Source organism: Helianthus annuus, chromosome 17, assembly GCF_002127325.2.
Source record: "Helianthus annuus cultivar XRQ/B chromosome 17, HanXRQr2.0-SUNRISE, whole genome shotgun sequence".
NCBI lineage: Eukaryota > Viridiplantae > Streptophyta > Magnoliopsida > Asterales > Asteraceae > Helianthus > Helianthus annuus.
In genome coordinates this window covers 28,204,259-28,276,347 of record NC_035449.2, presented here as the reverse complement: position 1 = coordinate 28,276,347, position 72,089 = coordinate 28,204,259, and the positions used below count along the sequence as shown (strand labels likewise).

Here is a 72,089-nt window from a genome sequence, read left to right as displayed (position 1 = left end):
GTGCATTCAAATCAATTTTAATAAACATTTTCAAATGTGTCAGTTGAATGTATTTACCAGTGTAAACTGACGTATTTTCCCCAAAAAGATTAAGTGCAGGTACTATACGAAATGGGCTGGTATAGGCGTCCTAAGCATCGTACATAGTCTCGCAAACTCGATGCTGCATCTGAATGAACAATAATTTATTATTATTTTGATCCGCTGTGGATATATTCGACTTCTGTAATACATTTGATATTACAACCAGAGGTTGAAGTATATATTTATCTTAAGCTTCCGCTGTGCATTTATATAATTGTGTGGTTTGACTATATTGTTGCCGACATCGTCAAGTAGTAGCCACTATCCGCCACTACAAGAAGAAGGACCTTCAAGTCCTATACAGGAGGCGAACTCCGCACCAGCTGCACCTAATTCGCCACCATTTGGGTACGACCAACCCATACCTGTTTACACGGGTCCAACGGCTTACAACCCGTTCGAACTGTCACAAGCACAATACAACTACGGTTATGAGCGCGACCCATATGTGGTGTCGGCAAGATATAATGCGCGCTACCCTGACGGAGCACATGGAAACATGGGACCACCGGACTACTCAGCTCATGGGTATCCAATACCTCCCAGACCTCCAGTTCCGCATCAAGCGCCACAACCACGTTTCTCTCCTCCTGAACAGGAAGAGATACTCCATCGACTAGATCGTGTGGAGAGAGAGTTCGAGGAAGAGAAGAAAAGCCACCGAGGATTTCTCAAGGGCTTGGCGAACCTACTAAAGGGCAAAAAGAAGAAACGTGACCACTAGCCCTTAATAAGTGATCTCTATTTTGAATTAAGTCCCTGCGTGGACACTTATCGTATTTCAGTCCCTACGTGGACTTATCTTTTAGTCCTTGCGTGGACACCTATCTTGTATTAGTCCCTGTGTGGACTTGTCACTTATTTTATACCTCTATGGAGGTATGTACTATTTGAAAGACCCGTTTAGGGCAATATATAAGTGTATTTGAGATTATGGAATGTATGTTATGAATTTTGTTTTAATATGTATGAAATGAATCAAAACCAATCCTTTTAAATTGATCTGCCTAAATAAAGAATCTTACAAGTGAAACCTAGCCTGGTGTCTTTTAAGATCCGGTCAAGATGGTAGGACTTAATTAAAAGATTCAGACTTCCTTGTTAACCACTGCAAGCATGTTAACAACCATGGCAGATGTGATTCGTTAAAATCACGCACGTCATTCTTATTCAATAATCCTTTAAGGATTTCAAAGACCCAACTAAATGATTTATAAGTCATGGGCAAGAATCATCAATAAAGGTGATCAAATTATTAAAACATCCATTAGTGATGTAGTGCCTACGGGCCAACCTTATTAAAACATCCATTAGTGATGTAGTGCCTACGGGCCAACCTTATTAAAACATCCATTAGTGATGTAGTGCCTACGGGCCAACCTTATTAAAACATCCATTAGTGATGTAGTGCCTACGGGCCAACCTTATTAAAACATCCATTAGTGATGTAGTGCCTACGGGCCAACCTTATTAAAACATCCATTAGTGATGTAGTGCCTACGGGCCAACCATATTGAAACATCCATTAGAAGTGTAGTGCCTACGGGCCATGATAATTGTCTTATAAAGACAAAAGACAGTGGTGGTCTATGACTCTCTGTCAGAAAGAGATGAAAGAACTACGGTTCAAATCTCTATGCCTTTGATTCTCTGAAATCTCGGCTAATGTTATAAAACATCCTCGTGATTAGGCTTTATGCCGCCAATATTATTGTTATAGCTGAAATAGGATATATTCAAATCCTAATATTTAATAAAGTAATAAGTTAACCAAATATGGTCTCTGTTACCATGGTTGACAAATTGTCATAAAAGACAATTATATAATAAAATTTTGTTATCTTCTGTAACAGATTCAAGTTACAATGGCGGATCCCAATGGAGAGAATAGCCATACTAACGATGATGACTACGACAATGCGCCAGTGCATCTGACAGGCGCACAGCTAAAGGCTCTGATTGACAATGCTGTTCAGGCAGCTCTTGATCGTCAATATACTGAGTCTCAAGGCAGAACTGTATCAAAACCACCCTCTAAACCAAAGACACACTCCAAACCACCCTCTCAACCCAAGAAAGATGACGACAAACACTCGTCCACTGAGAACAGCGTTCATCGCGATAGAGAATATACTGATGCATCCAATGCTAAGGGTTGCACCTACAAATACTTTGTATCTTGTAAGCCCCGGGAATTTACAGGGGAGAAAGGTGCTGTGGATTGTATCACCTGGCTAGATGAGATGGACACTATTGTGGACATCAGCGGGTGTGCAGAGAGGGATGTGGTGAAGTATGTGTCACAGTCATTTAAGGGCGAGGCCCTGGCATGGTGGAGAGCGTTGGTGCAGGCATCTGGTAAGTCTGCTTTATACAAAATGACGTGGGAGGAATTTATTGCTCTCATTAAGGAAAACTACTGCCCTCAGCATGAGGTTGAAAAGATCGAGGCTGACTTTGTGTCACTGGTGATGACGAACCTGGACTGCCAGGCATATTTGACGAGTTTCAATACAATGTCTCGTCTGGTCCCATACCTTGTGACACCAGAACCTCGAAGAATCGCCCGTTTCATTGGGGGCTTAGAGCCCGCGATAAAGGCGAGTGTAAAGGCCTCTCGGCCGACGACCTTCAGGTCAGTTACTGACCTCTCCTTGTCTCTCACCTTAGACGTTGTCCGTCTGAGGACACTAAGGAGCAAGGAGGCTGAGAAAAGAAAACGTGAGGATGATACCTCACGAAGATCAGGGAAGAAGCACCGTGGAAACGGTGAAGGCAAAAGAGGGTCAGAGGCAAAGAAAGATGGGCAAGCTGGTGAAAGGCCCAACTGCAAAGTCTGCAAGAAACCCCACTCTGGAAAATGTAGATTTGCATCAAACTCACAGTCGCAATCAAAGACTCCTTCCTGTGGACTATGCAAGTCCAAGGATCATAAGACTGTGGAGTGCAAAAAGATCAAGGATGCAACCTGCTATGGTTGCAACGAAAAGGGGCATATCAAGAGTAACTGCCCTAAGAACGCCAAGAAGGCGGAGGAGACAAAGAAGTCAAATGCGAGAGTTTTTCGCATGGATGCAAAGGAGGCAGTACAGAACGACAATGTGCTTACAGGTACTTTTCTCGTAAATAATATATTTGCAAGAGTACTATTCGATTCTGGCGCCGATAAATCCTTTGTAGACCAGAAATTTTGCCAACTACTAAATATGCCTATCAAAACCCTTGATGTGAAATACGAAGTAGAGTTAGCAGACGGCACGATCGAAACCGTCTCTACTGTTCTAGAAGGATGTGAAATGTCCATTAGGAACCATTCTTTTCCTTTATCTCTACTTCCCTTCAAATTAGCGGGTTTTGACATTGTGCTAGGCATGGACTGGTTATCCCATAACCAGGCCCAAATCATTTGCGGCAAAAGGCAGATAGTTTTAAAGACTCCGAGTGGAGAATCGCTTACCATTCGAGGAGATACGCAGTACGGGTTGCCCGAAGACGTATCTATGCTGAAAGCTTCAAGGTGTTTGAACAGAGGCTGCGAAATTTACATGGCTCAGGTGATAATTGAAGAACCGAAGCCGAAGATCGAGGATCTTCCTGTCATTTCTGAATACCCCGAGGTTTTTCCTGAAGAACTACCTGGTTTGCCACCAGATAGACAAGTGGAGTTCAGAATAGACATCATTCCTGGAGCAGTTCCGATAGCAAGAGCACCCTACAGGCTAGCTCCAACGGAAATGAAAGAACTAAGGACCCAGTTGGATGAACTGCTGGCGAAAGGTTTTATCAGACCTAGTTCATCTCCCTGGGGAGCACCGGTCCTATTTGTAAAGAAGAAGGACGGATCGATGCGCTTATGCATCGATTATCGTGAGCTGAACAAGGTTACCATAAAGAACAGATATCCTTTGCCAAGGATCGACGATCTGTTCGATCAACTGCAAGGAGCGAGCTATTTCTCGAAGATCGACTTGAGGTCGGGTTATCATCAGCTAAGGGTCAGAGATGAAGATGTACATAAGACCGCATTTAGGACTCGCTATGGTCATTACGAGTTCCTAGTGATGCCTTTTGGGCTCACAAATGCACCGGCTGCGTTCATGGATCTCATGAATCGCGTCTGCAAGCCGTATTTGGATAAATTTGTCATAGTCTTTATCGACGATATCCTTATATATTCCAAGAACCAAGCTGACCACGAGAAGCACCTCCGTTGCATTCTCGAATTACTACAGCGTGAGAAACTCTACGCCAAATAAATGTGAATTTTGGCTACGAGAGGTTCAGTTTTTAGGTCACGTTGTGAGTAAGCGTGGTATCCAAGTGGATCCCGCTAAGGTAGAGGCAGTCATGAACTGGCAAGAACCAAAGACGCCTACCGAAATCCGTAGCTTCCTGGGGTTAGCCGGATACTACCGGAGGTTTATCGAAAAATTTTCAAGGATTGCTGCGCCCTTGACTTCCCTAACCAAGAAGAAAGAAAAGTTTATTTGGGGCCCAAGGCAGCAAGAGTCCTTCGAAATACTGAAGCAAAAGCTAAGCAACGCACCTGTGTTGACATTACCAGAAGGTACTGATGAATTCGTAGTATTCTGCGATGCATCACACACGGGCATGGGGTGTGTGCTTATGCAGAAAGGCAAGGTGATTGCCTATGATTCAAGGCAATTAAAGGTGCATGAAAAGAATTACACCACCCATGATTTGGAGTTGGGTGCCGTTGTATTTGCACTGAAATTATGGAGGCATTACCTTTATGGTATTAAATTTGTGATTTATTCTGATCACAAAAGCCTCCAGCACCTGTTCAACCAGAAGGAGTTGAACATGAGGCAGCGCCGTTGGATGGAAACCTTGAATGACTATGATTGCGAGATCAGGTACCATCCCGGCAAAGCGAATGTGGTCGCTGATGCCTTAAGCAGGAAAGAAAGGGTAAAACCTATTCGAATCAATGCCAAGAGCATTGAAGTCAAGAACAATTTGATAGAGAGAATATTAGCTGCACAGCGAGAGGCTGTGTTGGAAGCTAATTATCCTAATGAAAAGTTAGGAGTAACTGAGGAGCAGTTGACTCTTAGCAAGGATGGAATCCTTAGATTGAACGGACGTATATGGGTTCCAATTTATGGAGGACTACGAGATGTTATCCTCCAGGAAGCCCATAGTTCCAAATACTCAGTCCATCCTGGTGCAGACAAAATGTATCAAGATTTAAAGGCAAACTATTGGTGGATAGGCTTGAAAAAGTCTGTGGCCGCCCACGTAGCAAAGTGCTTGACTTGTGCTCAAGTCAAAGCCGAGCACCAAAAGCCGTCTGGCTTGCTACAACAGCCTGAACTTCCCGAGTGGAAGTGGGAATGCGTAACTATGGATTTCATAACCAAGTTACCCAAAACCAGGAAAGGAAACGATACAATATGGGTCACAGTCGATAGGCTGACTAAATCAGCTCATTTTCTACCCATCAAGGAGACGTATAGCTCCGATATGTTAGCCCAACTTTATGTTGATAAGATTCTAGCCTTACACGGCATACCTGTGACTATTATCTCCGACAGGGATACCAGGTACACGTCTCACTTCTGGAAGAGTTTCCAGCAATCTTTGGGCACGCGTTTGAACTTCAGTACGGCTTACCATCCACAGACGGACGGTCAGAGTGAGCGCACCATTCAAACGCTAGAAGACATGCTTCGTGCATGTGCGATCGATTTAGGTGGTAACTGGGATAAGAATCTACCCCTAATCGAATTCTCCTACAATAATAGCTACCACACCAGCATAAAGGCTGCGCCTTTCGAGGCATTATACGGTAGGAAATGTAGATCGCCTGTTTGTTGGGCGGAAGTAGGAGAGGTCCAATTATCAGGACCAGAGATTGTTTTCCAGACAACGGACAAGATTGTCCAGATCCGGGAACGTCTCAAGGCTGCCCGCGATAGGCAGAAAAGCTACGCTGATCCAAAACGTAAGGATCTTCACTTCGAAGTAGGTGAAAAAGTGTTGCTTAAGGTATCACCCTGGAAGGGGGTGATGCGTTTCGGCAAGAAAGGCAAACTGAGTCCGAGATACATAGGACCTTTTGAGGTCATTGAACGGGTCGGGTCAGTCGCCTATAAGTTGAACTTGCCTGAAGAGCTCAATGGAATTCACAACGTGTTCCACATCTGCAATCTCAAAAAGTGCTTCGCCGATGAATCGTTGGTGATTCCACACACAGATGTGCATATAGATGAGAGCTTAAAATTCATAGAAAAACCTTTGTCGATTGAGGATCGACAGATAAAGAAGCTTCGCAGAAAGCACGTACCGATTGTAAAAGTCAAATGGGATGCTCGTAGAGGTCCTGAATATACGTGGGAAGTCGAAGCTACAATGAAAGAAAAGTACCCCTATTTATTTGAGTAAATCTCGGGTCGAGATTTATTTTAAGGGGGTGAGGATGTAACACCTCGAATTTTTGTGTCCAATGATGTGTTAACACGTGTCATTTGATTACACGTGGCATCTATGATAAATAAAGGACTAATTTTGACAAACCTTGAAAGTATATAAATTCGAGGGTTATAAATGTCAACAAGGGTTAATATACTGTATAGTAACCCTAAATAACGCTTGTACCTTCAAACGAATAAATCATAGATCGTACGGAAGCGAAACGCGGAAGAAAGTGAGAGATTACGAGCTACAGGGGTTAACTGTGTCAACATGTTTAATTATACCTCTGAGTGACCCTTTAACGTTCCCAAGGCTTCGTAACAGTATTATACGCTCACTAGAATATACTGTACAAATTCCGCGAAGTTCCGTCTTAAAACGAGAGAGTTATACTCAAATTCGTATGAGAAGGGTTAAAAGCGTCAACAATGAAAGTTAAGGCTTTCCGGATAATTAATAAACTAACCGGGGACTTAATAATGCGGGTAAATAACACGAGGCCCCTATCGGTAAATAACCGAGGGCCAAACCGCAAAGTTACCCCTTCAAAACCGAAAGGTCAGGCAAATCATTACGAAAGATTTCGTTATTAATTACCAGATTCTGATAATCATTTCAAAAGATTTAAAATTTCTGGAAACCAAGCCTCTCGCGACCCGCGTTAAGTAATAGCCTAAGTGTAGGCGGGCCGCGAGCCTCCTGTTTTACGCGCCTGTTATTTGAATCCCAGGCGACCCGCATTAAACAAGCATGGAACTCCCATGCGGGCCGCGTAAAACGCCCAGATGCAGAAAGTTGTAACTACTTGCCTTTTGGAGCCTTTGAACGATCAAAACACCAATGAATGAGGCATGGGCACCCTACACTTGACCCATGTCACTTAGGGACACCTGCCCATGATCCATGATCAAATGTAGACTGAGTTGTGATGATCTTAGGTGCTTTCTTTGGCTATAAATAGCATACTTGTGAGCATATGTTCACCACACCTCAAACACACATCTCTGATCATTCTAAGAGCTCCCAAGCATCCATCTCTGCTCTATAAGCAAGAAACAACTTCTGTAAGTCGTTCACAATCAATATGGTCTTGCATTTCCATAGTTATAGCTTATAAACACAACCGTCGTAACTAACGGTTGTCATTACAATAACTTGCAAATGGTTCAGTCTTATGACGAATCAAAAGTGGTTTTGAGTTGGTATTTATGTGGGTAATAAACCTCTAAAAGGGTTCCCCCTGATCACCACTCTAACTATGTCAATTATCGAGTCAAACGCGCACTTAAAAAGTCAACAGAAAGCTATTTTAGCGATTTATGCATAATCTGTAATGTACATACTAAGAAACCTGTTTTGACACTCATAAAATATGATATTAAGTATATAAACTTGTTTACGCTCGTTTGAATCGATCATTTGCTATATTGAACCGGTTCGGAGCCGAATGTCGCAAAAGTTTGACTTTTGCATTGACTTCAGTTCTGACCCGTTTTAGTGAGGTATAGACATACTTTAGGACTCTCTTAGGACCAGGTTACATGTTGGTATAAACCTCTGTGATCGGTTCATGAGTTATCCGAGTCTTTTACGTGTTTCCGTTAATCGCCTAAAAGTTGACCGTAACGCCATTTTGAAAATAAAACGAGTATTTTGGACACGTGAACGGACCATAACCTTGCTTACTAAATTATAAGCATGTCCTTAAAGTTTCACGTCAATCCGAGGTCTAGAATGAGAGTTATGCTAATTAGCGTAATTTAAATAAATTTTGTAATAAACGGCGCAATTAGCATAACGCCCATCTAAACCAAGATTTCGTCACCAAAACTTTTACCCACTGTTATAAATTAATATTTTGGGAATTTTAAAGATTTTTAATAATTTTTACCTTGCTCATAACCTGCGGTTATGGCTACGGTTCGGTAAATACCGAATATGCCCTTTTCGGCCAAAACATGAGTTCTACAAGGTCTTTTGACCCAATTCAAGTTGCAACTGGTTCCAAATAATAAATAAAGTATTTTAAGCTTTATAAGCTGTTCGGGAAACTCAGATTTCCTGTAGAACTCGAAAAGCCCTTTAAAAGTCTTTAAAATGACCGAAAAACCCCTACGGGGCGTAATATTAACTAAAACTCATTACGGGCATCACGGAAGGTATCCTACTGATACCACAACCTCTTTAAGGCGTATTGACTTAGGAAATAAGCGTAAGACTCTCATGGTTAACCGTTTCGCCTATTGCGCGCACGGTTCGGCTTATGAAACTAGTTTTCATAATTTAGCCGATACGGGTCAAATTATATTATTTGAACCCCAAAATCCAGAGTGTGAACCATAAACCCATATAAAACAAGTCTCTGAACTTGTTGGGTCAGAATCACACTCCATTCTCGGTTTTCGCCTTTTCGCGCGATTAAACCATATCTATATATATCGGAACCAACCGGTCTAGGCTACGGCTAATATAAGGACCCGTTAGGATTCTAAGAGGTTAATTAAAACCTTCGTTCTAGATTAGGAGCCCCGGTAAAAGCTATCGGCGATTTAATCAAATTAAGGAAATATACTTGCAAAGGTAAATACTTTAACTTATTTCCCCTATATGGGCTTGGGTTACGGTATGTTAATACCGCTTGATTGAGCATTATGTTTTTCCATCGCTTAGGTGGTTAATTGAATAATATGATCGGCTCATTTAAACAGTTTTGTTTCATAAAAGCCTTTGGGGGGTTTAATGACCGTTGTCCCGGATATCCTTGGCATCATTTTACGAAATGGCCACGACCATCGACATCCCGGTGTAGGCGTACACCCGGTATATATTGTCGACATTAAATTAAAAGACGTAGCCGTTGGTTTTTATACTACGGTTTTACGCAATGTGGTGTGTCTATAAATCTTTAACCCGGCACGACCCGGGCTACTGAACGCATAAAAGAACATGTAAAACGTTCACAAGATTTTAATAATTTTCCCAAGTTATAAAAGAGTTTGTGCCTTGTGCATTCAAATCAATTTTAATAAACATTTTCAAATGTGTCAGTTGAATGTATTTACCAGTGTAAACTGACGTATTTTCCCCAAAAAGATTAAGTGCAGGTACTATACGAAATGGGCTGGTATAGGCGTCCTAAGCATCGTACATAGTCTCGCAAACTCGATGCTGCATCTGAATGAACAATAATTTATTATTATTTTGATCCGCTGTGGATATATTCGACTTCTGTAATACATTTGATATTACAACCAGAGGTTGAAGTATATATTTATCTTAAGCTTCCGCTATGCATTTATATAATTGTGTGGTTTGACTATATTGTTGCCAACATCGTCACGGTAATCCCCCACCGGGCCCACTGGTGAGACACGTGGAAATCGGGGTGTGACAGGTTGGTATCAGAGCCAACGTTGAGTGAATTAAACACTACCCTATTGTGTTTAATCTCAATGACACAATTGCACATACTTGAGTCTAGACAATAACTTAGGACAAATTCGGATTAATACTCCTTTTTGTCTTTATTTTCAATTCGATTTTTAATAAGTTTTGGAGCAGGAAAATGCCACCTGTTATATTCCGAGGAAGAGGAAGGGGAAGAAGAGGCAGAGGAGAAGTCATGACACATCACGATAACGAAGCTGGACCATCAGGTACAAGACATCCTTCGATGACAAGGAGTGAAGAACCACAACGACGAAGAGATCTTTATGAACCCGCGAGGCATTCCACCTCGCACAGCTCGACGCCATCCTACCGGCACTCCTTTGGGCCAAACTCAGAGAATGATCCCAACAACCCACAACCTTCCTTCATACCTCTACAACGTTCGGTATCGCACCGAAATTACGACGACCCTACTCCCTACTACATAGGTCAGTTTAATCCAGCTGACTACATACAGGAACCTTCAGGTTTTGTTCCACTAGGGCCACAAGATCACTTCTCCGAAGACCATATGGATGAAGATACTGATCCAACTGAACCTGCTCGTGGTACGCCCACGCATCCGATAGAAGTCTCTGATGGGTCATCCTTCCATGGCACACCCTATCAGGGGCCAGACAGTTTCCAAGCGTTATTTGACCGACATGAGTGGTATTACACACCACCTCAACAGACATCACAACAACCGCGATATCCACAGGATCCCTCTGAGGATTCACGCTTTGTGGCAGTTACGCCACCACCTCCGCCACCGGCACAACCAGTAATACCTGATCCGCCAAGGCGTAGGAGGACGAATGCGCGTATGTCCACACGAGGGGGAGGGGGTATCCACTTCAGCACCCCTCGACACTCAAGTAGTAGCTACTATCCGCCACTACAAGAAGAAGGACCTTCAAGTCCTATACAGGAGGCGAACTCCGCACCAGCTGCACCTAATTCGCCACCATTTGGGTACGACCAACCCATACCTGCTTACACGGGTCCAACGGCTTACAACCCGTTCGAACCGTCACAAGCACAATACAACTACGGTTATGAGCGCGACCCATATGTGGTGTCGGCAAGATATAATGCGCGCTACCCTGACGGAGCACATGGAAACATGGGACCACCGGACTACTCAGCTCATGGGTATCCAATACCTCCCAGACCTCCAGTTCCGCATCAAGCGCCACAACCACGTTTCTCTCCTCCTGAACAGGAAGAGATACTCCATCGACTAGATCGTGTGGAGAGAGAGTTCGAGGAAGAGAAGAAAAGCCACCGAGGATTTCTCAAGGGCTTGGCGAACCTACTAAAGGGCAAAAAGAAGAAACGTGACCACTAGCCCTTAATAAGTGATCTCTATTTTGTATCTTGTAAGCCCCGGGAATTTACAGGGGAGAAAGGTGCTGTGGATTGTATCACCTGGCTAGATGAGATGGACACTATTGTGGACATCAGCGGGTGTGCAGAGAGGGATGTGGTGAAGTATGTGTCACAGTCATTTAAGGGCGAGGCCCTGGCATGGTGGAGAGCGTTGGTGCAGGCATCTGGTAAGTCTGCTTTATACAAAATGACGTGGGAGGAATTTATTGCTCTCATTAAGGAAAACTACTGCCCTCAGCATGAGGTTGAAAAGATCGAGGCTGACTTTGTGTCACTGGTGATGACGAACCTGGACTGCCAGGCATATTTGACGAGTTTCAATACAATGTCTCGTCTGGTCCCATACCTTGTGACACCAGAACCTCGAAGAATCGCCCGTTTCATTGGGGGCTTAGAGCCCGCGATAAAGGCGAGTGTAAAGGCCTCTCGGCCGACGACCTTCAGGTCAGTTACTGACCTCTCCTTGTCTCTCACCTTAGACGTTGTCCGTCTGAGGACACTAAGGAGCAAGGAGGCTGAGAAAAGAAAACGTGAGGATGATACCTCACGAAGATCAGGGAAGAAGCACCGTGGAAACGGTGAAGGAAAAAGAGGGTCGGAGGCAAAGAAAGATGGGCAAGCTGGTGAAAGGCCCAACTGCAAAGTCTGCAAGAAACCCCACTCTGGAAAATGTAGATTTGCATCAAACTCACAGTCGCAATCAAAGACTCCTTCCTGTGGACTATGCAAGTCCAAGGATCATAAGACTGTGGAGTGCAAAAAGATCAAGGATGCAACCTGCTATGGTTGCAACGAAAAGGGGCATATCAAGAGTAACTGCCCTAAGAACGCCAAGAAGGCGGAGGAGACAAAGAAGTCAAATGCGAGAGTTTTTCGCATGGATGCAAAGGAGGCAGTACAGAACGACAATGTGCTTACAGGTACTTTTCTCGTAAATAATATATTTGCAAGAGTACTATTCGATTCTGGCGCCGATAAATCCTTTGTAGACCAGAAATTTTGCCAACTACTAAATATGCCTATCAAAACCCTTGATGTGAAATACGAAGTAGAGTTAGCAGACGGCACGATCGAAACCGTCTCTACTGTTCTAGAAGGATGTGAAATGTCCATTAGGAACCATTCTTTTCCTTTATCTCTACTTCCCTTCAAATTAGCGGGTTTTGACATTGTGCTAGGCATGGACTGGTTATCCCATAACCAGGCCCAAATCATTTGCGGCAAAAGGCAGATAGTTTTAAAGACTCCGAGTGGAGAATCGCTTACCATTCGAGGAGATACGCAGTACGGGTTGCCCGAAGACGTATCTATGCTGAAAGCTTCAAGGTGTTTGAACAGAGGCTGCGAAATTTACATGGCTCAGGTGATAATTGAAGAACCGAAGCCGAAGATCGAGGATCTTCCTGTCATTTCTGAATACCCCGAGGTTTTTCCTGAAGAACTACCTGGTTTGCCACCAGATAGACAAGTGGAGTTCAGAATAGACATCATTCCTGGAGCAGTTCCGATAGCAAGAGCACCCTACAGGCTAGCTCCAACGGAAATGAAAGAACTAAGGACCCAGTTGGATGAACTGCTGGCGAAAGGTTTTATCAGACCTAGTTCATCTCCCTGGGGAGCACCGGTCCTATTTGTAAAGAAGAAGGACGGATCGATGCGCTTATGCATCGATTATCGTGAGCTGAACAAGGTTACCATAAAGAACAGATATCCTTTGCCAAGGATCGACGATCTGTTCGATCAACTGCAAGGAGCGAGCTATTTCTCGAAGATCGACTTGAGGTCGGGTTATCATCAGCTAAGGGTCAGAGATGAAGATGTACATAAGACCGCATTTAGGACTCGCTATGGTCATTACGAGTTCCTAGTGATGCCTTTTGGGCTCACAAATGCACCGGCTGCGTTCATGGATCTCATGAATCGCGTCTGCAAGCCGTATTTGGATAAATTTGTCATAGTCTTTATCGACGATATCCTTATATATTCCAAGAACCAAGCTGACCACGAGAAGCACCTCCGTTGCATTCTCGAATTACTACAGCGTGAGAAACTCTACGCCAAATAAATGTGAATTTTGGCTACGAGAGGTTCAGTTTTTAGGTCACGTTGTGAGTAAGCGTGGTATCCAAGTGGATCCCGCTAAGGTAGAGGCAGTCATGAACTGGCAAGAACCAAAGACGCCTACCGAAATCCGTAGCTTCCTGGGGTTAGCCGGATACTACCGGAGGTTTATCGAAAAATTTTCAAGGATTGTTGTGCCCTTGACTTCCCTAACCAAGAAGAAAGAAAAGTTTATTTGGGGCCTAAGGCAGCAAGAGTCCTTCGAAATACTAAAGCAAAAGCTAAGCAACGCACCTGTGTTGACATTACCAGAAGGTACTGATGAATTCGTAGTATTCTGCGATGCATCACACACGGGCATGGGGTGTGTGCTTATGCAGAAAGGCAAGGTGATTGCCTATGATTCAAGGCAATTAAAGGTGCATGAAAAGAATTACACCACCCATGATTTGGAGTTGGGTGCCGTTGTATTTGCACTGAAATTATGGAGGCATTACCTTTATGGTATTAAATTTGTGATTTATTCTGATCACAAAAGCCTCCAGCACCTGTTCAACCAGAAGGAGTTGAACATGAGGCAGCGCCGTTGGATGGAAACCTTGAATGACTATGATTGCGAGATCAGGTACCATCCCGGCAAAGCGAATGTGGTCGCTGATGCCTTAAGCAGGAAAGAAAGGGTAAAACCTATTCGAATCAATGCCAAGAGCATTGAAGTCAAGAACAATTTGATAGAGAGAATATTAGCTGCACAGCGAGAGGCTGTGTTGGAAGCTAATTATCCTAATGAAAAGTTAGGAGTAACTGAGGAGCAGTTGACTCTTAGCAAGGATGGAATCCTTAGATTGAACGGACGTATATGGGTTCCAATTTATGGAGGACTACGAGATGTTATCCTCCAGGAAGCCCATAGTTCCAAATACTCAGTCCATCCTGGTGCAGACAAAATGTATCAAGATTTAAAGGCAAACTATTGGTGGATAGGCTTGAAAAAGTCTGTGGCCGCCCACGTAGCAAAGTGCTTGACTTGTGCTCAAGTCAAAGCCGAGCACCAAAAGCCGTCTGGCTTGCTACAACAGCCTGAACTTCCCGAGTGGAAGTGGGAATGCGTAACTATGGATTTCATAACCAAGTTACCCAAAACCAGGAAAGGAAACGATACAATATGGGTCATAGTCGATAGGCTGACTAAATCAGCTCATTTTCTACCCATCAAGGAGACGTATAGCTCCGATATGTTAGCCCAACTTTATGTTGATAAGATTGTAGCCTTACACGGCATACCTGTGACTATTATCTCCGACAGGGATACCAGGTACACGTCTCACTTCTGGAAGAGTTTCCAGCAATCTTTGGGCACGCGTTTGAACTTCAGTACGGCTTACCATCCACAGACGGACGGTCAGAGTGAGCGCACCATTCAAACGCTAGAAGACATGCTTCGTGCATGTGCGATCGATTTAGGTGGTAACTGGGATAAGAATCTACCCCTAATCGAATTCTCCTACAATAATAGCTACCACACCAGCATAAAGGCTGCGCCTTTCGAGGCATTATACGGTAGGAAATGTAGATCGCCTGTTTGTTGGGCGGAAGTAGGAGAGGTCCAATTATCAGGACCAGAGATTGTTTTCCAGACAACGGACAAGATTGTCCAGATCCGGGAACGTCTCAAGGCTGCCCGCGATAGGCAGAAAAGCTACGCTGATCCAAAACGTAAGGATCTTCACTTCGAAGTAGGTGAAAAAGTGTTGCTTAAGGTATCACCCTGGAAGGGGGTGATGCGTTTCGGCAAGAAAGGAAAACTGAGTCCGAGATACATAGGACCTTTTGAGGTCATTGAACGGGTCGGGTCAGTCGCCTATAAGTTGAACTTGCCTGAAGAGCTCAATGGAATTCACAACGTGTTCCACATCTGCAATCTCAAAAAGTGCTTAGCCGATGAATCGTTGGTGATTCCACACACAGATGTGCATATAGATGAGAGCTTAACATTCATAGAAAAACCTTTGTCGATTGAGGATCGACAGATAAAGAAGCTTCGCAGAAAGCACGTACCGATTGTAAAAGTCAAATGGGATGCTCGTAGAGGTCCTGAATATACGTGGGAAGTCGAAGCTACAATGAAAGAAAAGTACCCCTATTTATTTGAGTAAATCTCGGGTCGAGATTTATTTTAAGGGGGTGAGGATGTAACACCTCGAATTTTTGTGTCCAATGATGTGTTAACACGTGTCATTTGATTACACGTGGCATCTATGATAAATAAAGGACTAATTTTGACAAACCTTGAAAGTATATAAATTCGAGGGTTATAAATGTCAACAAGGGTTAATATACTGTATAGTAACCCTAAATAACGCTTGTACCTTCAAACGAATAAATCATAGATCGTACGGAAGCGAAACGCGGAAGAAAGTGAGAGATTACGAGCTACAGGGGTTAACTGTGTCAACATGTTTAATTATACCTCTGAGTGACCCTTTAACGTTCCCAAGGCTTCGTAACAGTATTATACGCTCACTAGAATATACTGTACAAATTCCGCGAAGTTCCGTCTTAAAACGAGAGAGTTATACTCAAATTCGTATGAGAAGGGTTAAAAGCGTCAACAATGAAAGTTAAGGCTTTCCGGATAATTAATAAACTAACCGGGGACTTAATAATGCGGGTAAATAACACGAGGCCCCTATCGGTAAATAACCGAGGGCCAAACCGCAAAGTTACCCCTTCAAAACCGAAAGGTCAGGCAAATCATTACGAAAGATTTCGTTATTAATTACCAGATTCTGATAATCATTTCAAAAGATTTAAAATTTCTGGAAACCAAGCCTCTCGCGACCCGCGTTAAGTAATAGCCTAAGTGTAGGCGGGCCGCGAGCCTCCTGTTTTACGCGCCTGTTATTTGAATCCCAGGCGACCCGCATTAAACAAGCATGGAACTCCCATGCGGGCCGCGTAAAACGCCCAGATGCAGAAAGTTGTAACTACTTGCCTTTTGGAGCCTTTGAACGATCAAAACACCAATGAATGAGGCATGGGCACCCTACACTTGACCCATATCACTTAGGGACACCTGCCCATGATCCATGATCAAATGTAGACTGAGTTGTGATGATCTTAGGTGCTTTCTTTGGCTATAAATAGCATACTTGTGAGCATATGTTCACCACACCTCAAACACACATCTCTGATCATTCTAAGAGCTCCCAAGCATCCATCTCTGCTCTATAAGCAAGAAACAACTTCTGTAAGTCGTTCACAATCAATATGGTCTTGCATTTCCATAGTTATAGCTTATAAACACAACCGTCGTAACTAACGGTTGTCATTACAATAACTTGCAAATGGTTCAGTCTTATGACGAATCAAAAGTGGTTTTGAGTTGGTATTTATGTGGGTAATAAACCTCTAAAAGGGTTCCCCCTGATCACCACTCTAACTATGTCAATTATCGAGTCAAACGCGCACTTAAAAAGTCAACAGAAAGCTATTTTAGCGATTTATGCATAATCTGTAATGTACATACTAAGAAACCTGTTTTGACACTCATAAAATATGATATTAAGTATATAAACTTGTTTACGCTCGTTTGAATCGATCATTTGCTATATTGAACCGGTTCGGAGCCGAATGTCGCAAAAGTTTGACTTTTGCATTGACTTCAGTTCTGACCCGTTTTAGTGAGGTATAGACATACCTTAGGACTCTCTTAGGACCAGGTTACATGTTGGTATAAACCTCTGTGATCGGTTCATGAGTTATCCGAGTCTTTTACGTGTTTCCGTTAATCGCCTAAAAGTTGACCGTAACACCATTTTGAAAATAAAACGAGTATTTCGGACACGTGAACGGACCATAACCTTGCTTATTAAATTATAAGCATGTCCTTAAAGTTTCACGTCAATCCGAGGTCTAGAATGAGAGTTATGCTAATTAGCGTAATTTAAATAAACTTTTGTAATAAACGGCGCAATTAGCATAACGCCCATCTAAACCAAGATTTCGTCACCAAAACTTTTACCCACTGTTATAAATTAATATTTTGGGAATTTTAAAGATTTTTAATAATTTTTACCTTGCTCATAACCTGCGGTTATGGCTACGGTTCGGTAAATACCGAATATGCCCTTTTCGGCCAAAACATGAGTTCTACAAGGTCTTTTGACCCAATTCCAGTTGCTACTGGTTCCAAATAATAAATAAAGTATTTTAAGCTTTATAAGCTGTTCGGGAAACTCAGATTTCCTGTAGAACTCGAAAAGCCCTTTAAAAGTCTTTAAAATGACCGAAAAACCCCTACGGGGCGTAATATTAACTAAAACTCGTTACGTGCATCACGGAAGGTATCCTACTGATACCACAACCTCTTTAAGGCGTATTGACTTAGGAAATAAGCGTAAGACTCTCATGGTTAACCGTTTCGCCTATTGCGCGCACGGTTCGGCTTATGAAACTAGTTTTCATAATTTAGCCGATACGTGTCAAATTATATCATTTGAACCCCAAAATCCAGAGTGTGAACCATAAACCCATATAAAACAAGTCTCTGAACTTGTTGGGTCAGAATCACACTCCATTCTCGGTTTTCGCCTTTTCGCGCGATTAAACCATATCTATATATATCGGAACCAACCGGTCTAGGCTACGGCTAATATAAGGACCCGTTAGGATTCTAAGAGGTTAATTAAAACCTTCGTTCCAGATTAGGAGCCCCGGTAAAAGCTATCGGTGATTTAATCAAATTAAGGAAATATACTTGCAAAGGTAAATACTTTAACTTATTTCCCCTATATGGGCTTGGGTTACGGTATGTTAATACCGCTTGATTGAGCATTATGTTTTTCCATCGCTTAGGTGGTTAATTAAATAATATGATCGGCTCATTTAAACAGTTTTGTTTCTTAAAAGCCTTTGGGGGGTTTAATGACCGTTGTCCCGGATATCCTTGGCATCATTTTACGAAATGGCCACGACCATCGACATCCCGGTGTAGGCGTACACCCGGTATATATTGTCGACATTAAATTAAAAGACGTAGCCGTTGGTTTTTATACTACGGTTTTACGCAATGTGGTGTGTCTATAAATCTTTAACCCGGCACGACCCGGGCTACTGAACGCATAAAAGAACATGTAAAACGTTCACAAGATTTTAATAATTTTCCCAAGTTATAAAAGAGTTTGTGCCTTGTGCATTCAAATCAATTTTAATAAACATTTTCAAATGTGTCAGTTGAATGTATTTACCAGTGTAAACTGACGTATTTTCCCCAAAAAGATTAAGTGCAGGTACTATACGAAATGGGCTGGTATAGGCGTCCTAAGCATCGTACATAGTCTCGCAAACTCGATGCTGCATCTGAATGAACAATAATTTATTATTATTTTGATCCGCTGTGGATATATTCGACTTCTGTAATACATTTGATATTACAACCAGAGGTTGAAGTATATATTTATCTTAAGCTTCCGCTATGCATTTATATAATTGTGTGGTTTGACTATATTGTTGCCAACATCGTCACGGTAATCCCCCACCAGGCCCACTGGTGAGACACGTGGAAATCGGGGTGTGACAATAACCTAACTCGGGATAGGTTGTAACACCCTAAAAACGGGTTTGGTAATCAAACCACGTTAATATTAATGATGGGTAAAATACCGTTAATGGTAAAAATTAACCCGGTGAATATATGATTTAAATAAATAAACCTAATATTAAATAAAAAGAGTAATAAACGCTTTAAGAAGACAAAGTTTATAAGAGGCCCGAGTTAACGAGACTTAAAATAAAACGGGTTAATAACTCCCGGAACCCGCTAAATTAACAAGGAATGATTAACCTAGTTAAGTAATGAATAATAAGCAAAAACATTAAGAAAACAAGAACTAATGAACCTTTTTATAAAAAGGTTGGAACAAAAGGGACCAAGGTTGTAACAACTGAAACTTGTGTTTTAAAAACAAAAAAAAATTGCACACACAATGTGTGTGTGCGTGGAACGACTAGGAGAAGAAGAGAAGGGGAGCTAACCCTAGTTCTTCAAAAATCTTCAAATTGAAGGTCAATTCAAGATCCAAATCGATGCATGAACGTGTATAAGTGATCACCAAGCTTACGGGATCACAAGGTATGATAAATTTTTATGTTTAGTGAATTTGAGATTCTTGATGAAGTTATGAAGCTTGAATGATTGATGTTTGGGTGAAACTAGGATGAATCCATGTTTAGGAACGAACCCTAGTCAATAAATTGATGAGTTGGTGTTCATAATTATGAACTTCATAATCACCTACTTAGGTGTTAAATGGGTTTTGTAGGATGATGAAGAACACTAGAATTTTGATCATGAAATGGGTGTTGTTTGAATTCCATGAAGTGAATCTAGGTGTTGTTATTCATGTTAGATATAATGAATTTGAAAATGATGTTAAACTTGGTAGAAATAACTAGTTATGAACTAGTTTGTAAATGTGTAAAAATTATGCCTATTAGGTGTTTGTTAAAATGCCTAAATGAAAGCTAAAATGTTGAAATTGCGAGTGAAACGCGTATTTGAATAATATGGAAAATTATGCGAAATATGAAGCGATAAGGGTTCTAAACATGATGTTGATTTAGATTTAATTGTGTATATCATATGATCTAAGGTAGTTAACTTTTGGAAGATTAAACTAACCAATGACGAAGTCGAGTAGTAGTTTCGACATAGAAAATAGGTAAGGTGGAATAATCGTGATTGTTAATGACTAATCTAACCACCTTGTAAATGATGATGATAGTTTAACGCTTAACAAGCTAGGTGGAGGCTTGGGAAAGAAGCGGGTCAAATGGATCGAGTCCGCGAAAAAGAGCATAACCGGATGCAAGGTAAGTGAAACTTACACCTTTTTGTAGAATACGTGTTTATTCTACAAGTTGCTAATGTGATAAAGATAATATTCAAGATAAGGTTCCGACTCGAAATGATGCGGGTCGGAACTAATATAAATGATAAAACCATGTTTAATGGTAAAAAGAGGTAAAACGGTAACTTAACCATAAAAAAGCTAATTATAAAATGAGTTTTTTAACGGCTACTTTATAAGTAAGCCTAAACGAATAAAAAGTGTAGAACGGTGATTTAGTCAAGTATAAATGAATCAAAGTCAAAGTTTAAAACGACACCACATGGCATAAGTCATGTTGGGTAAACGCGTAAGAAACAGATTTAAGAAACTTAAACAAACTAATGAAAAAATCCGAAATGAGATACTTAATGAAATGTTAAAGAAATACCATTCTATTATAAGTGCAAAATATTGGTCGTTTGGACCAAACGGGTCAAATGGTAACATTGATACCATTTGACAATTAACGACTAATAAACGTTTGTTGAGTCATACGCTCACAGGATAAAACGGCTAACGAATTAGGGATACTATGGACAAGCAAGACAAGGTATTAAAACGGGTCAACATGTTGACCCGAGCCAGGTACGTATAAATAGATTTATGGTTAAAAGCGAGATTTGGTCAAATATTAGTGAAGGTTCTTTGTAGTAAAATGAGGGACTAAAATTGACCAAAAAGCCCTCGACGGGTAAACCGAGCAAACGACCCTTAGAGGTTGTTTAAGTACATGTATTAGGATCATGTAAGTTATAGATGAGCATAAAAGTTATAGGCATAAGCCTTTGTGGGTCAAAAGCCTAAGAATGGGTTTTTCCGTAAAATGACTAACCGAAGGGTAATTTTCGGGATAATTGATTTATTATATCAAATCCATCATAATAGTAGTTGTGGCGGAATACATGTAGATATTTTAATGTCAAAATATGATGCTAAAAAATGAATAAGCTTGATTATGCTTAAAAGCGCTTGAATACCCTTAACGGGTCAAAACGAGCGTATAAGCACAAACGGGTTAATGATGCATAATAACCCGCGATTTGAAATTTGTGCGATAGGAAACATTTAAGATAGGAGGTCTATGGGAATAAAGTGTAACAAACCAATTGGTTTGACAAAAGTGTGAACGGGTCGAAAGCTAAGTCAAAAGAATGTTTAATAATTAATTTATGCCACGGGCTTAAATTCTAGAAAATTGTTAATCCGGATGTTGGATTTTTAACTCCACATGATGGAGAATCGAATTACGATCGCGTAGGAAAAAGAATCGTGTAAAACGGACGTGTAGAACGAAAGTTATGTGACTTTAGAGTTAGTAGTTTGGTTAAAATCATAGATGGGTAAATGTAGCTGAGAAAACAAAACTGTCTGGCGAATTAACGCTCTCGCGGCCCGCGAAGACATGCAGTCTAGTCTCTCGCGGCCCGCGAGAGACACTAATGATGGCAAAAAAATTTATTTTGTTTGTTTGATGTTGGAACTTGTTTAAACTTATATTTAAGTTATCAAAACTAACATTTAAGTTGGTTTTGATTATAGGTGAATATCAAGAGTACCCGGGTGAAGATCGAGCGACGAAAAAGAACCGAACACATGAAAAATAAGCTTCCGCACATTGTTTCGTCGTTATTTTAAACGACGAACTCAATTACATGATGATGTATATTTTTAAATATTAAAAGTTTTAATAAACCCGTATTTCATGAGTATGTGTAGTCGTAGTTACACATTTAATTGTTGTTATTTATATGGAAATCGTTAAATATTAGTAAGGATTTTACAAGTTTGTAATCAGAGCTCATGGTTAAAGAGTAAAGTGTGTTCAGTTCAAGACTTGATCGCAAATCCAGTAAGTACATGTATATTAATGGTTTAGTATGATTAAAGTGTTGTAAACAACACATAGGGTTATCGTGTGATACACGTTACCCCAATTAAATCGATAAAAGGATCGATATAGTCAATAAAATTACGTGTGTTGACACGTATAGTGGAAAAGCCTTGTATTATAATACGGGCGTTCATTAATGTCGAAATTACTAACTTTTGTAAATATTGTATTTGAAGGATACTCGCATCCGAAGATAGCGAGAGTTTAACAAATTGCGGAACTGACGAAGCAACGGTCCAAAGTATAACAAGAAGAGCATGCTCGACAAGGACCTAAACCGCATAACGACCGCGAACAAGGTTAATGGCACGGAAAGACCGTTAGGGCAAGCATACAATATGTACGCGATCATCTCAGCCGTCCGATCTGGTGCGATTTCACTTTTGCGATTTGTGCTGAAAAACCAACATGCGAAATTGCTTTATATACCAACATGCGATTTCATCATATTTACCAACATGCGGAATTGCTACAAAAAAAAATGTGATTTCATCAAAAAATACAACATGCGATTTCATCAAGAAAACAACCTGCGATTTCATAAAAAAAAAACCAACATGCGATTTCCAACATGTTTTTTTGTAACATGCGATTTCACAATATCGTATGTATTGTACGTTAAGGGATATTGTATTTTACACTTTCATTATATATATATATATATATAGGGTAGGGATATGGTAAAAAGTGTCTAAAATGTAAGAAGGATAAGAAGTGTTTTAAACCATTGGATATTTGATCTAATGGTTGAGATCAATAGGGTATAAAAATGTAAATTGTGTTTTAATTAGAGGGACCTTATGTAAAATTGAAGGGCAATAGTGTCTTTTTCAATGTTTGAAATATGGTAACCATATCATACACGACCAAAAAACTCCTACATTTACTCCTTTTTCCTTAAATATCGGAATTAATGATTCACCTTAATTGTAGGAGGTCTTTGGTTGCATATTCGTCATACATTATCAAAACGAGAACTGTAATCAGATTCATGGCATGGTGTTTTAAAACAACTGGATAAATTGACTATGATTCAAGTCATGGTGTTTTATCTGGAGACATTGTTCATGGCGTGGTGTTTTAAACATCTATGATTCAAGTCATGGTGTTTTATCTGAAGACATTGTATAAAAATCATAAACACCATGACTATGATTCAAGTCATGGTGTTTTATCTGGAGACATTGTTCATGGCGTGGTGTTTTAAACATCTATGATTCAAGTCATGGTGTTTTATCTGGAAACATTGTTCATGGCGTGGTGTTTTTAACATCTATGATTCAAGGCATGGTGTTTTATCAATACAAAACATTCCCAGATTTTAAAACACCATGACTATGATTCAAGTCATGGTGTTTTATTTGGAGACATTGTTCATTGCGTGGTGTTTTAAACATCTATGATTCAAGTCATGGTGTTTTATCAGTACAAAACATTCCCAGATTTTAAAACACCATGACTATGATTCAAGTCATGATGTTTTATCTGGAATCCAAAAAACATTGTATTGTGATTACATCCATGGTGTATTAACATCTGGAGAATCAATACAAAACATTCCCAGAATTTAAAACACCATGAGTATGATTCAAGTCATGGTGTTTTCTCTGTAGACATTGTTCATGGCGTGGTGTTTTAAAACATCTGGATACATTCTGGAGACATTGACTATGATTCAAGTCATGGTGTTTTATCTGGAATCCAAAAAACATTGTATTGCAATTTAAAGATGATGAAAAGAAGATATGAACAATATACGATTAAAAGATGTTGCGATTAAGATGATGAAGAAATGATACGTAGGTGAAAATGGAATTGGATCTTGCAAAAAAATAGGACGACAGTTTTTTTTTCAGTTATCTTGAAACTCAATTAATTGATAAGAAAGGTAAATTACTAATATACCCTTTTGAATTAATTAAGATAGAGGACACTTGTCATCACCAAATTATTTCTCACACTTCTTACAAAAGTATGACTTTGTACAGGATCCTTTACATATATATATATATATATATATATATATATATATATATATATATATATATATATATAGGGTAGGAGATGGCTACAAACTAACTTTTCCTACAAAGTGTAAGAAGCATTCTCCATTTGACATGTGGTATTTAGTTATTTTATACAAAAGGGCATAATTATAATTGCTTAATTATTTTAATTTTGGAAGATTTTATTTCATAAACCAAAAATAAGATTTTTATGGAAACTGAATACCATCTTTGAATTTAAATATGTCAGTTATCTTTTATACTTAGATTATCACTATTTTACATTCACAGTTCATTCATTTTGGATTAAACATGAAGAAATTCTTGGTGCTATGTTTTATCAGTTAGTTTTTGAAAAAAAAAATTGAATACTATGTGCGGTATTTTATTTCATTATGAGTGGAATGAGATTAATCATGAATAATTCTTTCTGTTGTAATAATCATGGTTTTGGATTAAACATCAAGAAATTCTTGCCGTTGTGTTTTGTCAGTTACTTTTTGAAAAAAAAAATAATACTATACGTCATGTTTTATTTCGTATATGATTCTGTTGCAATAAGCATGGAATTTAATCATGAAAAATTCTTGACGTTGTGTTTTAGCTGTTAGTAACACACACAAAACACATCAGCGTCTTCAGAAATAAGTTAAATAACACATAAAACACGCCAGTGTCTTGACGTTGTGTTTTAGCAATTAGTAAGACACGTAGAACGCAGTAGTCTCGGAGGAGAGAGTGTAGAGAGAGAGAGAGAAACTCGCGAGAAAGGTGGGAAGTTATGTTATGATAGTTATTTCTTTATTTAAAACAAGTTAAATGACACATCTACCCCCAATCAATTAAATTAGCCTATTTTTAAGACACATATATTACCAAAATGCCACCAAGATGATCTCAACCATCAAACACACTCATCCAATGGTCAAGTTCACTTCTTACACTCTGTAGGACACATATTGTAGAAAAAACAAACTTTGTAGAGGAACCCCACCCTATATATATATATATATATATATATATATATATATATATATATATATATATATATGTGTGTGTGTGTGGGGGGGGGGTTCTAGAGTGAACACTAGTTTATTTGTAACTGAGTGAACAAATCATGGCCATTGATTTACACTTGTGTATTAATATTCAAAGGCTAGGATTAGTTCACTAATGTTCACAATCAAGGGGTTGTTCACAAATGAACCTAACCATATATATATATATAGGGGAAGGATCCACTAAAAAGTGGATTTTGCCTAAGTAGCCTAAGAAGTATTGTGATGATGACATGTGGCACTCCTAATAATTAGGAATGAATGACATTTTGGTCCTTATAAATAGGAGTAAAATTGACATGTGGCACCCCTTTTGTTTTTTAAAAATACAACAAAAAAAATCTAGTACAAAAAAATTTAGCACAAAAAATCTAGTACAAAAAATATAGCACAAAAAATGTAGTACAAAAAATGTAGTACAAAAAAATATAGCTCAAAAAAATCTAGTAGAAAAAAATATAGCACAAAATTCAGCAAAAAATGTAGTACAAAAAAATCCAACACAAAAAATTGAGAAAAAAAATTAAAACAAAAAAATTTAGCACAAAAAATTTAGCACAAAAATATAAGTACAAAAATCTAGCACAAAAAAATGTTATACAACATAGAAATACAACACATTTTAATGGATTTTTTTAGTCTTCATGTTTTAAATAGCAATATGGTACTCAAATTAAAGATAAAAAGACGCTCGATTTTACGGTGAAATTTTTATGAAAAAATAATGTCGTATAAAAAAATTATGAACATTTAAAATACGGGGGTAAATATGCATGTGCCTTACATGTGGAGAGAGAAAGTCCATAAATAAGATTTTTTCCAAGATACCCTTGCACTCCTCCTTTCTCCTACACTTTCATCTACCATTGATTTGAAAAATGGATGGTTAAGATTTCTTCTCATCCTACATAGGCAAAATAAACTTTTTATTTGATTCTACCCCTATATATATATATATATATATATATATATATATATATATATATATATATATATATATATATATATATATAGGGAGCCGCTAGAATGAGAACCACCTCGAGTTGTAAGAACCGCGAGAACTACACCCCACGGAGCGCCGTTCGCATTGATTTTTTTTACAAGTAGATGTGTATATTATAAACACAACCGTAAAAAATCATGGCGAACGGCGCTCCGTGGGGTGTAGTTTTTTACACCACAAGTTTGGTGAAAAAAAAAAGAAAAAAGAAAAAAAATTAAAAAACACCAAACTTGTGGTGTAAAAAACTACACCCCACGGAGCGCCGTTCGCCATGATTTTTTACGGCTGTGTTTATAATATACACATCTACTTGTAAAAAAAAATCATGGTGAACGGCGCTCCGTGGGGTGTAGTTCTCGCGGTTCTTACAACTCGAGGTGGTTCTCATTCTAGCAGCCCCCTATATATATATATATATATATAGAGAGAGAGAGAGAGAGAGAGAAAAAAAGTATATCGTACATTACGGCTTAACGTACTTCACGTACAACAACGTGCGTGATTTGTTCTATAACATGCGTGATTAATGTTTTCAATATGCGTGATTATTGTGTTTAAACATGCGTGATTTTGGATTTTTGAATTATAACGTGCGTGATTTTAAAATGAACGTGCGTAATTACCTGTCGTACGTGATGTACGTTAAGCCATAATGTACGTTAACCTTCCTATATATATATATATATATTGTCGTTTATGATAATATATATTATGATAAAACATTGAATTTAGATACAACCTGTTAAACCCTTATATATATATATATATATTTGTTGTTTATGATAATGTATATTTTGATAAAATGTTGCATTTAGATACAATCAGTGTTGTAAAAATCGGTATTAATCGGCGCCCAGGCGGTAGTCGGGTGTTAGCTGATTAATTTTGAGCTAGTCGGACCAATAGTCGATAGTCGGTCCAAGTCGGTGTAAGGCGGCCCAAATCGGCCCAAGTCGGCCAAATCGTTTCTAGTCGGCCCACTTTTTTTAGTTTAAATCTGGCCCAAACAAATGTTTTTCACCATTAAATACATGGTCCAAGTTGTTTAGTTCCAATCTGGCCCCAAAAAAACATGTTTCTAACCCATTAAAACATATTCCATGAGGCATTGACTAATATGTTAATGTTTCAATGTTTAAATACTTAAATTGCTATGTTTTAAATGTCATTGTTTGAATTTTGAACTATTTTTAAGTATTATATTGATATTAATGTGTGCATTGAATGTTTAAATACTTGATTTGCTATGTTTTAAACTTAGTTGTTTGAATTTTGAACTATTTCTAAGTATTATATTGATATTAATGTACGTGTATATATATAAATTTAAAAACTATATATAAAAATTCCGATCCGATTAATCCTGATTAATCCCGATTAATCCCTAGTCAGTACTCCACCGCCCGACTAGCGCCTAGCGATTTCTACAACACTGGATACAATACAATACAAGCAATGTTGCAGAAATCGGCCTAGGCGGTGGGTTACTGCCTAAATTTAAGCTAGTCGGTCAAAAAAATCGGTTATGGTCAAAATAGGTCAAAGTCGGAAAAATCGGTCATAATCGGACTAATCGGGCCCATGTTTTTTGACCCAAAAAACCCAATTTTTGAAACCTGGCCCATGGTTTAAAGCCCAAATTTTAGTTATAAACCTATTTTAACATATAAGTTTAGATATTTTAACATTTAACCCCCTCTATCTTTCACTAGGTTACATATGGTTCCTAAACTTTTAAATTTATTAATAAAAAGTATAAAGTTATCTCCTAAACTTGTAAATTTATTAATAAAAAGTATAAAGTTATTTATCTATATATATATATATATATATATATATAAATTTGTAAAATTATATTTAAAAAGTCCAATCCGATTAATATCGATTAATCCCGGTTAATCCCTATGCGGTACCTCACCGCCCGACTAGCGCCTAGCGCCTTCTACGACATTGAATACAAGTATTAAGTAAAATACTATCCAAATAATAAGAGATATGCTGCGTACACGTGTGGCGATTAACTAGAAGAACCATCTATGAATAAGATTCTATCCTTGTTAAAGAATTTATACGGAAGAAAGTAAAGAAATTCCGTTTGAAGAGATGAAAATCCATAAGCTCAAATTGGTCGGGAAGGACTAGATAGAGGCATGGTAAAGAATATGAAAAGTTTCCAGAATAAGTCAGAAACCCCATATAATGGTTAACGTACTAGTTAACAAGAAACTTTGAGGACTAAATAAGGAGAATGTAACACCTCGTCCAAAACCACGACATTAGAAATTTAGAACATGTGACACAACATGAAGAGTTTGGCAAATGACCCTAAACTTCAAATGGAAATGCCCCGTGCTAGGAAATAAGTTACGGGAACTATAACCTATCAACGAATAAGTCTTGCCGATCCGTATGTTAAAAGGTTTGGTAACGAAGTCTTACCATATCATAACGGTCCGTTACAGGGAACGTTCGATGATGGACCCGTCACTATTTCGTGATGGTCCGTTACATGCACAAAAGTGTGGAGAAGATTACTTCATAGTATTAATATTATTATGTACACTTCCATTTGATTTATTTGGAAAGCATAGAACACTTATTTAAAAAGGAGAAACCTTTGCCATCAAAGACAATGTCACATGGTGTGGCTTAACGTTACCCCGTCAACTCATCAATTTTAGCGTCCTATGGCGCCATCAACCACCCCCTGCTCGTTACCAAGGGGCGTCACCCCTTGTCCGCCATTGCAGTAACGGTTGTTAAAGGAGAAAGAAGGTGAGACCCATTTTTTTCAGCCAATCAAATCTCTTCTTTTTATTATTATTTTTTTGTATTTTGTTTAATAGGAGACTTTAAAGTGGCTTTAAACCATTGCATGACACTGATCTTTAAAGTGGCTTTAAACCATTGTTTAATAGGAGACTTTTTTGTATTTTGTTTAAAAGGAGATCTTTAAAGCCCCCTATGTGACATGACACTGATGTGACGCTGATGTATTGTGATAACTGATAAAGCCCCTAGAGGTTTTAAACAACACCCTCTAGCCTATCTGAAGAAATTATTTCGCAGGTCTTTAACCAAATCAAATAAAATAACCACTCAACAAATTTATTGTGAAAGATTGTAGCAACTCATAAAATTATCGAATCTCATTATTATTTTTAAAGTGAAAGATTGTAGCAACTCCCAAAATTATCGCATGTCATTATTATTTTTAAACTTAAAAATATTGTTTTATTAAAGTCTAGCGGAGAAATATGATGGGTGGCACTTCGCTTTGTGTATTAGTTTTTGGTCGAATAACAATTTAACATGCATACCTCCAACTTTGTACGCATCAATAAATTCAAACACTATTACAATACATCAAGTAAATAAAAAAGAAATCAATTCTATAACATTATGATTTCTATAGTTCATCAAAGTTGTTAGTCATGCTCACTATACTTGATTGCAATTGAGTTAAAAAGTTGGTATAATAATGAAATAAACGTGATGCTACCATACCATTGAACATCCAGGCAGTAACACGTAAGATTAAAAGTGTGTAACAAATTTAAAAGTCTTCATGATCAGAGTTTACTAATTATTTATTATTATTTTATTCCCCTGATGTAATATACCACCAATTTTCTTTAACAAACGTAAAACAATTATTTTAATTTTAAACGAATAAAAAACATAAAAAGAATTCTCTCATATTTAAGAATCATTACATTGGAAAAGTGAACAATATTATCAGAAATTCAGAATCATCCATGGTGGTATTCTCACACGCAAACTGGCGAAAGCCGACAATCCGCACCCTTGACCGGCCGTCAATCTTCCTCGCCGGAGCACTAACGGCGTTAATAATCCTCTGGGCTTTCTTCTTCTTCTCCACTATAAACTCCCCACCCAACAACACCTGCAACTGCAACCAACCCGACCCGGCCTTCAACCTCCAATTCGACCCACCCGTTTCCACCTTCTACGACGACCCATCCTTCGGGTACACCCTCAACAAACCCATTACCAACTGGGACAAAAAAAGAGAAATCTGGCTCACACTACACCCATCGTTCAAGCCGAGGTCACGTGACCGGGTACTTATTGTAACCGGGTCACGTTCCACCCCATGCAAGAGTCCCACTGGAGACCACTTTTTGTTAAAATTCTACCGGAATAAGGTAGATTATTGTCGTATACACGGGTATGATATTTTTTACAATAATGTTTTACTGGATAGAAATATGCCTTCTTGTTGGGCTAAGATCCCAACGGTTCGGGCCGCCATGGTGGCCCACCCGGAAGCTGAGTGGATCTGGTGGCTGGACGAGGATGCTGCGTTTACCGACATGGAATTCAAGATCCCGTTCGAGAAATACGAGGGTTACAACTTTGTTGTTCATGGGTGGCCGAAAGAGGTGTACGAGAAGAAGAGTTGGTTAGGGTTAAACGCAGGATCTTTTCTGATTAGAAACTGTCAATGGTCGTTGGATTTTTTGGACTCGTGGGCCGATATGGGCCCACGGTCTAAAAACTATGACAAATGGGCTGATGTGTTGTTAAACGTGTTTCACCATGAGTCGGATGATCAAACGGCTCTGGGTTATTTGTTGTTGAAGGATCATCAAAAATGGTACGGGAAAAAAATGTTAATTGAAACGGGTTACTATTTGGAAGGTTATTGGGTTGTGATTGTGGATACTTTGAAAAATATTACCGAGCGGTATTTAGAAATAGAAACGAGTGCGGGTATGTTGCGAAGGCGACATGCCGAGAAAGTTAGCGAGCGTTACGGGGTGTTACGCGAGCCGTTGTTGAAAGATGCTGGTAATGAGTTTGGGAGTTGGAGACGGCCGTTTGTGACGCATTTTGCGGGGTGTCAACCGTGTAATGGGAAGCATAACCCGTTGTTTACTGCGAAAGGGTGTCGCGATGCGATGAACAAGGCTTTGAATTTTGCGGATAATCAGGTTTTGAGGAATTATGGGTTTGTTCATCGGAATTTGTCTGATCCGTCGGTTGTTTCGCCGTTGCCGTTTGATTATCCGGCGTGATTAGCATAGAGGGTATGAAGTTGTGTTTGATTACTCACTTTCTGGACATATTTTAGAGGTTGTTTTAGTTTGGAAAATAAAATGGTTGTTATTGTCAAGAGTTTATTATAGATTATACTTTACTTTTAAAGTTTTGGATTGTTTCAAGTGTTTACAAGTATTTAACATTTTGGGAATTTGAATAGGTTTGTTATAAAAGGTTATATCCCCAATTGTAGCATTCCTCACATCATGAACAAGTTAAAAAGTAAGCTAGATTTGGTGTTTGTACTAATTTTGAGGATCTTTTTTAGGCAAAAGTGTTATTGTTTAGAATCTTTAGATTATCTGATTTAAACTTGATATATCTCATTCACGCATGAAAGTGTCTGTCTACTAATTTATGATGATGTTGGCACATTTCTAGACAAACTCTCCTCTTCTAAAAAATTCTTTTGCTATTTTGATTTTTTTAATAAATTATTTTCTTTATTCTTTTGAATTAAAAAAAACAATGAACTTAAAAAATTAGATCTTTAAAACTAACCACAACGTTATGTGGTTTATGAGTCCAATTAGGACTGGTTGGACTTTCCCGAGCAATGAACAGTAGTATGGAAGGTTAGATGACAGATTCAACTTGTTGTGGGGTTTATGAGTCCAATTAAGAACAATTGGACTTTCCCGATCAATGAACAGTGTAGTATGGACAGTTAGATGACGGATTCAACTTGTTATGCGGTTTATGAGTCCAATTAAGACCGGTTGGACTTTCCCGATCAATTAACAGTAGCATAGACGTTAGATGACATATTCAACTTACTTGTTATGCGGTTTATGAGTCCAATGACCGGTTGGACTTTTTCGATCAATGAACAATAACATGGATGGTTAGATGATAAATTCAACTTTCAAAACATTGTATTTTATTGATCCAAAATCATACTTAATAGAAAGTCAAATTTTATTTAAAAATCTAACTAAAAGATTCTTTTTAATTTTTTATACATCGTATGGTAGGGTGAAGGCGACCGGAATACTAATTACAACTAGTACTAGTCAATTTATTTGAAGACTATTATTGTTTATAATTATAATATACGATTAGATATATACTTTATTAATAAATTAATAGGGTGCCCGCGCGATGCGATGGGGGCGACACTTTGCATTGCGACACTCGTTTCTGGTAGTTTTCTTATTCGTATAATATTTATGATAACATTATTGTGGTGGATATATGCCATAAGTGTTACACATATATAAAGTTTTGTTTTTTATAAAAAATAATAATCAAAAGACAAAAAATAAAAGATAAGTTGTTATAATTGTAAAGTATGTTTATTTTATTGGTTAAATTATAAAGTATAATTTTATTCTATATAGTTCATAACTTTTTTTAAATACCCACATAGTACTCATCCAATAAACTTTAAGTTTAAAATTTTCGTTTTTTATATAAAAAAAATAGTATTTGACTCGTAAGTACGTTTTAGACCTTTAACTTAAATTGTTAAATTTTGTTTTTTTACAGATATAAAAAATTTATATTTTTATAAAATTTTAAGAACTGTTTTTATAAAAAAAAAAAATAGGATGTTAAGCGTTTATATCTTTATTAACTTTATATCATACTAAGTTCAGATTTTTAGTTCATAACTAATCTTATCTACATGAGTCTAATTTTAACTTATATTCCCTAAAAATATCCAACACAATCTACTATGTATCTAGTCAAATTGGTAAAGAATTCTTTTGAAACTGCCTAATATTATTTATAACAATATAGTTGAACTTATAATTCCTAAAAATTTGCAACACAATTTAGTATTTATCTAGTAATGATTGTAAATTTCTTGAATGTTTTATTTATATTACTTGTTATAAAAAATGTTTATAAAATAATTAGTTTTTTATAAAAACAAAATGTTTTGTTTATAAATAAAGTAAAAAAACTCTCTTACACATGTAAAGTTTCGGTTTTTAATAAAAAATAATAATCAAATGACAAAAAACTGTTTTACACATGTAATGTTTCGCAACAATTGAATTCAGAACTGGTTTTTTAACTTGTTTAGCGATAGATACAGTGGTGTCCTGCTATGTATTTATAGTAGTAACTATAGAAGTGCATTACGATTTAATTTTAGATTTGCCATCCCTTTATTTAGTAAGTTTGTTGTGGTTAGTTTTAAGTTTTATAAGATATATCTAAGTATAGGTATTAGGCAGTTTTAATAAAATAAAATGTGACACATAATATCTTCATTTTATGTTACCGTACTATTAATTCTTTTTGTTTTTTGTTTGCATAGATGGAGCCTATCTTTGTAGATTAGGCGCATTAGATCACAAGTATTAATTACTTGTAGATTAAAGCATTATCAACTTGTACCTTTTAATCTGTGCGTCGATATTGAACAAGACAACTATCGAAACGTCGACAAAAATGTGTAGGTCGTCATGCTATATTTGGATTTTTATTAAACAATATAGTTCATAAGATATCTCAAGAATACGTAAAAAAATTATAGGTTTGTTGTGGAGGGGTGAATTGTAACTAATTATCTATAATTTTGTTAAAACATCAGTGATTTAAGTGTAATAAGTTTAGGGGCTAAAAAATAAATAGTGTTTAAAAGGCCAAACTACCCTCATTTTAGGGGTCTTTCTATAAATAAAGGGGGGAAAAATTCTTATTTTTTATGGTATCTTAAAATACCACTCCCTCATTCATTATAATATAGTATAGACAAGTAAATAGTTTAGCTAGTAAGTCTTTAATTTTTTACGAGGTAAATAACATGGAGAAACTCTATGAATTGAATGAAACATACGAAATCGTTTGCTTTTGTAGCATTCAAAATTTTTACGGTAAATTTTGTAAAAAAAAAAAAAAATGGAATTAAACCGGAGCATCTCCTTTTAATCCAAATATTAACTTTAAGCAGAGGATCATAGCAAGTAACGCATCGTCTGAAAAGTCAAAGGTTGTATTCACGTGAAGATCTGATCCATGATCCAAACGAGATCTCAACCAATTTTAAATTGTTATATTTATATTATTGCATTTAATGAAAGAATTTATATATAACATATATAATTGTAATTTTTAAACTTATTTGATTGGGATCTGTTTCGGGTTATATTTTAATTGGCATGGACCCTCTTTACCTGGCTTGCTAGGAGTTATCTAATTTACTATTCCTATATAATTTATGATACCGAAATATAGAGGTGATACATGTACATCTACATGTTTAGTTTACCATCACTTTGGATGTACTCTAACGTTATTGGTGTTAAATATGACATGACAAATTAACATGTCTTTTAAACTATTTCCTTCTCATGTTAAGTGATGTTAAAACCTCCATTAATTAACATGCTAACTTAGGCAAAAAATAATAAGAATTAATGTTATTTATTATTAATGTTTATTTTACCTAAGAAATTACTTAAACGGTATTGTTATTTATTTTTTATTTAATTTAATATTTAATATTAAAATAATTAAAAAAAGTGGGTGTGGTAGAATTAACAAGGTTAAACCATTTGTTTAGAATGAGCTGGAGTAAAAAGGGAAAAAAACGGATGATGTGGTGTTTATATGGAGTTAAAAAGGGTTAAGTTATACCTCATTGCCTAAGGTGTGATCAGAACCCAACATAGAAATGCATCTGTACGGTGTAAATGACTTAGACACACATCCACACTTTGTAAATAGTTAGATGAACTATGTAAATAGGTCTGCTTACACGATTTGTCGCGACTCATGAGTGCTATACCCAAACTAAAGAAAATAATGTGTTTAATATAAATCTAATTTGAGTTTGAAAAATTTGGAGGACCAGATTTTAACAAAAAAAAAATATATATATAAAAAAATCAGCAAAAGAGTCGGATTCCTTTTAGGTCGTCCGTAATGGATAATGCCCCTTAATGGGCATTTTCACCACATCAACATCATAATGCCCTTTAAAAATTTGTGTAAAGGTTAACGCCCCTTAATGCCCTCATTCCATCATTACTTTTCAATTTTGTTTTCCTTATCGGTCATTATATTAGTAATACCTCTCCATCTTCATCCCCCTATAAAACCCATGAGGGTGGTGTTGAGGGCATTATCAAGCTACTTCACGCCCCTATGATGCTTATTGCTCATGGTCTTATACCTCCCTATCATAATTAATAACTTACTATTTAGTATCACCATATCAGGGGAAGAATGTATAGAAAACCCACTTTAATTTAGAAAACCCAGGAAACTCAAAGCTCCCGATGTTTTTTTTCTTGAAAAAATTTACACATGTTATATACATGTTTTTAAGGGTTTTGGGCAAAAAAAAATCAAAAAAGCACCGAGTAGATATTTTTAAAAAAAATAAACAAGTTTTGGTGTAACACATGTTACATTCATCTGACATATTTGTAACATGTGTTACACCAAAACTTGTTTATTTTTTTTTTAAATATCTACTCGTCGTTTTTTTGATTTTTTTTGCCCAAAACCCTTAAAGACATGTATATAACATGTGTAAATTTTTTCAAGAAAAAAAAACACCGGGAGCTTTGAGTTTTCCGGGTTTTCTAAATTAAAGTGAGTTTTCTATAGATACTTACATCACTATATCATTTATAACTGTTTTAAATCAATATACATATTGCTTGGTAATATTGAGCCATGGAAATGTCATCTATTTCTGGTCATATTTTTTTTATTTAGTAACCAATAAAAAACGACATGATAAACATTTTCCAGTGATGTGGGGTGTGGGAATGGTGGTATGGGTCATGGGTCACCACATCTGACATTATTCACATGGTACACCACCCCTCTCTTAATCCATGCATGGTGAGCATGGATATTTCCATACCAACCATGAGTCTTCTGAATTGGGGGATTTGATTAGTGGTGGGGGCATAACCCACACCATATAGGGTGGTGGATGAGGGTGGAGTGATGTAGCGTCTATGTAGAGAGTGGTGATGGTGGTTAGAAGCATCACCACACCACATAGCCTAATGAATAGCAACTATCAAAACCAATGCATCTAAATAATAAACTCACTCATCAGAACAGACCAATAAAAAACAAACCAAAATACAGTCCAAGGGACCCACTTGGGCCTGGAATGCTGGCTACAGGCCCACGGTTCAAAATGTTCAACCAAACCCACTTTTTGGCCCAGACATTGATGATTAATTAAAGTTAAGATCCAAACACAAAACTAGTCCATGGTCACAGACTTTTCATAATCCAATACATCAAAACATAACATGCTTCAAGATACTAATACAAAACCAATTGATATGCCAACTTTGATTATCTTACCTTACTTGACTATGCAAATCTTGATGACAGATGCAGCACCGATACGGTGGAGTGCCACAACAGCATCACCCTTCTTGCACAGCCCTTTCGCAGTTGCCGATTTCAAAGCAGCTTCCAAAATCACCTCCGTAGACTCAGCATCAGTAGCCTTAGCGGACCCCTCAGCAAGAAGCGGAATCAATCCCCTGTAAACCAAACTATGCCTAGCTGGAGCCTCGTCACTACAGGTCCAGTCAAACGAGTCAGTCGACAAAACAGGCACCACCACTGACAATATCGGAACCGCGGGTCTGTACTTTGCTACTAACTTGGCTGTGGATCCACCCCTGGTTAGAACCACAATGAGTTTCGCATGAGCCTTGTTAGCCGTTCTAACCGCAGATGATGCAAGCGACTCTAACGGGCTCATTGGCAGCGGGGTTGACCTTATCATCTCCTTGAATATGACTCCGTAGTCGAGAGACGACTCGGCTTCAATGCAGATGCGGGCCATGGTTTTGACGGCTATTTCAGGGTATGCACCGGCTGCACTTTCACCGCTAAGCATGACACAATCGGTTCCATCGAGAACCGCATTTGCCACGTCAGTGGCTTCAGCACGGGTGGGCCGGGGTGATTTGATCATGGACTCGAGCATTTGTGTTGCAGTTACAACGGGCTTTCCAGCTAGATTGCATTTGTAGATCATCATTTTTTGGGCCAAGAAGATCTTTTCGACTGGAATCTCCATTCCCAGATCACCACGAGCAACCATGAATGAGTCGGTCTCACGCAAGATCTCGTCAAAGTTTACTACTCCTTCCTGGTTCTCAACCTTCATACAAATCAAATCAGTTTAAAATGTTTAACGCCCTAACTTAAAAAATAGAGTAAAATGCCATAATTTCGTCGCCTGAGGTTTGGCTGGTTTTGCGATTTTTGTTTTACCGCATCTAGATCCAAAAGGTTTGAAATCTTGCCATTTGTTAACTCCATCCATTTTTCTCTGTTAAGTCAAGGGTATTTCCGTCTTTTTTGTTAACTTAAAGGGCAATTCGATCTTTTTCAGGGGTATTCGGTCTTTTTACATAAGTGAAAAAGACCAAATTGCCCTTTTAAGTTAGCAAAAAAGATGTAAATACCGCTGACTTAGTGGAGAAAAATGTATGGAGTTAACGAGCCGTATGAAAATGGCAAGATTCGAATGTAAATACCTTTTGGGTCCAGATGCAGAAAAACAAACCTATGGACGAAAGTCGCAAAACTGGCCAAACCTCAAGGACGAAAATGGCATTTTAGTCAAATTAACATTATTTTATTTATCCACTTTTTCATGTTTCATGTATCTATATGTATATTTTGCTTCTATTTGGTATATAACTTAATAATACATACAAACAAAATTATACTGATAAAAATAGAAGACTAAACATGAAAAAGCGTTAAGAAAACCTCAAATAAGATTAAAAAATTATTTATAGTTTTGAAAAATTAAAAAAATCATTTCAATTAAAATTATTATTCTAGTAGGAATTTATAATCACTTGTGACACTTTTAAACAACATACGCACACTGATAACTAAAGAAAGAACACGTACCTTTGACATCAACTGAATATTCTTGGCATGCGGGCCAAGAACTTTGCGAACATTCACAAGATCAGATCCCTTACGGACAAACGAAAGCGCAATCATATCAATATTATTAGGAACGCCCCATTGAAGAATGTCTTCTTTATCCTTTTCAGTTAGTGTAGGAAGATCAACAACCACACCCGGAAGATTCACGTTTTTTCTCTCACCTAACATGGCTGTGTTCTCACAGCGGCATCTAACGGTCCCAGATGCTGGATCACATGACAAAACGGTTAAGGTGATGGTGCCATCTGCGCATAAGATTGTGTTGCCGGGCTTTAAGTCAACGGGTAATTTCTTGTAGCTCATAGATATGGTTTCTTCGTCTCCTTTAATGGTGTAATCGGTGCTTATCGTGATCTCCCGGCCTTCCTTGAGTTGAATTGGTTTCTCGTTTTGTAAAAATCCAGTTCGAATCTCGGGCCCCTGCACGAAGAAATTATAAACCGTTAATCATGGTGAACTTTGTAATTTATACCATAACAAGAATGATGGGTTATAATCTTTAATGAAACCCCCTAGGCCTGTAAACGAACCAAACGTTCATGAATTGTACGTGAACTTGTTCTGCGGGAAGTTTGTTTATGTTCGTTTGTTTAAAAAGTGAACAAACATGAACACATCTTTGTCCGTTCATTTATGTTCGTTTAAATTTTAATAAATACAAAAGTAGATATATTTATATTAACATAAATAAAAGGGGCTTTGTAACTTATATAAGTATAACTAATTAGTAATTGAGTTTCCCAGTAATCAAATAAGCTTTTCAATAAACGTAGCGTAATTAATCACCAATTTATACAAAAAAACTACTTTATGTTCGTTTATGTTTGGTTTAAGTTCATTTGTCTTCTTTTATATCTGTCATATTGTGTCCGTTTAAGTTTGTTTGTTTATGTTCGTGAACTGTTCGTTTAAGTTTTAAACGAGCGAACATAAACGCACTCGAACATGCCCATTTTCTTAATGAACGAACATGAACAAAAAAATTGTTCCGTTATATGTTCGTGCTCAATTAAAGTTAAATGAACAAACACGAACATGCATCCATTCGGTTCGCTTACATGCCTAAAACCCCCATTGCTGTTTGACTTTAAAAGTCAAATCTTAACCATAGAGATGGTTAACAACTCTTTATTAAAAAATCACTATTATGTAAGTAAATAATTCTATAACAAAAGTAATCAAGCTTAACTTTACTTTATACAAACAGTTCAATTCATTTCAACAATTAAAAGTCAAACAATCGAACTGATTGACCGAATATTATATAAAGATAATCTTGATACAAAATGCATAAAGACAACAAACTGAAATTTTTACCTTGGTGTCGAGCATCACTGCACACAAGATTTGAGTATTTTGCATGGCAATCCGAAGATTGTTCAATGTCTCTTGATGATACTCGTGGGTCCCGTGAGAGAAGTTGAAACGGGCAACATTCATTCCTGCCCTCAGTAGCTTCTCACACATAACCACAGACCGAGAAGCCGGGCCCAGGGTGCATACAATCTTTGTTTTTGGAATACGTCCGTCATTAGGAAGGTCCTTTAGGATCCCCTCAATGTCTATGTTTGACATGTTAGGTACTTAGATTATCTGTTTCACAAATGTCATAAACAAATTTAATCAGTAAATAGTTTATAAATCAAGTAAAACTAACTTGCATGTTGAGTTTAACATGCAAGAAAAACTTGTATAAATTTCAACAAGTAGCATGAGCGACTAGAACAATGCAAATGATATATAATTCAATTAATAAAATCAGACAAATATGCAAAAGGGTATATTAGGAACCTTCAATATCTATTGTAAATCTCGAATTCCATTGTCTCAAACAATCATTAAAGTCATTCAGAAAATCAATTACAACATACATAGAAAAGAAAAAAAATACGAAAGTAGCCATTTTACAAAGTGTATCATACCTATAGCCATGTTGAGAACAATTAAACAAATCACTCACATAGCCATGAGATATGAGATTGAGAGTTGTGTATCTACTTTTACCCGTGTATCAGACTTTTCCAATCAATAATGACTTAAACTAATGTGATATGTGACCCCATATTGCGTATAGAATGAAAACAGTTAGGGTTTAGGCAAGTAAAAGTAGACATGCGACCAAATATTTATGTATCTCAAGGCTATATGTGTAAAATTGTTCTGGCATGACCATAGAAATATAGGGGTGTAAACAAGCCTAGAGGCACGAGAGCTACTCGTGATCGGCTCAGTTAAAAGCTCGAACGAGCCGAGCCTTAACGAGCCCGAGCCCGAGCTCGAGCCTGAAATACAGCTCGTTTTGTTATCGAGCCCGAGCTCGAGCTCAAAGAAGTAGGCTCGAACCGAGCCGAGCTCGGGCTCGGCCCGGCTCGTTTACAAGATATAACACACTAAGAGAATTAGAACAGCGACATTGGTGATTTCTCTTAAAATACATCCTTCGGACTTCGGTAAAGTTAAAATCAGCTTTTCCAACTAACTCATTTAGAAACCAAGAGTTTAAAGTGACATAATGCCATTCAAACCAACAAAATCCAACAAACAAAACACAATTTATATAAAATTGGGACCCCGGTTCGGTGGTTCCCATTGTTCAAAAACAGAATACGAGCCAGACCCATACAATACAACAAACGTATAATCAATGTTATATAGCCAAAAGTTAATTCTCATGGCCTACAATTCAATTTCTACGCAAAATAACCGATCTTCAAACAACAAATAACTAAATTACATGCTCTTACATACAGATTCAGTTCATCCTTAAAAAGATGTTTCACAAACACATCCAATTCCATAACACAAAACCAGTTTTGTATAACTAAATACATTTGGGGCAACATATTCCACCAATCAGCAATCAAATCCGCCTTAATGAAATCAGATCCAAACCCAGTTCAAATCGAAGTAAATGAGCACACATTCAACAACAAAAAACTTGATTCACCTCTAAAAACTTCTTTACAAACAACTCAATATAAGTTCATGAAGCATCCTTAACAACATTATCTAGATACCGTCAAGTTAAATCTGTTATTCAGTTTATATCTCAGATTTACATCTCAAGCAGACAAATAACTGAATCAAACACAAACCCATGTGCATTTATGGCATTAAAAAGCAGATCCAACGAAAACCCGAAATCAAAATCACTTCACCTTTATCAAAACAACAAATCATACGGTACACATTTAACAACAGATCAACACAGTAGCTTGATAACTGATGCAGAATATATAAAAAGAAAAAGACCCAGAAAAGAAAACTTACCCACTCAGCAACAAGCAAAGCTCTCAGTGGTATTGTGGTCGCGTGCACCTTTTTCTACTCTTAGGAGCTATATAAATGGAGGGTGAAACTGAAAGGGACTCGTAAGAAGAAAAAGGGTTTACTCGTGTTTGGTGTGGAGTGGAGAATTGTAATTGTAATTTTAATTTTAATTAATTAATTTTTTACTTTAGATGTGGAGAAACGTTGAGCGGCCGGTAGTTTTGGTCAACATGGTGCGAGACAGGCGTCATAATCAAGTGACTAAAGTAATCATTTTTTGGTTGTGTTGTAAATCAACTCAGAATAATTTCGTACATAAGAACCTGGAGTATGTTGGGGCGTGGGTTGGGGGCATGGTGTGACACGTGGAGTATGGGGCATCTAAGACTAAAAGCCAATTTCAAAGGGGTATGGTGGGGCGTGGCTGGGGTGGCACTGTGGCATGGCTAGTGCTCTTGGCCAATGAGGTTCCACCATGTCATGTGGGTAGCCCCGCCCAACGCCCGGGTTGAATCCCACGCCAAACGGGCCACGCTGAAACCCAAGCTCATTCGGGGTGGTGACTTGGGCGTTTGTACCCAACCCCCGCCCCATACCCCATAGTCTAAACGTGTTTATCTTGATGGTGATTCAGAAATCTAAAAATAATTGTTATGAAGATATTATTCAAGAGCAGGGCCGGCCCTAAAAATTCGTGTGCCCTGTTCAAGCTCGAAAAAATGTGCCTTTCGGCCCTATAAATGTAAACTAGTTTTTTATATAACTATTCACGAAATCATAGTATTCGCTCAGACCAAACAAAGATACTACGGCCATGTGTTTCGGGTTGCGGGCCGGTTCAACGATTCGGGCCAAATAAGGTTTATCACATAATAAAAAACACGATACAACAAGGAAAAAATGAAAGTAGCAAACACATTTACTATTTCTCTAATATCATCTATTTTAGATTTAAAATAAAAAACCCTTCAAAAGGGGAAAAAGGGAACTTAACCACTATAACAGCAAAAAACATAATAGCAAGCAGGCCTCGAACCTGGGATCTCAAGTTTGGAAAAGGAAAGCTTAACCACCAAGCTATTCATCTAATTATATTGGAATGCTCTTAAAAAAAAATTATAACATATATAAGTTTTTTTTTTAAAAACGTGCCCTTCGGAATCTCGGGCCCTGGCCGGTGGTCCTCCCCGCCCACCTCCAGGGCCGCCCCTGTTCAAGAGTTGCAATCCTAAGTCGGTGTGAAACCGAAACCTGATAACCCACCCGACTCAAACGAAAATCAGTTTGAACCGGATGGATACTCAACCCGGTTAAACCCATAGGTTGGGGAGTGGTTTGTAACCCTCTTCTTTGAAAACGGTTTCAAATTGGTTTTAACCTGAATCAGACTAGTAAAAAGTAAAAAGCCTCTCAAACCTGGTTTGAACTCGGTTTGAGCCCGTATTGAACTAGGTAAAAAAAACTAGTCAACAAACCGATACAATTGGAACTATTTTGAAGTTGAAACGTAAACGGTGAGCTAAACGAGGACGTTTGTGTTTATCAACAAAAGGGCTATGTGAAACGAGGTCAAAAAGCGGCAATTTTATAAGTTGATAAAGGCTTTGTATGTGATTCGTCTAGCATTGAGAGCATGGATTACACGACTTGACTTGGCCCTAAAGGAAATAGGTTTTGCTAGATACAAACACAAGCAGGTGGTTTATAGGCGAGAATGGAACTAACGATTACTTTTGGTTGGTACCTATGTTGATGACTTGACTGTGATCGGAGTAACAAATCAAGATAGTTGATTTCAAGAAACAAAAGGAAGCTCGTTTTAAAATGAGAGATCTTTATTTATTTCATTGTCATCTTGGAATCAAAGTTAATAAAGGCGGCCGTTGAATCATCATCGAGCAGTCCAGGTATGTAACTAAAGTTCTAAAACAGTTTGGTTATTGGGAAGGTAACTCGGCCCAATTCCCACTTGATTTTCCGGACTTACTTAGCTTACTAGAGTCGATTACCATTTAGTCATTGCCTTGATTGGTATAAGGGTGTGGGGGGCACCTGCGGGGACTTCCTTCGGGGACCCCTGTTGCCGATTAGGGGAGGTGCCGCCATCAAGGCGGTGAGGTAGAGAGAGGAAGGAAATCGGTGGGGATTCACCGAAGAGAGAGGGAGGAGAGGACCAACGAAAAATTTCTTTTTTTTTTTTTAATAAAAAACCAAGTCACCTAAGAGGGGAGTGCCGCCATCAATTTAGGGTGTTAGGGGAGTTTAAGAGGGGAGTTGACGTGACACATGAGGATTGGTTATGCGTAAGAGAGGGGACTCCCCTCTTAGGGGAGTGCCCCTTACACCCTAAAATAGACCAAAGTTCAAAAATAACCATCAAGATTAATATAGACTGAAGACTGGGGCGGGCCCAAACCCACTTCCCCTCTAAAACAGCTAGGATCATCAAGGTGTCACTCTTCTGAGTACAAGCAAGTATGTAGTCTCTTTCAGCAGAGAGGAAGTCAAAGGATTCCCCTTTAGGGAGTATTCATGGAAGACAAGAACACGAAGGAGGCTAAAGAGGCCTGCTACCTTTCTTCTCCTGGAGAAGCCATGGGTCTTGCTTGGAGAAGGAGAAGCCAGTTGGCTGTCTATAAATACCAGCCCAAGGGTGCACCACAACACACCTCGGATACAAGACTCAACCTCCAATTTATACCCTCGCACTGTCCTTTACTTCCCCTTTTGAACTCTATTTACTTCTCCTTTACATTTCACTGTATTTCCCCTGTTGTAAATGTACTCCTTCTTTGTAACTATACCACTTGGCCTTGGATCTTCCTAGGACAAGTGTGTCAATATATCAATAAAGCATACCCGTATAATCTTTGTAGCAACATAGATGATGGGTAAAATAAAATAAACAGCTTCATATTTGTAACTTGAACCAATGATTATAATTAATTTACATGAACTCATAATTTACATGTTAACGAGCCCAGGTATACATAACCATGAAAAGGTACCAAGATAATACAAAAAAAATGCTCCTAACTGATTTTCAATTATCACAATCCTTCTAACTGTATATTCTCAATGATTTCATTGAAAGTCTCTTCTTTGCATGGAAACGTGAGACCTCCCATTGGATGAGTATACCCAAATTCCTCTTTTGCCATGTTCAGCAAGGTTTGAAACAAAGGATGTTTAAGATATGATAATGGGATTATAAACCTCTTCATGCAGTTTTCACCCACATATACAGAGAAATGACCTTTCGGTACATCGATGACCGTTGAAGATGAAAGGTATCTCCCTATCGCAAGCTTATAAGTGTACATGATTTTTGGAAATTTGTTTGAGCCCATAATCAATGAAAATTAACCTTGAAATTGCGACTGTTTTCGAATGGAGAAGCTAAGACTTTGAAGAGAACCTCAAGGAGTTAATGATTCATTCAAACCCCACATTGGTATAAATACTTCTCTAATTTTGAGACAAATCCACAGGGTGAAAACTTCAAGGAAATACAAGTACATCAAGTCGTCAAGCTCTATAACAAATTCCTACTCCATATACCGTACATGCATCTGTATCGCCATATGATGATATGATCTAAGGAATAAAGAATCTCACACCTTTGGTCCTCCCAAAGACAAATTTATGAATATGAATAATAATTGCAATAGCATATATGTTATCTATGGATATTCTTAGTGGCCATCTGGGATTACAAAAATATATAGCATGTTAGATTTCTTGGTTAAGCTGTTTAACATATATTAGTGGATAAATAGTCGTGGATGACTGATAAAAATGTATGTATAATAATGAATGTACCGAAACGAAGAAACCACATTATTCTAAAGTTATAATTAAAAACTAAAAGGATCTTTTGTAATTTCAGCCAAGACAATTAACTTAGCCTAGTTATACTACAACATCGACAAAAAAGTGTACTTATTGGCGACTTAGACGAAGATATACTAGATCCCATCACAAATCAACTTCTTTCCTACGAAGAATCAAGGTAGTGTACTAATGTACTATATACTACAAATGGTATTGATAGTTCTTTTCCAATGAAAAATGTCTATAACGGAACGAAGTAACAAAATACACACAAAGGGGAAGGTTGTTCAGCTATTTTTTTATATGAAAATGAATGACTTAAATTTTAAATTTACTTTAGATTAGAAAACAGATTAAGCCGCTACCCCCCTATACAATCAATATGAGAGTAGGTACTGGTGGAGCTTGATTAAAAGTTCTGCGAGGGTGGAAAGTTGTGAGACCCAAATAATTTTTTTTCTATCGTTATATTTTAGGTTATATGTTCAGGTCGGGTCAAACAATAATAACTCCAAATAAAACTAAATAATCCTCTTCTTACACATGAAAAACTAAATACGAATCCTCAAGTTTCATTTATATAAAGGGTCGTATTATTGGCACACTTTGCAAAATTAATAAATTCAATTTCCAAGGTCAGTCAAAGGCCGACAATGTCTTCACATGCCTTCATAATACGCATCATATAGGCTTATACTGTAATGCCCATAAATTTAAAATCATTATTCTAGAAATAAAAAGAATAATAGTAATTTATAAATTAACCACTAGAAAACCCTAATTAAGACACCCAAGCATGTCAATCAAGCAAGTAGGTAGGCATGTCAAGCAGGTAGGTAGGCATGTCAATCAAGCAAGTAGGTAGGCATGTCAAGCAGGTAGGTAGGCATGTCAAGCAGGTAGGTAGGCATGTCAATCAAGCAAGTAGGTAGGCATGTCAAGCAGGTAGGTAGGCATGTCAAGCAGGTAGGTAGGCATGTCAATCAAGCAGGTAGGTAGGCATGTCAAGCAGGTAGGTAGGCATGTCAATCAAGCAGGTAGGTAGGCATGTCAAGCAGGTAGGTAGGCATGTCAAGCAGGTAGGTAGGCATGTCAATCAAGCAGGTAGGTAGGCATGTCAAGCAGGTAGGTAGGCATGTCAAGCAGGTAGGTAGGCATGTCCCAAAAATTAGTATAAATAGCAGGCTTTGGGACTTGCTTCTGTGCACAAAAACGACACTCAAATTCTCAATTGACGTCGAGTTATACTTCTTCCACTACCCAAACACACACACACCTCGAAACGCTGCCGCAATCAGGGTAATAACTCGATCGCTATTACGATTCAACGTCCGATCGATTATAACTATCCAACGATTGTCTGAGTGCTGCTCAAATTGAGCTTCTACTTTGATTATTCGTCGTGATTTCAACTTGAATATTTGAGTGCTGTTCGAATTCGGACTATGCTCTGTTATTCGTTGTGAATCCGATTGAATTGTTAAGTATTGCACTTGATAATAGTTGTGAGGGTTTGATCTCGTGAATTGACGTAAATGCTGTATTAAGTTACTAACCTAGTTTGTGTGCATGTTATTTAAATTAGGTTAAAAGATTAATCAGTAGTCTAAACTCTGCCCATATAAATCTAAAATATTAGCACAAGGTAGCTTCACTTTGGAGTTATTAAGGTACGGATCCTTACCCCACTCTTTATTGCTTCATATTCAAATTATTATAAAACCACTAAATTACTATATCTGTTAAAAACTCCTCACGTCTTTGATTATCGATTCATTTGACAGTCCGTTCGATTCCTATCCTAATCATTTGATTTAACTTTCATGTCATGCGATAGTATTATGTTGTTATACTCATTATCGCATGTTCCAATATATGTTCCGTTTTGTTATGAAAATAAGTTTTATAATTTATGTGAATAAAACCATTTGTACTCTGATACCCTGAGTATCGCTTCTCGTGGAGTGTCCCACGAGCATGTTGTTGTGGCATCAACATCATGTGCTCCATCCGTGACGGAGAGATCAGTTCACGGCGTCTCTTAAGTACAAGTGTGGTACACAAGGCTATTAGGAGGCGTATGGATCGATCCTAGGATTTAAGTATAAGGAGGTGGATAACGGGTATGCCAATTCGCCATCTCATGTGATAATTATGCAGGAGTAGCTACCTGTGTATTGTCACGTTTTAAGTTTGCTCATGGGTACATCCGTAAGATATGATTATGAAATTTTGTTCTTGCATCGTATCATTTTTGCCTAAAGTTCCATCCGGATAAGATTTCATATGAAGCATTATTTGTTATTAGAGCCTAAAATTCCGTACTGAGCATTCGGCTCATTCCGTAAACTTTTTGTATATACAGGTCCACAGATTATTTTGGGAGGGGAAAAGAGAGAAGAATAAAGCCTAGGAATAAATCTGAAGATGTTAGTTAATTAAGATGAATGTCTCCGCTTGTATATTAATCTTAATTTTAATGGTCGTGTGGTTGTATCCTTATCAAATAAATAAATGGAATTATGACTTTTGTTTATGTTACCGTTATTATGACACGTCAGCCCTTCCGGGTTGGGGTGTTACAACTATGGTATCAGAGCAAAGGCTCTTTCCTGTAGAAAACTTGAAGATAGTAATTAAGACATGTGAGGAATGGGTAGATATCTATGATAGGATTCAACTTGATCTCTTATTTGGTTTAACTCCTATGTCTATTCTTATAGATGTCTATGTAGGAAATATCAGTACTAATAGTCACTCTAAGTATCTGTAAGTCTCTATTGACTTTTCGTACGGTAAGATATTTTATTAAGATACGTTATAAAAGGACCATTAGGGCACATATATAAGGTAATTGACAAGTATAGTCATGACCTTAGTTATGAATTTCAGATACACATGTGTGGTTAGGAGATTCTGGTTATATAAGTTAGTAACTCTGCTATAAAAGTTTCGTTTCTGTTACTTATGCAATAGGTTATATTCTTATTTGAAAAATTTCGAGGACGAAATTTCTTTTAAGGGGGTAATAGTTGTAATGCCCATAAATTTAAAATCATTATTCTAGAAATAAAAAGAATAATAGTAATTTATAAATTAACCACTAGAAAACCCTAATTAAGACACCCAAGCATGTCAATCAAGCAAGTAGGTAGGCATGTCAAGCAGGTAGGTAGGCATGTCAAGCAGGTAGGTAGGCATGTCAATCAAGCAAGTAGGTAGGCATGTCAAGCAGGTAGGTAGGCATGTCAAGCAGGTAGGTAGGCATGTCAATCAAGCAAGTAGGTAGGCATGTCAAGCAGGTAGGTAGGCATGTCAAGCAGGTAGGTAGGCATGTCAATCAAGCAGGTAGGTAGGCATGTCAAGCAGGTAGGTAGGCATGTCAATCAAGCAGGTAGGTAGGCATGTCAAGCAGGTAGGTAGGCATGTCAAGCAGGTAGGTAGGCATGTAAATCAAGCAGGTAGGTAGGCATGTCAAGCAGGTAGGTAGGCATGTCAAGCAGGTAGGTAGGCATGTCCCAAAAATTAGTATAAATAGCAGGCTTTGGGACTTGCTTCTGTGCACAAAAACGACGCTCAAATTCTCAATTGACGTCGAGTTATACTTCTTCCACTACCCAAACACACACACACCTCGAAACGCTGCCGCAATCAGGGTAATAACTCGATCGCTATTACGATTCAACGTCCGATCGATTATAACTATCCAACGATTGTCTGAGTGCTGCTCAAATTGAGCTTCTACTTTGATTATTCGTCGTGATTTCAACTTGAATATTTGAGTGCTGTTCGAATTCGGACTATGCTCTGTTATTCGTTGTGAATCCGATTGAATTGTTAAGTATTGCACTTGATAATAGTTGTGAGGGTTTGATCTCGTGAATTGACGTAAATGCTGTATTAAGTTACTAACCTAGTTTGTGTGCATGTTATTTAAATTAGGTTAAAAGATTAATCAGTAGTCTAAACTCTGCCCATATAAATCTAAAATATTAGCACAAGGTAGCTTCACTTTGGAGTTATTAAGGTACGGATCCTTACCCCACTCTTTATTGCTTCATATTCAAATTATTATAAAACCACTAAATTACTATATCTGTTAAAAACTCCTCACGTCTTTGATTATCGATTCATTTGACAGTCCGTTCGATTCCTATCCTAATCATTTGATTTAACTTTCATGTCATGCGATAGTATTATGTTGTTATACTCATTATCGCATGTTCCAATATATGTTCCGTTTTGTTATGAAAATAAGTTTTATAAGTTATGTGAATAAAACCATTTGTACTCTGATACCCTGAGTATCGCTTCTCGTGGAGTGTCCCACGAGCATATTGTTGTGGCATCAACATCATGTGCTCCATCCGTGACGGAGAGATCAGTTCACGGCGTCTCTTAAGTACAAGTGTGGTACATAAGGCTATTAGGAGGCGTATGGATCGATCTTAGGATTTAAGTATAAGGAGGTGGATAACGGGTATGCCAATTCGCCATCTCATGTGATAATTATGCAGGAGTAGCTACCTGTGTATTGTCACGTTTTAAGTTTGCTCATGGGTACATCCGTAAGATATGATTATGAAATTTTGTTCTTGCATCGTATCATTTTCGCCTAAAGTTCCATCCGGATAAGATTTCATATGAAGCATTATTTGTTATTTGAGCCTAAAATTCCGTACTGAGCATTCGGCTCATTCCGTAAACTTTTTGTATATATAGGTCCACAGATTATTTTGGGAGGGGAAAAGAGAGAAGAATAAAGCCTAGGAATAAATCTGAAGATGTTAGTTAATTAAGATGAATGTCTCCGCTTGTATATTAATCTTAATTTTAATGGTCGTGTGGTTGTATCCTTATCAAATAAATAAATGGAATTATGACTTTTGTTTATGTTACCGTTATTGTGACACGTCAGCCCTTCCGGGTTGGGGTGTTACAGCTATGGTATCAGAGCAAAGGCTCTTTCCTGTAGAAAACTTGAAGATAGTAATTGAGACCTGTGAGGAATGGGTAGATATCTATGATAGGATTCAACTTGATCTCTTATTTGGTTTAACTCCTATGTCTATTCTTATAGATGTCTATGTAGGAAATATCAGTACTAATAGTCACTCTAAGTATCTGTAAGTCTCTATTGACTTTTCGTACGGTAAGATATTTTATTAAGATACGTTATAAAAGGACCATTAGGGCACATATATAAGGTAATTGACAAGTATAGTCATGACCTTAGTTATGAATTTCAGATACACATGTGTGGTTAGGAGATTCTGGTTATATAAGTTAGTAACTCTGCTATAAAAGTTTCGTTTCTGTTACTTATGCAATAGGTTATATTCTTATTTGAAAAATTTCGAGGACGAAATTTCTTTTAAGGGGGTAATAGTTGTAATGCCCATAAATTTAAAATCATTATTCTAGAAATAAAAAGAATAATAGTAATTTATAAATTAACCACTAGAAAACCCTAATTAGGACACCCAAGCATGTCAATCAAGCAAGTAGGTAGGCATGTCAAGCAGGTAGGTAGGCATGTCAAGCAGGTAGGTAGGCATGTCAATCAAGCAAGTAGGTAGGCATGTCAAGCAGGTAGGTAGGCATGTCAATCAAGCAAGTAGGTAGGCATGTCAAGCAGGTAGGTAGGCATGTCAAGCAGGTAGGTAGGCATGTCAATCAAGCAGGTAGGTAGGCATGTCAAGCAGGTAGGTAGGCATGTCAATCAAGCAGGTAGGTAGGCATGTCAATCAAGCAGGTAGGTAGGCATGTCAAGCAGGTAGGTAGGCATGTCAAGCAGGTAGGTAGGCATGTCCCAAAAATTAGTATAAATAGCAGGCTTTGGGACTTACTTCTGTGCACAAAAACGACGCTCAAATTCTCAATTGACGTCGAGTTATACTTCTTCCACTACCCAAACACACACACACACACACCTCGAAACGCTGCCGCAATCAGGGTAATAACTCGATCGCTATTACGATTCAACGTCCGATCGATTATAACTATCCAACGATTGTCTGGATGCTGCTCAAATTGAGCTTCTACTTTGATTATTCTTCGTGATTTCAACTTGAATATTTGAGTGCTGTTCGAATTCGGACTATGCTCTGTTATTCGTTGTGAATCCGATTGAATTGTTAAGTATTGCACTTGATAATAGTTATGAGGGTTTGATCTCGTGAATTGACGTAAATGCTGTATTAAGTTACTAACCTAGTTTGTGTGCATGTTATTTAAATTAGGTTAAAAGATTAATCAGTAGTCTAAACTCTGCCCATATAAATCTAAAATATTAGCACAAGGTAGCTTCACTTTGGAGTTATTAAGGTACGGATCCTTACCCCACTCTTTATTGCTTCATATTCAAATTATTATAAAACCACTAAATTACTATATCTGTTAAAAACTCCTCACGTCTTTGATTATCGATTCATTTGACAGTCCGTTCGATTCCTATCCTAATCATTTGATTTAACTTTCATGTCATGCGATAGTATTATGTTGTTATACTCATTATCGCATGTTCCAATATATGTTCCGTTTTGTTATGAAAATAAGTTTTATAAGTTATGTGAATAAAACCATTTGTACTCTGATACCCTGAGTATCGCTTCTCGTGGAGTGTCCCACGAGCATGTTGTTGTGGCATCAACATCATGTGCTCCATCCGTGACGGAGAGCTCAGTTCACGGCGTCTCTTAAGTACAAGTGTGGTACATAAGGCTATTAGGAGGCGTATGGATCGATCCTAGGATTTAAGTATAAGGAGGTGGATAACGGGTATGCCAATTCGCCATCTCATGTGATAATTATGCAGGAGTAGCTACCTGTGTATTGTCACATTTTAAGTTTGCTCATGGGTACATCCGTAAGATATGATTATGAAATTTTGTTCTTGCATCGTATCATTTTCGCCTAAAGTTCCATCCGGATAAGATTTCATATGAAGCATTATTTGTTATTTGAGCCTAAAATTCCGTACTGAGCATTCGGTTCATTCCGTAAACTTTTTGTATATACAGGTCCACAGATTATTTTGGGAGGGGAAAAGAGAGAAGAATAAAGCCTAGGAATAAATCTGAAGATGTTAGTTAATTAAGATGAATGTCTCCGCTTGTATATTAATCTTAATTTTAATGGTCGTGTGGTTGTATCCTTATCAAATAAATAAATGGAATTATGACTTTTGTTTATGTTACCGTTATTGTGACACGTCAGCCCTTCCGGGTTGGGGTGTTACATATACGATGCGTATTAGTAAAAGGTTGCTATCAACTCTGACAGATAGGGTTCACATGCAAACCCTATACTGATCGTATAGGCATATATGATCCGTATTAAGTACGGGGTTACTTTCTGTCACTAAACAGTGACATAAAGTGATTGACAGGAACAACACGGGTCGTATAGGTCTATACGACTCGTATTAGTAAATTCAATTTCCAAGGTTAGTCAAAGGTTGATACTGTCTTCACATGCCTTCATAATACGCATCGTATAGGCCTATACGATGCGTATTAGTAAAAGGTTGTTTATTAACTCTAACAGATAGGGTTCACATGCAAACCCTATACTGATCATATATGCATATACGATCTGTATTAAGTACGAGGTTACTTTTTGTAACTCAACAGTGACATAAAGTGATTGACAGGAACATTACGTCAGCCCTATACGGGTCGTATAGGCCTATACGACCCACATTGGTCTGTGAATTTGCATTTTTCTTGGCCTTTATAAACGAGGAAGATGAAGAAGATTCACAAAATTCATTCCCTTCTCGCCGTTTTTTCTTTATATTCGATTCCACCATGTTTTGGCTCAACCTTAATTACATTTTCGGCGAGTCATCTGACACAAACACGAGCACGTTTATTCCGGGAAGCAGTGTGGTATAGCATTTTTTAACTTGTTTTGTTTATGAAGTACTTAGCACACCGTTTGTATTAGAAGGGGTCTGTTGTCCCTGATTCTTACGATAGGAGAGGAAATGATAATCACGCGGAGGAGGTCGTGTCCGACTTTCGTCCCGATCATAATGAATCGTTGTTTTTTTAAATATAAAAATATATTTAAAATCTTATTTTCTTTGTACAAATGTTATATTTTTAAATAGAAATTGATGTTATATTTAAAAAAAATTAAAAAATGTTATATTTAATATTTAAAAATTAAAAATTATTGTTACATTTTAAAAAAATATTAAAAATTTTTATATTTTTTTAAAATATAATAAAAAGGTTATATTTAATATTAAAAATAAAAAAATTATTTTTACATTTAAAAAAATATTAAAATTGTTGTATTTTTTTAAATATAATAAAAAGGTTATACTTAACATTACAAATTAAAGATTATTGTTAGATTTTTTTAAATATTAAAAATTGTTATATTTAATATTAATAATTGTTATATTTTTTAAATTAACAATAAAAATGTTATATTTAATATTATAAATTGTTATATTTTTTAGATTGATATGGTTGACGTTGTCGGGCGAGGGCGAGGGCGAGGTCGGGGCCGGGGTGGTGGAAGTGGAGGTGGCGGAGGTGGAGGTGGAGGTCGAGGTGGAGGCGGAAGCGGAGGGCGTGGTAGAGATGGCGGTGTTGAGCGGGAGCGGGGTGGAGGTGGTGGAGGATGTGCGGGGCTAGGGGCTGGTGGTAGTGGACGTGGGTGTAGACGGGGGCATGGGAGCGGTGGCCCAGATGTTGACTCGTTGCTAGATAATCCTTATCTAGCGTTCTAGGATGGGTCCGAGGCTTTTCACAGATGTGAAAATTTTAGGCGGATGGAGATCGGCGGCCATGCGGCTGTCAATTGGACGACCTTGGAGGAGGTGGACGAGGCGGCGAGAGCCCGAGATTACATTGGACATGATACTCCGTGGACATGTATACTATTTGTTACTCTGTTTTATTTGTTTTGTATATGAAATGGATACTAACCACACTGTGTGACAGGTTTTTCATACTGGCATACTTATCGTCATATCAGGTCATGGTGTGCGAGTTCTTGGCATCGTTCGAGTTCACGCCTAGGCCGGCAGACAAGCCAGAGGAGGATGAGGACCCCAAGCACCTGTGGGTCGAGGTTAGTTTTCGTTTAGGGGGTCAGTGGCATGAGATGTCGTTGGGAGAGTTTGTCGTGCACAGCGGCATTTATACATTGGAGGAGACAGACACCCCCATCTACACCGAGGGCGTCCATGTGTTACCCCATTCGACACTTGTCAGGTTTTGGCAAGTGATCGGTTGGGGTCGCTTTGGCCGCTCGAAGTCGAGGGTTTCATATATCAGAGACCCCCTGTTCCGTTACCTGCACAGACTTATTACCACATCTATTCACCGTGCGAGCAGAGTTGCGAGTGGTGTAATCAAGGGGATTTGTTTTATATGTTTTGTCTTATATGAGAGGAGACATGCGCCCTCCATCACTGCCTAGCCCAGTGGTTTGTGGTGGCGTACCACTGGCAGGACAAGTCTTTGTTGTAACCGGGTGGGGGGGGGTACATCACGCGTATTGCCATCTCGTTGGGCCTTGTTCCCCAGGAGGACCCACTGTTCACTGAGTGGGGCACGGTTGAGCCAACCAGGTTGACACGACAGACGATGATCGGCATGCACATCACGCGTGACTTCCCTGGGCTCGGGATTCGATTTATAGGAGAGGACGGCCATCTGTTTGTCCCCACCAACCTCCCAGACGAGTTACCAGAGGTGCTGCCAGAGCCGGCAGGTGGTGATGCCGACAACAATGACGTTGACGCCGATGGTGACCACGCTCACCCACCACCACCACCACAGCCGTCACAGCCACAGGGGGTTCCTTAGTACCCCATCACATTCTGTACGACTAGCTCCCACCAGCTGTGGCACTTGCGTTACAACATATGGAGGGCCGACTATAGGCGCGGATAGACGCCCATTATTCGCGTACTGAGGCCCTTCTTATGCGGGCGATCCAGGCAATATACAGGCGGCTATCGAGCGTGGTCGGACCCCAATGCCGATACCGACGTTGCCGCCTCGCCTTTGACAGGATCCGGGGTTGTCACACCCCAACCGATGGCGGAAACATCGGAGTGAGACAAAATAGATTGCAAGAGACTTCATAACACTATTTGTGACAAGTATTTAAATAATAAATTTTCATTTCATTTCTAAAGAGTCAATTACAAGGATTTGAAAACAAATACAACATGAATAAAGAAATATAATACAATAAGAGTACAAAATTTTAAGTGTGTATCTAAGCATCCTACTAGATTCCATGCATCACCAACATCATCGCTAAACCTGCAACATGTTTTAAAAGTGTAGTTCAATACAAAAAGTATTGGCGAGCATACAAGGTTGGTGCGTAGTATATAAGTATAAAAATAATACGGAACAATCCACATGGCAAACCTAGTTATCAAGATTAAGTATTAAACTAGCATATGATTTACAAGTCAACCCTCTGCTTACGCAAGTATGAATGAATAAACCTAACATGACCTCTCATTCACGGGTGGTGCGTTACTCCTATAGCGCTATACATGATAAGTGGAGGCTTGTACGAGGCTAATGACAAGTTCATCACATAAGAATCACCCAGAAAACACGAATCAAGCATAACAAATAGTAAGCATGTATTAGATTGTTTGTTTATGTGGTTGCATAAGAATATGTATACTAAGTGTGGTTTGTATATAAAAACATGTTACACCCAAAAGTGTGAAAACGGTAAAATGGGTCAAGTATACTCACAAAATTGCTAAGTCTTCCGATTATCCAAGTATTGACGAGTGTAAGCGATTGGGAGGACGAATGTATAAAGTTCAAGTTATGTTTAGAGTAGAGATTCGGAATTTAAAACATAAGAATATAAACATTTGAAAGTAATCATCTTTTAACACATAATACTTGTTTGACACTATGAAACCCCAAGGGTTAGAATGTTTTCACGGGTAGAACACCCATTAGAATCATAACAAGTTTTAGGTCTTAGATGATGTAATTAAGTACTTTGAAGAATGAACACAAATTCAACATCAAAGGTTCGAATGTTGGATAGTATATATAAGTTATATATTATACAATAATATGTCCAATAGTTCAATAGTTCAAGCATGAGGTAGGAGGATGAATCCACCATTTAGGAACCTCTTTGTATCATAGAAGTCATGTAAGAGGTAGGAAGAACAAGTCTTCCATTTTGGTACCTCTAGGTGTTCACCACTACACTTGATGTTATGAACATTCAAGGAGGGTCATGAACATACAATAAGAAAGGAAATAATTACAACTAATCTAAGAAATCATCAAGTAATGTGTGGATTTTTAGTAGGATAGCCCAAGCTTGTCCTATAATCTCACAACCATCAAGCTTGAAGCTTGTTCATTACTTTTGGGTTAAACCATAACCAAAACAGAAAGTTTATGAGGTTTTAACCTCTGATTTTAAGTGTCACAACCTTGTTTTTAAGCCCAACTAACCAAAGCATTGATTATGAGCACATGGACACAGGAATGTGTATGAGAAACCTCAAGTTCAAGCAAGTTTAGCAAAGTTTAATCAAAACAGAATGTTTGGAGCCTTATTTGGTGATGTTCCAGCCTTGGTTTTCCATGGAGAACCTGTTGGAAACATACCTAAGGTTGTTACAAGCAAGTAGGAAGAAGAATCAGTGAAAAAGACCAAGAAATGAAGAAGTTATGCTAGTTTTTGTAACTTGGAATGAATCTGAGTTTGCTTCTGATTTGCAGCTAGAATGGAGTGATTTGAGAGTGAATTTGTGGGTTTGTAAAGTGAAAAATGTGTGGGAGAGGTGTGGGTTTTATAGGGAAGGATTGGTTGGGTTTGGTGCACAATTAATACAAGAAACCAAGTTTAAAACTCAAACAAAACCAAAAACCCGCCCAAAATACGAGCTGAAAGGGTCTGGTCGCGGATTTAAGTCTATGGCGGCCCATGGAGGATTTGGCAAGATCCGTTGCGGGTAGCCAGGGACCATTAGACACGAATTTGTTTGATTTTATTACATTTCAGCCCCCTAACTTCCATAATTCGATATTTTAAGTTGTTTTAAGGGTAAATTATGACATATAAGCATATTTTAAGGATTTATCAAATATCCTTAACATAAAGTAAGTATGATTAAGCGTATGAATTTCGTATTTAACTATCATACTCATTCAAAAGACGTATTATTCGTAAGTTTCATGTGTTTGCAAGTTTAACACAAAGTTTCCAAGGATTATGAATGTTGTATCAATTGTTTCACGAATTCAAACGTATGATCAAGTATGAAGTATGTATAACACGAATTTAAAGAAATACGAATTTTAATTTATTTTTCAAGTCTCGGACTTTACAGCGATTACAACGAAAGGACGATTACAAGAACACAAGACTTCCAAAATGGAAATACAAATGAGACTTTCTATTTATGGAAAGTACGAAAAAGCAGGGCGTTACAGTCTCCCCTCCTTTAGGAAATTTCATCCCGAAATTTATTCAAGGGGAAGACTTGAAAAGTTTTGGCAAAAAGGTGATTATTCAGAACTGAGACTTGAAAATTTTCGAAACGTAAAAAGTAAGGGATTTCGAAGAACGACAAGATAAATTTGTAAAGGAGTTCGTTTTTCTAATATTGATTTGAGGTAAATGAAAACGTATAGGTGTGTATATGGGTAAAGCGAGTTTAAACAAGTATGAAATTCTTACATTGGATGTGTATTAAAATGTGTCGTATTAGGAAGGAAAATTTTGAGGGAAAGTGAGGTGGTTTGCATAGGAAGTTTTAAGGATAGTATAAAATCGTACATTTGTATAAATTGTTTATTGAGAGGAACGGGAAGGCTTGGTAAATAAAGTGATAACGGTCTACTAAGTATGTTTACACAAGAATAAAGAATAGAAGACGTTTTTTAATGTGAAGAGATAAGTTAGGGTTCGATGTTTTAAACTGATGTGATTGTGAACGAGGTTCGTATAAGAGGACAAGGAATAATGGAGAATAATGAGAGTATAAAAGTGAACGATTTACTCTTAATGAATGCAAGTATAAGATTGGCATAAGTATTGGATAGGCGAAAGTAGCGTGCTAAGAATGAAGTCTCGTCGTGGATAATTAGATATAATGCGTTTGTGAGTTGTTTGAAGTTTGTATTAGGTCTAAAAAGGTCTGCAAAAAACCGAATTTCTCAAGGCACATTTTACGAAAGTTTGGTAACATGGTGAAAACACTTATATATAGGAAGTACCAGTGGCATATCCACCATGTTTTGACCATGTTAAGTCCGCCTCGTTATTCGGTGTCATGTTATGTTCTGTGTCTTACCATACACAGTAGTACACTCTATGGTTTTCATACGTCTATCACTTTGATCCCGTGTGCACCCGCGATTATTTGGATCGTCGCATGATCCGCATAGCTTATACTAATTGTGTATGAATCAGGGTATACATAATTTAGAATATAAGAACGTGTACGTATAAGAATGTAGTATATAAGCAAGCCCATGCTTAAGTATGTATGGGACCCACGTAAGCGAATCCCTCGGATTACGCTCGCGTACGGGTACAAATGTATGAATCATGAGTATGAATGAAAGTATGAGCATAAGTATAAGTTTAAGTATGAATATGCACGTAAGTATGAGTATAAGTAATAGCATAAAATGTATTGTCATGAGTATGAGTATGAGTGTAGGTACGAATAATAAAATTTGTGTATATAGTATGTGTTGGAACATAACAGGTTTAAGCGTATAAAACGTTCCAAAAGGTTGAGTATGTAAATACTCTTGATATAAATGAAATTGTCGCGAGATATCGACCAAAACGTGTACGAGGATATGCATGTATAGTTGTTTAAGCGAAACGCGGAGTTTATCGAATCAAAAATAGATTAAGTTTGATGGGAAGGTAGAATATCGTTTGTATGTGTAAGAGAATATAAAGTACTCATAGGTTATGCATAACGTATTTTGTAATGAGTGGAAATGCTACTTTTGTTTTTAAAGGAGTTTACGTAAGTTGAAGATTGTCGGTCCCCATGAAGTCCACTTGCCCACGTGTTCTGAAATGACGAATTGAGCGGTGTAGGAAAAGGTTTTCGAAAATAATTAGTTCGTTTCATTTGCATCGAAACAAGAAATTTTGAATTTTGGAGGATCTTGTGAAAACGTTGATCCTTAGAAAAGAAATTTAGCAAAATGGACTTAGTGATCATTGAAAAGAGTTTTAACAAATGATTCGTTGATGTTGAAAAGAGTCTTTGGTAAAATAATCGTATAATATCTATAAGGTCTTATAAGTATATGAGAAAGTTGGTTTGAATTCCGATTGAGAATGAAAGTCTTTAGTATGGTAATATAACGTGAGTGTGTTTTAGTGATTAAGTCGAATATGAAATTTTATGGGCAATGGATTTATTAGGCCGACTAAATTGATAAGTAGCATTTCGTGGGATTGTGAAAAATCAAGAAATGAGCATTTACGGTATTATTAAGAATTTCGTGGATGTGAGAGAATGTGGAATTAGATTGTAGGATAAGGAGTATGTTTAAATAGACAATGCATGTTGAGACGAATAAGAATTTTACTAATAATAATCAATTTGGGTATAAACGTGATAGTGTGTACGTAATAAGGTTTATTAAAAGTAAGTCTTGGTAACGATCACCTACGTAAGGGAATCACCCCTAACTCGTTGGTGAGGTCGTTGTAAGATGAGAAAAGGAACGGAGTTAGTCGTTGATGCGTGTTAGTGTGTATATGTTTTAGATGTATATATTAAGCCCCTTTTTACACTTTTTAGCCAAATTTTAAATTTATAAAACACGATATTTACTAACACTAAACACACATATGGGCAAGTGCACCCATCGTGGACGTAGTATAGTGTTGGTAAGATACCGAGGTCGTCCAAGGACACAAGAGCTTTTAGTACCGGTTTATCCTCAACGTCTAATCGAATCAAAAAGTTAGAAAAAGGTTTTTTTTAAACTATGACAATAAAACTAACTAAAATGCTGAAAAATAAAATAAAAATAAAAACAGATAGACAAGATGAATCACTTGGATCCGACTCGTGTGTAGTGTAACCTTTGATTATTTTTGCACTTTTGCACTTGTTTAAGAGATTATCTTAGTTATTGTAGTAGGCCCCTCTTTTGAAGGTGACGTTACCCTCAACCCAGTAGTTTGAGTCAGCAAGGATACAATCCTAAAGGGTCGGATTATTAAAAGATAATTAATTAAGTTATTAACGCATAATGTGGTAGGCCCCTCTTTTGAAGGCGACGTTACCCTCAGCTAAGTAGTCTGAGTCAGCAGGGATACAGTCCTAAGTAGCTGGGTTAAAGTTTTAATAGTAGTTTAACTTATGAGGGGATCAAAGAGTTTGGACCCCCGCCATCCAATACCTTCGGTTATTGAAGGAGGTCCTACTAAATTTGACCCAGGTCCTTTGCAGGATCTATACACTGAACAATGGCAAGACTCTTACCAAACCGTTCCCTTAACCCCCGACCAGGTAGCCAACATACCTCCATATAGACCGTGGAGATATGAATGGTGAAAATCTTTTATTTTATATAGACAGTAAAATAATGCCAAGACACCACGAACAAACGATAAGGAAGAATCACCTTCAACATAAGAAACCAGTAATTAAAGTCATTAATACAAAACCAATTAAAAAGTGCAAAAGATTAAAAATAAAAAGTATTACACTAAACACTTGTCTTCACCAAGTGATGTAAGAGACTTAGGCAAACATGGCCTTTGATTGTCAAGAACTCTTACGATCAATCTTGGATCCCGAGACGACTCACACACTCTATGATGGACAATGGATGATGGTGGTGGATGATGGTGTTGTGATGGTGGTAGGTGGTGGGTGAACTGTGAGAGAGGTGGTGTGCCAAGGGATGAGTTGCAAGAGCTCCAAACACTCCTATTTATAGGCTGAACAGAAGCTCGGGCACGGCCCCGTGTCCATCTGACACTCTCTCTCTTTACTAATTGTAATTCGCAATTACAATAAATGCGCCTGCAGCAAGTTGACCACGCCCCCGTGTCCGCTGGGCATGGCCCCGTGGTGGGCAGTAGAAGCTTCTATAGGTTTGTCTTTTCTGCTGCTTCTTGGGCACGGCCTGGTGCTCGCTGAGCACGGGGTGTGTTCAGTCTTCTGTCTTCTTTGTTTTGCTTGGGAGGATGCTGTCCGGGGGTCGGGCATATCACTTTTGTTCCTTTTCTTGTATTTATGTTAGATTTTGCTGTCTTTTTGCTTCTTTTGTTATTTTGAGCTTATTTAATCCTGAAAATACAAAAGGAAGACAAAAGCACACTTTTTCCAACATTAGTACTAAAAAAGGGTTAGTTTTAAGCCATTATTGATGTAATTATATGTTGCATTTTGTGCACATCAAATACCCCCACACTTGAATCTTTGCTTGTCCTCAAGCAAAACTTTTTATAATGTGGCTTTATACACTCCCAAATGGAATGGGTAGAAGAGAAGGTTTTCGGGCTTGTCATAGAGTGTCGGGAATTCCAAGATTATTTAGGTTTTATTTTTATTTATTTACAATCCTATTCGTCATGATTTATTAAAAACATTTCATAAGATAAATTATTTATTAGGCATAGCATACTTTTTTAAAAATTCCATTTATATACAAGTTCACATACCTCACGGGGGAATCACTCAACACTCGGCTGAAGGTGTATTTTTAGTGAATCACTCGAGAGCGGCATGGAGCTTACTCCTACCATAAGCTTGCCAAGCAATTAATCCTCATCCTTTTTAACTTTATACCTTTGTAAATATCAAGAGGACTTTTTGGGTGAAGGGTTAGGCTTGGGCTAAAGGTGGGTGGTTGGGTTAGTGGTTAGTAAAAATGGCGAAAAGCGTAACGAACATCGGTTTTTTCGAAAGACTTTTTATTTTTTTGCATTTTTTTCATTTTATTTTGATGAACCAATTGTTTCAAAAAAAGTTATTTTTGATGAACTTGTTTATTTGTTTGGCTTCATCAATATATATATATATATATATATATATATATTATTTTTAGGAAGAGTCATTAGAAAACCGAATGTTGTTACTAAAATAAAGGGTTAAAAATAAAAAGGTTTAGCTGGGTAAAAAAAAAGGATGATGGTTTTGGGTTAAGAAATGAAAAGGTTTAAGCTCAAATGGGTTAACTAGAGGGATTTTGGGTAGGTGGTAAAAAAAAATGAAAAATAATGGTGTAGAAAAAAAAGGGTTAGTCCTAATGCCTCCATCATTTACTTACTCGGGTTTAAGTTGGTAAGGACCGGGAATGTATTGTTGTAGCAAGTTCTAGAGTCGTACGAACCAAGCGGCTATTCACACAAGAAACGAAAAATGAGCATTTAGTGTAAAGATATGTATTTGTATGCTCGTTAAAGGCTCAAAACTCACTTTTGTGGGAAAGGGTTTTTTTATGTGATCAAGTATATATAATCAAATTTTAACTAAGTTTGTCATGCCTTTTCGTAATTTTCTTATGTTGGTTCTTTTTATCACAACGCTATCGGTTGTAAACTTGTAAAAATATAACCTTGTTAGAACTTGAATTCCCAACTTAAACTTAGACAAGTAAAAAAATGAAAATTTTTGAAAAAAATTTGGGGTGATTAGCGGTTCCAATAGAGTTTTGTGTAAGGCTTGTTATTAGGACTTGCAAGATTCAAGGTTTTAGCATCCCCCCACACTTAAATTACACATTGTCCTCGATGTGTCCCAAAAATAAGTTTTTAGATTGATTTAATGTGTAAAATGGTGTTTAAAAGCAAAATTTTATGTTACTAGCATCCTGGACACGGCCCCGTGTCGGTTGGACACGACCCCGTGTTCAACTGCCAGTAACGAAAACTTACAGAAGATGGACACGGGGGCGTGTTGGCTAGACACGACCCCGTGTATGGCAAAAATCTGCAGAAATTAAACAAACAGCAGGTCTGAGAGGTGGGCACATGGGCGTGTTGGCTGGACACGACCTCGTGTGGACAGTCTGCAAGGCTGAAAAACAGGTTTCTTTCTCCGGTTTTCCTGTCCTGGCTTTAGTAGTACTAATATTTAGCACTCTAAGCCTCGTTTGTACCTGTTTTATCAGTAAATACCACACCAAACAATACCAAACGTCCTAAATTACCAAGTTAAACATCCAAACCATCAAGTTAAAGGTAAAAATAAAAGCAGAAAATAAAAATAAGTTAGGAAAAGTAAATTGTTCAACACTTCGGCACGCAGGCCGGAAATTGTTCGATAAAAAGGGGAATTTAACCTGTGGGATCACCAACCAGCCGCTTCTACTCCTACTCCACCCGCCTAGTCCATGTCTTCATCACTGTCATCACCTCCTCCCCCTTGCCCCGCCATATACTCCCGGATGCTTCCGATGTCATCTTGGATATCGGCGATGTTTCTTTCAATGGCTCCGACCCGGTGGTATGTGTTGTTGGCGAGGTTGTAGGTGTTCCTGGTGCACATAAGGTTTTCCTGCAAAAGATCATGTAAACTTTGAAAGTTAGGAAAACCACCCCCTTGTGAGGAGGACTGGCCCGGTTCACCGTGGGGTTGGTACTGGTATTGGGGAGGTGGAGGTGGAGCGTGAAGGACTAGCGCCCCTTGCGGGTTCCATGCATGGCCTTGCATCCTCTGAAAGCTTACTGATCCGTCTTCCGCCTCATAGATTAGGTTCATGGCGCGACAAATGTGCACATCAACCCGTCCTGACCATGGGCTCCCTTCGAAAGACCTAGGTATGCGCGTGAAGTGCTTGAAGAGGCGGTACACCCATCCCTTATAGAAGATAGGGGTTGGTGCATGAGCAAGCCGGTTCAGATGCATGTTCCGGAGTAGGAGGAATGGAACATCGAGGGGTCTTCGGGTGTGAATGCAGTGGAGGACTACCAAATCTCTCAACCCAACAACGTCGCTGCTGTCATGTCTTTGACTAAGAGAGTAAGTGAGGAGCCTATGAATGTCGCGATAAAGGGGATCCCTCAGCTTAGTACTCTTAGTGCTGCTCGGATTGTAGAACCCATCACCAATTTGAGCCCATGCGGCTTGGCGTTCGTTTTCATCCAATTCTCGCATTCCCCCGGTGTTTTCTTCACTTCCCGAATCCTCTTCTGAATATAGCCCCACTATTGTCCCGAATTGCGCCATAGAGATCGAGTACCTAGTCCCACCACATCGAAATGCAACCCCTCATTGTCGAACGGGTCACACCTTGAAGTGAAGGTGAAGGTACTGTAGAACTCCAAAGTGCACTCATGTACCGATCGAAGTCGAGTGGTTAGGGTAACCCTTAGTGGTCCGGTAACGAGGTTGTTGAACCGGTCAAGTTGGTTCACCATAGCTAAGAGGTACGTGCATGCTTGCCTTGGGTATTCTTCGGGTCTTGTTTTGTATGTCATATCTGGCCCTAGCATCGAGCTCATTTGCGTTGAATCTTGTGAACTTCTGCGACTTCTGAAAGAATACACCAAAAGTTAGCACGAAACAATGAGATTTTTCAAAAGAAACTGCAAACGGTGAGCTGGACACGGCCCCATGCTCAGCGGGCACGACCCCGTGTCCAGGCGTCTGTTACTCAAAAATTGCATTTTTCGTCCCGGTCCCGAAAATCTGAAAATTTTTGGCCAAGTAGGTGCGGTTTCCCCCGAAAATGAAACCCCAAGTGTCGTTTTTCCCAAAACAAACCGTTTACCCTTTCAATTTTATCTTTTTCGGTTCGAAAACAAGGGTTTGGGGGTTTTGTGAGAAATCGGGAAAATCTATCAACAATACAAGTTTATTTACTTCCCATTACACTAATCTAAACTAATGCTAACAGATTATTGCAAAAATTTAAGGTTTGATCCAGATGAATTTCAAGAACCCTAGATTTTTCCCCAAATTTTTGATGTTTTAACTACATGCAAGTAACTAATCTAACTACTAATGATGATGGAATCATACCTTGATGTTGTTAGAATGAGAGGAGACGTCGGAAATCTGCGGAAAATTGCCCGGACCAGAGCGTTTTTTTGGGGAAACGGGGCGTGTGGAATGGTGTAACTGTTATGAAAAGGGAGTTTTACCCCGACAGTTGTGCGGACACGGCCCCGTGCCGAGCAAAGTGTTGAAAAAAAAATTTTTTTTAGTGCTCGTGTGAGTGCCCGGTTTTCCCAAAAACATGGTTAGAAGACTTACCGGCTTCGATGTTTACCCACTTGTTCGTAACATACCAGGTATGATGTGGATGCCTTTTATTCGTCGACCGTTTGAAGCGAGATCTCTTCCTCTTCATCCTCAATGGATCCTCGATAGAGCTTCAGCCGTTGGCCATTGACTTTGAATGGAATTCCATTTCAAGATTTAATTTCTACTGCCACGTGAGGAAAAATATGGGTGATGGAAAAAGGTCCTGACCACCAAGATTTTAGTTTACCCGGAAATAATCGAAGTCGTGAATTAAACAATAGAACCAGATCTCCCACTCGAAATTCATTAGATTTAATGTATTTGTCGCGTAAATTTTTCATTCTTTCCTTATAAATTTCCGAGTTAGAGTATGCATAATTCCTTAGTTCGTCTAATTCATTTATTTGATAAAATCGATTTTTACCTGCAATTTCTAAATCTAGGTTCACATTTTTTATTGCCCAGTAGGCTTTGTGAGCTATTTCTACTGGCAAATGACAACTTTTTCCATAGACGAGCTTATATGGGGTTGTGCCTATAGTCATTTTGTAAGCAGTTCGAAAGGCCCATAAAGCATCATCTAATTTATCGGCCCATTCCTTTTTATTTAAACCTACGGTTTTTTCAAGTATTCGTTTTAAACCTCAGTTAGTCACTTCGGCTTGTCCGTTTGTTTGAGTGTGATATGCTGTTGAGACCCGGTGATAGACCCCATATCTTGTTAAGATTTTTTCGAGTTGATGATTGCAAAAATGGGTACCTCTATCACTTATTAATGCTTTAGGTGTTCCAAAACGAGAGAATAATTTTTTCAGAAATCTTACCACTACTCTTCCATCGTTTGTTGGAAGTGCCTCGGCCTCGGCCCATTTAGACAAGTAATCGACTGCCGCAAGTATATACTTGTTTCCTTTTGACGGTGGGAAGGGTCCCATGAAATCGAGTCCCCACACATCAAAAATTTCACAAACGAGAATGCCATTTTGTGGCATTTCGTTTTTGGAAGAAATATTACCTGATCTTTGGCAAGCATCACATGTCTTGACAAGATTTTGCGCATCTTTGTAAATGGTCGGCCAATAAAATCCTGAATCAAATACCTTTCGTGCGGTACTAGCGGCACCATGATGTCCTCCACATGGAACTTCATGACAATGGCGGAGAATTCTTCGTGCTTCGCTGCCATGTACGCACCTTCGGATGAGTTGGTCGGCACACATTTTGAAAAGATAAGGGTCTTCCCAAAATTAATGCTTTACATCAGCAAAGAATTTCTTTCTTTGGTGATGTGGCCATCCTTTGGTGACTATACCGCTAGCTAAGTAGTTAGCGTAGTCGGCATACCATGGTTCTTGTCTACATTCCACCATTTCCAGGGACTCTGTTGGGAATTTTTCATTGATTTGCTCGTCCCTGGTTGCCTCCAAAGCTGGGTCTTCTAGGCGTGAAAGATGATCTGCTGCAATGTTTTCTGCTCCCCTTTTGTCTTTGATTTCAATATCAAATTCTTGGAGGAGTAGAATCCACCTGATCAAACGGGGTTTTGCGTCTTGTTTCTTGAAGAGGTATCGGATGGCTGCATGATCTGTACAAACTACAGTTTTAGAAAGAACAAGGTAAGAACAAAATTTATCAAAAGCAAATACCACAGCTAATAATTCTTTTTCATTGGTTGTGTAATTTTCTTGTGCATCATTAAGTGTTTTACTAGCATAATAAATTGGGTGGAAATGCTTTTCTCTTCTTTGTCCCAAGACTGCTCCAACGGCAAAATCACTTGCATCACACATGATTTTGAAAGGTAATTTCCAATCGGGCGCTATCATGATAGGTGCATTGACTAGCATTTCCTTGAGGGTTAGAAATGCTTGATTGCAATCCTTGTCAAAGATGAAAGGCGCATCTTTTTCAAGTAATTTTGTTAGAGGTCTTGAAATTTTTGAAAAGTCTTTGATAAACCGCCTGTAAAATCCGGCATGCCCTAAGAAACTTCTGATTGCTCTAACGGAGGAGGGGGGAGGTAATCGAGAAATTGTGTCTATTTTTGCTCGATCAACTTCCATTCCTTCGCTCGAGATCTTGTGACCGAGTACTATTCCCTCTGTTACCATGAAATGGCATTTTTCCCAGTTAAGGGCGAGGTTAGATTCCTCACATCGGGATAGCATTCGTTCGAGGTTATCGAGGCATTGGTCGTATGAATCTCCAAAGATAGAAAAGTGGTCCATGAAGACTTCCATTGTCTTTTCTATCATATCATGGAAAATGGCCACCATACAACGTTGGAATGTTGCAGGTGCATTACATAGACCAAATGGCATGCGTCGATAAGCAAAAGTTCCGTAGGGGCATGTGAAAGTTGTCTTTCCTTGGTCTTCAGGTGCTATTGGAATTTGAAAGTAACCTGAAAACCATCCAAGAAACAGTAAAATTTATGACCGAATAGTCGTTCTAACATTTGATCAATGAAGGGCAAAGGAAAGTGGTCTTTCCTTGTTGCTTCATTTAATCGTCTATAGTCTATACAAACTCTCCATCCTGTGACGGTTCTTGTTGGTATTAATTCATTCTTTTCATTAGTTATTACCGTCATACCTCCTTTCTTTGGGACTACTTGGACGGGACTTACCCATGGACTATCGGAGATAGGATAAATAAGTCTGGCGTCAAGTAGTTTGATGACCTCATTTTTAACCACTTCTTGGACGTTTGGATTTACTCTCCTTTGTGGTTGTATTACTGATTTGTAGTCATCGTTCATCAGAATTTTGTGCGTGCACATGGAAGGGCTTATTCCTTTTATATCTACAAGCTTCCAAGCGAGCGCGTTTTTATGTTTGTTCAAAAGTCTAATTAATTTTTCTTTTTCTACACTATTTAATTTAGACGAAATAATTACAGGTGAATTACCATCTTTGTCTAGAAAAGCATATTCCAAACCTTTTGGGAGTTCTTTGAGCTCAAGGGGTGGGTCTTTAGGAGACTCCTTATTTTGGGGCTCATCTAGGTCAAGAACTTTAAAGGTTTGTTCTATGGCGACCTCTTCTTCAACAAAGTGGTCAATCTTTTCACTTATATCGGGTGGCTCATCTTCATCTTCAATTAGGGGGTCATTATTGCCAAAAGGATATTTCATTGAACGCTCAAGATCTATGCTCCTTTTGAATGCCCCTAATTGAAGAGGTAGATTATTAAACTTCCGGTTTTTCAAAGCTTCATGAGTTTTTACAAAAGGTCTTCCCAACACTAGAGGAGCATCATCGAGGATGACAAAGTCGGTTGGAATAACCATTTGATTTGTTTGAACCAAGACGTCCTCAACTACAACGATTGATTTTATTACTTTCTGATTGGATAGAAAAATGGGTATTTGAAGTGGAGCAAAATCACTTATACTTAATTTTTCGAAAATGTAATTAGGCATTATGTTAACACAAAGATCTTTATCAATGGTGACATTACTAATAAATGAATTTTGAAAAACACGTGGAACCGGTGTAATGTTTATTTCAAAAGGGTCTTCTTTTATTAGCGAAGTTTGATCATTAGTTAACTTAACACTTACCATTTCTTCAATTTTAGTGTTAGTGTTTAGCTCTTTTAAAAACTTAGCAAGAGTTGGTACTAAACCATGATTTTCGAAAGAAGGTGACAAGAGATTAATTTCTTCAAAATTAGACTCTTCTTAAATTTTAGCGTTATCAGTCTCACCTTTTTCGTTGTTTAGATCATGTGTCGGTTTTTCACTTATTTGTTCTTCCATTTTTAACTCTTCAACTATCGTTTCTTTATTTAATTCTTCTCTTGCGCGGGACTCCTTTTCCCTTGCGCGAGATTCTTTTATGCAACGTTCGATAGTTTTAATGTGTTCTAATATCCTATCAGTCACTTCGGTGATAGAGAAAGGATTGGGATCATCAAAGCTCGAATCCGGTTGTTCGATCCTTGGCTCCTCATAGTACCCATATGAAGTAGATGGTTCACACCATTGCTCTTCATTGTAAGTATATGATGGATAAGGGTCGTAATTTTGTTCTTCATAGTACTCATATGAGGTGGGTTGTTCCCGCCATGGTTCCTCATAATAAGTGTATGAAGGTGGTGGCTCATATCTTGACTCCTCAAAGTATGAGTATGAAGGCTCATACCTTGGTTCATCAAAATATGAGTATGAGGGTGAAGGTTCATACCTTTGGTCTTCATAGGATGTGTATGAAGTGATGGCTCGTACCTGGGCTCCTCATAATAGTTGTATGAATTGGATGGCTGAAATAAGTTACAATATTGTACCGAGTGCAGGTTTCCACAATTAGTACAATAGTCTCTCATATAATCATCCTCCTCATAGGTGTAGTTGTAGCCTCCTGAGTACTGATACATGGGGATCACTCAACAGACCACAACTGAGTCTCGGGACCAGAAAAAAGAAAATAAAGACGGAAACAGAGGCTGGACACGGCCCCGTGTTCAGTGGACACGGCCTCGTGTTCAGGATCTGTATCTGGGCGTTTTAATAAAAGTTACTAGTCTCGTTGAGCACGGGGGCGTGTTCAGTGAGCATGACCTCGTGTTCAGACTCGTATCTGGGCGTTTAATGAAAAATATGCAGCACGACCCCGTGTTCAGCGAACACGGCCCCGTGTTCAGGCTACTGTAAATGCAAACTAAACTAAAATGCAGAAAAATGTGCGCGCGTGTCACACCCCGATTTCCACGTGTTTCACCGGTGGGCCCGGTGGGGGATTACCATGACGTAGTTGGCAACAATATAGTCAAACCACACAATATTTAAATGCACAGCGGAAGCATAAAGATTGATATATTTTAACCATCGAATGTAATATCCAAGTATCACAAGTAGTCGAAATAAATCCACAGGGGATCAAAATAAAAATAGAAATATTGTTCAACAGATAGTGGCATCCCAAGCTTGCGAGACTCTAACGATGCTTAGGAGTGGCCAGCCTATTTCGTACAGAACCTGCATTTAATCTTTTTGAGGAAAATACGTCAGTTTACACTGGTAAATACATTCAACCGACACTTTTGTAAAAGGTTTAATAAAATTGATTTGAATGCACAAGGCACAAACTCTTTATAACTTGGGATAATTAATCAATTAATCTTGTAAAAGAATTACATGTTCACTATGCGTTCAGTCTCCCGGGTCGTGCCGGGTTTAAGGTTAATAGACATGCCACAAAGCATAAAGTCGTGGCGGGAAAACCAACGGTTATACCTTTATAAATATAGACACATTGTCGGGTGTATGCCTACACCCGCGTGTCGGGGTCGTGGCCATTTCGTAAAATGATGCCAAGGATATCCGGGACATGGTCATTAAGTTCCCAAAGGCGTAAAGCCAACAAAACGAATTTTTAAACGGGTCACATTGATAATACCCAACTACTAATGAGTTGGGGTCAATTGCCCGACCAAGCGGTATTTTTATATACCGTAACCCAAGCCCGTATAACGGAAAATAAGTTAAAAGTATTTACCTGAGCAAGTAATAACCTCAATAAACAAATGCAAGTATATTTTACTGGTCTCCTATTCTGGAACGAAGGTTTATAACAACCTATTAGAATCCTAACGGGTCTATAATTTAGCCTTAGCTTAGACCGGTCAGTTTCAAAGGATAATTACGGTTTAATCGCGTGAAAGGCGAAAACCGGGAATGGAATGTGGTTTGGACCCAGCAAGTTTGAAGACTTGTTTTATATGGGTCTAATAACCACACTCTGGATTTGGAAGTAAAAACGATAAGGTTTGACCGGTTTCGGCTAGTTTATGTAAACTAGTTACATAAACCGAACCGTGGGCGCAAAAGGCGCAACGGGTAACCGTAAGACTCCTACACAGGTTTCCTAAGTTAATATGCTCTAAAGAGGTTGTGGTATCAGTAGGATACCTTTCATAATGCCCGTAACGAGTTTGAATCCAATATACGCCCCGTAGGGGTATTTCGGTCATTTTAAAGGTTATAAAAGAGGTTTCTGAGTTCTACAGGAAATCTGAGTTTTCCGAACAATTTATAAAGTTCAAAATACTCTATTTATTATTTAAAATCAGTAGCAACTGGAATCGGGTCAAAATACCATGTAGAACTCAAGTTATGTCCGAAAAGGGTATATTCGGTATTTACCGAACCAATGCTATAACCGTAGGCTATGAGCAGGTTAAAAATAATTAAAAATCTTTAAAAATCCCAAAATATTATTTTACATCAGTGTGTAAAAGGTTTTGTGTCGAAATTTGGGTTTTGATAGGCTTTATGCTAATTGCGCCGTTTAATTACTAAAGTTTCCGTAATTGCGCTATTGAGCATAACTCCTATTCTAGACCTCAGATTGACGTGAAATTTTAGGGACATGCTTAGAAATCAGTAACTAAGGTTATTGTCCTTTCACATGTCCAAAATTCTCGTTTTAAAGTAAAAAGGGCGTTATGGTCAACTTTTATGCATTTAACGGAAATGTGCAAAAGACTTGGACAACAAACGAACCGGTCACAGAGAGTCCTAAGAGAGTCCTAAGGCA

The 72,089-nt window shown here is 38.2% G+C and overlaps 3 protein-coding genes across 3 annotated transcripts; 2 read left to right on the top strand and 1 right to left on the bottom strand.

Moving 5' to 3' along the window:
• Positions 1–29,984: 29,984 nt before the first annotated feature.
• On the top strand, positions 29,985–31,509 carry LOC110922132 (putative glycosyltransferase 7). The gene has a single exon (XM_022166456.2). The coding sequence runs from the start codon at positions 30,014–30,016 to the stop codon at positions 31,295–31,297; it is 1,284 nt and encodes a 427-aa protein (XP_022022148.1). The 5' UTR covers positions 29,985–30,013; the 3' UTR covers positions 31,298–31,509.
• Positions 31,510–36,439: 4,930 nt separating this feature from the next.
• LOC110923124 (pyruvate kinase, cytosolic isozyme) lies at positions 36,440–41,653 on the bottom strand. The gene is made up of 4 exons (XM_022167304.2): positions 41,502–41,653; positions 39,549–39,824; positions 38,190–38,651; positions 36,440–37,425 (listed from the first exon to the last, which is right to left on the bottom strand). The coding sequence occupies exons 2-4, from the start codon at positions 39,804–39,806 to the stop codon at positions 36,613–36,615; spliced, it is 1,533 nt and encodes a 510-aa protein (XP_022022996.1). The 5' UTR covers positions 39,807–39,824; positions 41,502–41,653; the 3' UTR covers positions 36,440–36,612.
• A 3,118-nt stretch (positions 41,654–44,771) lies between these two features.
• On the top strand, positions 44,772–54,081 carry LOC110923915 (glycine-rich RNA-binding, abscisic acid-inducible protein-like). Its single transcript, XM_022167970.1, has 3 exons — positions 44,772–44,791; positions 52,990–53,227; positions 53,809–54,081. Exons 1-3 carry the CDS (start codon positions 44,772–44,774, stop codon positions 54,079–54,081), a joined length of 531 nt encoding a protein of 176 aa, XP_022023662.1.
• Positions 54,082–72,089: the final 18,008 nt, after the last annotated feature.

Excerpts from the sequence above, each read along its gene's own strand:
- LOC110922132 (XM_022166456.2), top strand. The coding sequence starts at position 30,014 with ATGGTGGTATTCTCACACGCAAACTGGCGAAAGCCGACAATCCGCACC.
- LOC110923124 (XM_022167304.2), bottom strand. The coding sequence starts at position 39,806 with ATGTCAAACATAGACATTGAGGGGATCCTAAAGGACCTTCCTAATGAC. Across the intron at positions 38,652-39,548 it reads CAGTGATGCTCGACACCAAG|GGGCCCGAGATTCGAACTGG; the intron begins GTAAAAATTTCA and ends TTCTTCGTGCAG. Across the intron at positions 37,426-38,189 it reads ATATTCAGTTGATGTCAAAG|GTTGAGAACCAGGAAGGAGT; the intron begins GTACGTGTTCTT and ends ATTTGTATGAAG.
- LOC110923915 (XM_022167970.1), top strand. The coding sequence starts at position 44,772 with ATGACCGTTGAAGATGAAAG. Across the intron at positions 44,792-52,989 it reads ATGACCGTTGAAGATGAAAG|GAACATTACGTCAGCCCTAT; the intron begins GTATCTCCCTAT and ends AGTGATTGACAG. Across the intron at positions 53,228-53,808 it reads TTATTCCGGGAAGCAGTGTG|ATTGATATGGTTGACGTTGT; the intron begins GTATAGCATTTT and ends TATATTTTTTAG.